Source organism: Chelonia mydas, chromosome 23 (assembly GCF_015237465.2).
Source record: "Chelonia mydas isolate rCheMyd1 chromosome 23, rCheMyd1.pri.v2, whole genome shotgun sequence".
Lineage (NCBI taxonomy): Eukaryota > Metazoa > Chordata > Testudines > Cheloniidae > Chelonia > Chelonia mydas.
Window position 1 is genome coordinate 14,196,103 of NC_051263.2, and position 62,990 is coordinate 14,259,092.

General features: G+C 52.3%; 3 protein-coding genes across 4 annotated transcripts; all 3 read right to left on the reverse strand.

The window, feature by feature from the left end:
- Positions 1 to 7,871: 7,871 nt before the first annotated feature.
- LOC102942473 (epididymal sperm-binding protein 1) lies at positions 7,872 to 19,690 on the reverse strand. Its single transcript, XM_027829575.3, has 9 exons — positions 19,571 to 19,690; positions 17,644 to 17,790; positions 16,939 to 17,103; positions 16,430 to 16,585; positions 14,147 to 14,311; positions 13,559 to 13,723; positions 11,654 to 11,818; positions 10,254 to 10,407; positions 7,872 to 8,079 (listed from the first exon to the last, which is right to left on the reverse strand). Exons 1-8 carry the CDS (start codon positions 19,677 to 19,679, stop codon positions 10,259 to 10,261), a joined length of 1,221 nt encoding a protein of 406 aa, XP_027685376.3. The 5' UTR covers positions 19,680 to 19,690; the 3' UTR covers positions 7,872 to 8,079; positions 10,254 to 10,258.
- Positions 19,691 to 20,480: 790 nt separating this feature from the next.
- On the reverse strand, positions 20,481 to 36,632 carry LOC122463619 (leukocyte immunoglobulin-like receptor subfamily B member 2). Its single transcript, XM_043534457.1, has 8 exons — positions 36,367 to 36,632; positions 35,528 to 35,818; positions 33,189 to 33,302; positions 32,098 to 32,217; positions 31,657 to 31,684; positions 31,477 to 31,502; positions 31,086 to 31,123; positions 20,481 to 30,408 (listed from the first exon to the last, which is right to left on the reverse strand). The coding sequence occupies exons 2-8, from the start codon at positions 35,706 to 35,708 to the stop codon at positions 30,232 to 30,234; spliced, it is 684 nt and encodes a 227-aa protein (XP_043390392.1). The 5' UTR covers positions 35,709 to 35,818; positions 36,367 to 36,632; the 3' UTR covers positions 20,481 to 30,231.
- Positions 36,633 to 56,939: 20,307 nt separating this feature from the next.
- Positions 56,940 to 58,817, reverse strand: LOC122463615. Of its 2 annotated transcripts, none has more exons than XM_043534451.1 (3): positions 58,762 to 58,817; positions 58,329 to 58,450; positions 56,940 to 58,016 (listed from the first exon to the last, which is right to left on the reverse strand). In XM_043534451.1, exons 1-3 carry the CDS (start codon positions 58,771 to 58,773, stop codon positions 57,269 to 57,271), a joined length of 882 nt encoding a protein of 293 aa, XP_043390386.1. In that variant the 5' UTR covers positions 58,774 to 58,817; the 3' UTR covers positions 56,940 to 57,268. The 2 variants fall into 2 exon arrangements, with proteins under 2 accessions (XP_043390386.1, XP_043390385.1); XM_043534450.1 differs by lacking the exon at positions 58,762 to 58,817 and adding an exon at positions 58,726 to 58,748.
- Between the last annotated feature and the right edge of the window lie 4,173 nt (positions 58,818 to 62,990).

The following is a 62,990-nucleotide window of genomic DNA, read 5'->3' on the forward strand; positions in this document are numbered from 1 at the left end:
CTTTTTGCTTTCACTTAATAGAATAAAGATTGCTTTCAAACAAACACAATTCTTTTACTGAAAGACAACAACCAGAGGAGAGAGCCAAATGAAAAAATTCATCAGCAGGGAGGGGGATGGGGGAATGGAAGGAATGGGGGAATGGAAGGTCTCAAAAGGAGGAGGGGTCCCGGGATGGCTACAGATTTGTGTACGTCCAGGGATCGTACCCAACCTTCTCCTTTGGAATATGATGCAGCGGGGCCAAACTGCAGAGGGATGGGTGTTGAGTGCAGGGGGCACTGGGAGTCCACATTGCTGGACTGTGAGGAGGGAGGAGTGGAATGCAGCGGGTAGAGAGTGGAGCCAGGAGGTCGATAACAGTGTGTTGGCGGTGTGTGTGGGGGGAGCTGATAGGAAAGAGTTTTACAACAGCGGCTGCAGGGGAGGGCGGGCGCAGAGCTGCTCGGTTTGAAGAGCTAGTCCACTTGGCGCTCCATAACTGCTAAAAGCCACTCCATGGCTTCTTTCTGGTGTGCCTCCTTCTCCTTTCGTTCCCTCTTCTCGCTGTTCCACCACTCCTTCAATTCCTTTTTCTCAGCAGCAAACTGCATCATAACCTCACGCATAAAGTCCTCCTTAGTTCTTGGACGCTTTCTAATTCTTCACAACCGTTCTGCAGCCGATAAGGGAGGCTGGCCTCCTGAGATCATCTCTATGAAGTTTAAATGCAACATTTTACAGAAGCAGTATTGTTTGCAACACAGACAACACTGTTTCAGTGCTTTAAAACACAGCCAGTACTCACACACCTGACACTAACTGGCTGACCCCAGGCAAGCACACATAAGCCACAAGACCCCCCCAAATGGTGAGTAGTTGCAGGGGCAGGGTAAATCACTGTTCCTGGACCCTGCTGTAAACAGGACACATGGCTCTTGGGCACTTGGGAAGAGCCAGCACTGTAGAGGGGACCGATAATCATTCCTGTTCCCACACTTTCCACAGAAGGTGATCATTATGGAAGATATCTTACTGCTGAGGGTGAGCAGGGAATCAAGGGAGGGTCTTCTCCAAACATGCGGCTTCCGCCCTGGCCCCTATGAGGCTAGCCTGTGTGCAGCTTTGGTTCCCTCCCCCCACCCGCCATGGCGGCACAATGGCATGGGAAAGTTACCATTAATGGGGCAAGAAACAAAGCAGCTCTGCTGAGGAACCTGCGTAAGTGGATTGCCCAATATCTCCACAAGAGTTTCCTGGAGATCTCTGAGGGAGATTCACATGAAGTGAGGGAGTGTATCAACAGCCAGTTCTGCTGCTCAAACTAGGCAGGAGGTGGGAGACAAGCCTGCTTTCTGCAACCCTCCCACCCCCAGCAACTTGCTTCAGCAATTCCCCAAATAAGGGGCCTCCTCTCCTGTTTGCGCTTCGCCAAGATCTGACTGCTGTGAGTGGCTAGGCTCCTCCGGGGTAGAGAAGAGCTCCTGGCTGCATGCAACTCTGACCTCTGAGTCATACTCTGCCTCTGGCCCCTATGCGGCTAGGCTGTGTGCAGCTAGGGGTCCCCCTCCCCCTCTTCATCCAAGAATGCCTCCTCCTGGCTCAGTCCACTCTCAGCTGGCAACAAAGCCAATAAAGTATCCACAGGGGACTTCACAGTGGAGGTGGGGTCACCACTGAGTATCGCGTCCAGCTCTTTGTAGAACCGGCAGCTCATGGGTGCAGCACTGGAGTGGCAGTTTGCCTCCCACACCTTGTGGTAGGCGTTCCGCAGCTCCTTCACTTTGACCCTGCACTGAAATGTGTCCCAGTCATGGCCCTTTTCTATCATATATCTAGAAATCTGTCCATAGGTATGATCATTACGTTCTGTAACCTTTTGAAAACTTTGTAACTTTTAGTCATTGTTAGCATAGCCTTTTAAATTTTGTAACTTTTGCAAGCTTTGTAACCTTTTCAGTGACCACTTGTGTAACCTCCAAGCTTTGCAATATTCCATCACATGATCAGGGAGAGTGTGAACAAGGGAGTGTATGTGGGACTGGGTGGAGAGGAACTGCAAGGAGAAAAGAGCCTGGAGCCAGGAGCCAGGTGTGTCTTATGTAATCTGCCCTGAGAAGGCAATCATAGGGTGCTGTAAAGAAAAGAAGAACCTGGTATGCATGAAAAGAACGAGGTCTGGGAATGCTTCTTGGTGACGGACACAGAAGGAAAACTCAAGTGTACATGACAGGAGCCGCCCAATTCCAAAAAAAGGAAGAGAGCATGTTCACAAGCCCCTCTTCTTGACCTGGTCGCCGGCCCAGACCTATGACCACAGGCAGACATACCAGATCTACTATGCTTCGGCTTCTCAGCTTCCTCTGCTGTTTCTGGTAACTCTCCGCCTGCGTGAGTGTGTGGGTACATGAGGATATGAATGTGTTGAATGTGTACATGCTTGAATCAGCTACATCCCTTTTCTATTTGATCCAATAGCAGCATTTAATAAAACCAATATAAGTGTAACCAAGGGTTGGTTTCTAGTGAAATCTAGGTAACATTAGTGGTGGAGAATGCGGGTAACCACCGATAGGGTACACTAGAGGAAAGGGGCAACATGGAGTAGAGAGCGCGTACAGGTAGCCTAGGAATCCCGGTGCACCTGCTCCCCCTTCCTGTTTTTGGGCACGATGCCACTGTTCAGAAAGGGAAAGAGCCCCCCCCAAATCCACAATGGAGGGGAAGGTGGCAAAAATTCCCCTCCTCCTCCTCTGGGCACACTCCAAGGCTGGTGACCCATGGGTCCCAGGGGTGGTTTCATCAGGGGACACCATGGTGGGCATAGAAAATATGTACCAGAAATATTGTGAGTTTTATCATCCGGATTCAAAGACTAAGGATTGGGCGGTGGCATGGTTGTTGTGGCAAACTTGTTGTGCTTGGCAAACTGCTAATGCGGATTATAATTCTGAAACTATGCAAGTGAAGCAGGAGTTGGAGTGAGTGAGGGCGGGAAGGGAAATGTGGAAGGCACAAGCGCAAGTGGCAGGGGCAAGTTGTCAGCACCTAGCAATCTCTGCCGTCAAGGCTCTGGAGAGAGCTGAACAGGCCGAGGAAGAGAGGGAACAATCGAAGGAGTTGGAGGTCGAGGTGAAGTGTTTGCAGGGATTGCTGTTAGAGCAGAGAACCCATCCAGGCGGGAGAGCAGCAGGACCTCCAGGATCAGGGACAAAGATGCCGCTCCAATATGACCCTGGAGACTGGGACATAGGGTATGACCCCAACCCAGGATGGCTGCCAGATGGGGCAGAAGCTCGGCCGGCCCTGGTGGTAGCTGCGCAATGGTTAACTTTCCAGCACGGTCCCCCGGCCCAGGGAGGGAGCCCCGGGTCCATAACCAGGGTAACTATGCAGGAAATAGCCTTGACCCCCCACTGAAATAACTTCTCTGGCCCAGGGATTAGAGCTGGCCAAGGTGAGCAAATTCTCGGAATGGGCATATCAGTTTTTGACGGCGATAGAGGATCAAGGGTTAAACCCAGAGGAGGTTAGGAAGCTGTTGAGGATGGCATTCACAGTACTGGGGTGTGGTACGGGAATTGCACTCCGGATGCAGGTGACCAGATGGTGGTAGTCCCCGTTCACACTGGTTCACAATTTGGCTCAAGGAGAGGCATTGCAGGAGGTCAGCCATCAGTATGCAGCAGGCTCCCCTGCTACTGAGGAGACCCCTGATGTCTTTGTGGAGAGAATGGTATTAGCGGAATTGTTAACTGGGCAGTATCCGACCTGTTTCCCAGGGGTGGGGAGGGGCAGGGAGCGATCCCCAGGACCCTCTTCGAGATTGTGGTTCCAACAGCCGAATTAAGGCTTATTGCAGCAATGTTGCCCAAAGACATTCAGATGGCTATGGGAGTGTGGAGGCATGGAGAGCGCCTAGACATATCACACCTTAAGAAAGCAGAGCCCCAGGCCACCAGAGTGGTTGGTCAGCCTGGAGCTGGGCTCCTGCTCCTGTCGCTGTGGCCGCAGCCCCAGTGCCTTGACACAGATGCTCCCAATCGGACACCAGTTGGTTCCGCTCACAGTTGTGAATGGCCTTAAAGGACCATGGGGAACCCATGGGCCAATGGGCTGGGAAACCCAGGGAGTCCCTAGCACTATGCTGTATTCAGCTTGGGCTGAAGCTCCTGGAGCTGTGGGGGTGACACTGGGGCCAAGAAAGCAACTTAAGATTAGGGGGGCCCCGACTCCCCAAGTCCACTAGGAGAGGAAAGCATCCAGGGATGGAGATTGGTGGGACCTCTGCAGGTGGATTCGAGAGTAAGGTTGCAGGTGCACCTTCGGGTGGGGTGGGGCCACATGAGAGCCCTGAGACATCTGAACTCGATTTTGTGGTGCTGGTGGACACCAGCACTGCTATCTCATTGCTTCCCTGCCCCGTGCTGGGATTGCCAGTCCAGGGAACTATTGAGATACAGGAATTTGACAGCACCTCGGTGCAGGGGCAAATATTGGGATGACTGGTCACCCAGGTGGGGAATCTTACCCAAAGATGGCCCTGGATTTATAGCCCAACAACTACAGAACCAATACTGGGCATAGATTGCTTGCGGGAGGGAGGAATAGTGGTTGATTGTGCTAACAAAGGTTTATGGAGGACCCCAAAGAAAGACTGGACCCCTGAAGTAAGGAAGGGAGATACCAGATTGCTGACACTTAGTGTGTTGGGAGTGGCAGCAGTGACCAGAGATAGCAAGGAGGAATGGAGGAAGTGTTTTCCCCAGGCATGGGCGGCCCACAAGTTGTACTGTGGTAAATGGACTGGGGAACCAGTGAAAATAGAAGGACCAGCGGTCACCCCACAGAAACAATATTCTATCCCCACTGTGGCACGCTGGGCTGTAGCAGAGATAGTTAAAGAGTTGGAAGAGCAGGAAGTAGTGAAAAGAACGACTTCCTTCTTTAACTCCCCCATATGGCCTGTGAGGAAAGCTGATGGTGTTTCATGAAGACTGACTGTTGACTATCGGAGAGTCAATGTGATGACCCCGCAATGGGTGCCAATAGTTGCAGATATGACCCAGGTGTTGCAAGACATACCAAGAGAAGCGGAAAGTAAATGATGAAGAGGACAGGTCACTGGTACAGGGTGACCTGGAGCGGTTGGCAAACTGGGCGCAAGTGAACAATACACATTTTAAAATGGCAAAATGTAAAGTCGTGTATCGAGGAACAAAGAAAATTGGCGATACTTACAGACTGGGGGACTCTCTCCTGGGAAGCAGCGGGTCTGAGAAAGATTTGAGGGTCATGGTGGATAATCCCAGTGTGATGCTGTGGGCAAAAAGGGCTAATGTGATCCTGGGATGAGCAAATCTGGGAATCTTGAGTAGGAGCAGAGAGGTTATTTTACCTCTGCATTTGGCCCTGGGGCGGCCACTGCTGGGATCCTGTGGCCAGTCCTGGTGGCCACAATTCTAAGGGAAACAACGATACTGAGAAGTTGGAAAATGTTCAGAGAAGAGCTGCAAGCATGATGAAAGGATTGGAAAACTTTGACTCCAGGAGCTGAGTTGGTTTATTTTAACACAGAGGAGGTGGAGCGGGGAGGATCAGGACCTACACGAGGAACAAATATTAAATAATGGACTTGCCAGTCTAGCCGACAAAGCTCTAACAAGATCCAATGGCTGGAAGTTGAATTAAACGAATTCAGACTGGAAATAAGGTGCACGTTTTTCACAGGGAGGGTAATTGACCCTTGGAATGATTTACCAGGGGTCACGGGGGTTCCCCATCACTGGGGATTTTTATAACAAACCTGAATGTTTTTCTAAAAGATCTGCTCTAGCTCAGACAGGAATTGTTTTGGGGAAGTTCTCTGGCCTGTGTTATACAGGAGGTCAGACTAGATGATCACAATGGCCCCTTCTGGCCTTCGAATCTATGGGATCTATGAACATTTGGACTTAAACCAGCTGCAGCTGCATTGGAGTCAATAGGGCCAGATCGCCGGCTGGCAATCGGCCACAGCTCCATCAGCGTCAATGGGGAGAGCCCCCAGCTGGTGTGAATCAGCCATCACTCCATTGGAGTCAATAGGGCAAGCCCCAGCTGGTGTTAACGGGTGCTGTTCCATTACTGCCATCAAGTCGGCATCATTCCATCATTTAAATACTGACCCACACCCACTGAGGCCAGCTGGGGATCTGGCCCCCTTGCCATTCGCAAGCATGGAAATGATCAGTTAAGACAGCTAAAGATTCATGACAGGTCCTGAGCGCTGCTGAAAACTCAGATTGTGTGTTATTGTCACCTTCGAAATAAGAGGTGAAAACTTGACCAGAGCTTTGCCATTGATGTCACTGGAGCCAGGACTTCACCCAACCTCAGGAAGAACAAGGAGCCATTTCCACTGGGCATTTTGGGTCATTTCCCTCCTACGCATCAACCATGGACATAAAACTGGTCAGGCCAGGCCAGACCCAAGATCTGTCTAGTTCAGTATCTCTGGGAATGGAAGCATGACAAGCTTCAGAGAAAGCACTGGAGAAATGTGGGGTAATCTGTCTCCCAGGATGTTCCCTTCCTGATTGTGACAGGTTGGATCACAGAAACCCCCTTGGGACCGCCACCTGATGTGCTGAAACTACCTCTGAGCCCATTTTCCCTGGCAGCTTGGGACTTCAGTACCCTGTCTTGTTGAGCCAGACACGCTAGCCTGCTGCAAACACAGACCCAGGTCTGAACCATGTCCCCCAAAAGCTGCAGACTTAACTGAAAATAGCTTAGAAAGTGCTCCTGTCTCTAGCAGCCAGAGACCCAGTTCCCCATGGGATCCAAACCCCAAATAAATCGGTTTTATTCTGTATAAAGCTTATACATATATGCACAGCTGTTTGCTCCCCCAGGTATTAATTACTTACTCTGGGATAATTAATAAGCAAAAAGTGATTTTATTAAGTATAAAAAGTAGGATTTAAGTGGTTCCAAGTAATAGCAGAGAGAACAAAGTAAGTCACCAAGCAAAATAAAACAAAAATATGCAAGTCTAAGCCTAATACAGTAAGAAAGTGATTACAGATGAAACCTCACCCTCAGAGATGCTCCAATAAGCTTCTTTCACAGACTAGACTCCTTTCTAGTCTGGGCCCAATCCTTTCCCCTGGTACAGTCCTTGTTCCAGCTCAGATGGTAGCTAGGGGATTTCTCATGACTGCAGCCTCCTTTGTTCTGTTCCACCCCCTTTTATAGCTTTGGCAAAAGGTGGGAATCTTTTGTCTCTCTGGGTCCCCACCCCACCCTTCTAAATGGAAAAGCACCAGGTTTAAGATGGATTCCAGTTCCAGGTGACATGGTCACATGTTCTGTGAGACCCCAAACCTTCATTTTTCCTGGCTTGACTCACAGGAAGGCTTGCAAGTAAACAGAGCCATTTACAACCAATTGTCCTGGTAAATGGGAGCCATCAAGATTCCAAACCACCATTAATGGCCCACACTTTGCATAATTACAATAGGACCTCAGAGATATATTTCATACTTCTAGTTTCAGATACAAGAATGATATTGATACAAATAGGATGACCACACTCAGTAGATTATAAGCTTTGTAATGATACCTTACAAGAGACCTTTTGCAAGAAGCATATTCCAGTTACATTATATTCACACTCATTAGCATATTTCCATAAAATCATATGGAGTGCAACATCACACTGACCACTAAGAGCGATCACCTTCAACCCTGAAGCAGGAGGATTTATAGCCCTTCCAATAAGCCATGTTCATTGGGAAATGCCCAATATGCATCAGAAGCAAAAGCCATCGCACTGTCATCCTCATCCCAGGGAAATGGATAGGTCATTGATTGCCTTCTGCCTGGACACAGAACTCACAGACACTGTGTTTCAAAAGGTGCTTTATTTGAATTTACTAAAATCAACTAGAGAAATGAGCACATTTGGATTTGGATTCAAGGCTGATCATGCCACCGGCATCTGTTGATCAGAAGCGATCTTTGTTGGGAGGGCAGAGGTGTCCAGAGCGGGGATCATTCCTTTCATTTAATTTCGAATTTCATCATTCTGTCTCCTCCCGGCACTGGGGCGGTCACCTGAAAAGGACAGAAGGACAGACGTTCAGCACCACTTCATTAGCTTTACAGCAGGACGGCAGAAAAGGATGTAGGGGTTAGGGTGGATCACAAATTGAATGAGTCGACAGCATGGCGAGGTTGTGAAAAAGGCAAATATAATTCTGAGGTGTATTAACGGGAGCATCATATGTCAGACATGGGAAGTCATTGTCCTGCTGTAGTAGGCATTGGTGAGGTCTCAGCTGGAGGACAGTGTCTAGTTTCGGGTACTGCATTTGAAGAAAGATGTGGGCAAATTGGAGAGAGTCCAGAGAAGAGTGACCGAAATGATCAGAGGTTTAGAAAACCTGACCTAGGAGGGGAGATTGAAAAAATTGGGCAAGTTGAATCTTGAGAAGAGAAGGCTGAGTGGGGAACCTGATAACAGTCTTCAAATATGCAAAAGGTTGCTAGAAAGAGGATGGAGAACAAATGTTCTCCATGGCTACCGAGGGAAAGACAAGGAGGAATTAGCCGAGTTTGCAGTTAGGTTATGTACTGGGAAAAACTTACTAGCTCTACGGATAGTTCGGCTCTGGAGCAGGTTATCTAGGGGAGGTTGTGGCATCCTCGTCATTGGAGGTTGGACAAATACCTGTCAGGGATGGTTTAGGTATATTTGGTCCTGCCTCAGCATGGGGGGCAGAAGCTGGGCTCTTCAGGTTCCTTCCAGCCCTATATCACTATGATTCCATAGTTGGGTGGTTGGTGGATGTGTATGTTGGATGGGTGACTGTGGATAGAGATGTATGAGTGGGTGGATGGATGCGTATGGGAATGTATGGAGGGGTGTGTATGGTGATGGATAGATGGATGCATGTGATGAAAGATGGATGGACACAGAGTCACCGAGATTGGGGGCACCTTGAACCGGGTGCTGCAGATGGTCCCTGCCTGGAAGAGTTCCCAGTGTAAATAGACAAAGGAAGGAGGATCACCCTGTGACGTTGCACTCCACATACTTGATGGAAATATGCTTATGAATATGACATAACTGGAATATGCTTTATGCTAAATACCCCTTGTATGGTGTCATTAGAAAGCTTGTAATCTACTAAGTGTGTTCGTCCTATTTGTTTGCATGTATTATTTCTATATCTGGAGTTAGGAGAATAAGATATAAACTTGTATCACTGATGTAAACATATTAAGTGGAGGCCATTAAAGGTGCTCCAGAAAAAATCAGTTGTAAATGGCCTTAGTTACTTGAAAGCCTTCCTGTGTACGTGTGGGCCAGCCCATGGGGGATGGAGACAAGGGGTCTTTCAGTGACATGTGACAATATCACCTGATAACGAAATCCATCTTAAATCTGGTACTTTTCTATTTAGAAGTAGGGGTGGGGATCCAGAGAGACAAAAGATTCCCTCCTTGTGCCAAAGCTATAAAAGGGGGTGGAGGAGGACAAAAGAGGCTGCAAGTCATGAGAAGATCCCTGCTTACCACCTGAGATGTCTGCTGGAACTAACAAAGACTGTACCAGGGTAAAGGATTGGACCCAGACTAGGAAGGAGTCTAGTCTGTGAAAGAAGCTTATTGGAACATCTCTGAGGATGAGATATTACCTGCAATCAGTTTCTTAATGTATTAGGCTTAGAGTTGCTTGTTTTTGCTTTATTTTGCTTGGTGACTTACTTTGTTCTACCTCTTATAACTTGAAACCACCTAAATCCTACTTTTTATACTTAATACAATCATTTTTGTTCATTAATAAACCCAGCGTAAGTAATTAATACCTGAGGGAGCAAACAGCTCTGCATATCTCTCTACCAGTGATACAGAGGGCGAACAATTTATGAATTTACCCCGTATAAGCTTTATACAGAGTAAAACGGATTTATTTGGGGTTTGGAGCCCATTTGGAGCTGGGTGTCTGGGTGCTGGAGACAAGTACCTGCTGAGCTGTTTTCATTTAAGTCTTCAGCTTTGGGGGTATGGCCCAGACCCTGAGTCTGTGTTGCAGCCGGCTAGCATGTCTGGCTCACCAAGGCAGGGTTCTTGTAGTCCCAAGTTGGCAAGGAAAACGGGCTCAGAGGTAATTTCAGCACATCAGGTGACAGTCCAAGGGGATCTCTCTGACCGAACCTGTCACACACACCCCTACTCCAGATGGGAATGCTATAAACAGAAACCATCCCATTGCCCTGTCCTACCTGTCTCAGGCAGGACAGTAGCTCCACTGATGGTCCCGGTCATAGTTGTCTGTTTTGGAACACCAGAACTTCCCGCTAGACCCCCCCAGGTTGGTGCAGGTGTCGAATTTAAACTTCTTGTAGATGAAGGGAAAGACACAGGGCTTGTCATAGTCTGCAGACCAAACACACCGACAGCGGGTGAGCACTGTGACCAGAATCACAGGTAACGCATAGCAAATGCAGGTGGCATCAGACCACGAGCAAACACTTTGTTAGATAGTTCCCCAGGCAGCTTAAGGCTAGGGGGGAGAGTGTGGCCCTGTGACAGGGGCGCCAGGCTGAGCAACGAGAGACTTGGGTGCTATGCCTGGCTCTGCTGGGTGACCTTTCGGAAGGCACGGCCCAGCTCCATGCCTCTGTTTCCCCACTTCTGCAACATGGGGCTAACGAGCCAAAGATGCCAAGGGGACAGGCAAAAAATGTCTGTGCTGTTGGGGGTTGCATATGCAAAATGTGTTAGGTGGTTTGTGGGTCCGTGGGGAAGTGCATTTAGCCAGTTTATACACGCACAAGTGGTTAGACACAGCCACACCCCAGATGTGTTTTAGGAGTACATCCTCGGTGGTTATTACGTGCATTAGTCAAGGCCTCTAGATACTAGTGTAAGATCTGGGGCCCCTTTTGCTGAGATTGGGGCACTGAGTGTCACCCAGACACAGAGTCACCGAGATCGGGGCCCTGTCACGCCGGGTGCTGCCCAGACACAGAGTCACCGAGATCGGGGCCCCGTCGCTCCGGGTGCTGCCCAGACACAGAGTCACCGAGATCGGGGCCCTGTCACGCCGGGCGCTGCCCAGACACAGTCACCGAGATCGGGGCCCCGTCGCTCCGGGTGCTGCCCAGACACAGAGTCACCGAGATCGGGGCCCCGTCGCTCCGGGTGCTGCCCAGACACAGTCACCGAGATCGGGGCCCTGTCACGCCAGGCGCTGCCCAGACACAGAGTCACCGAGATCGGGGCCCTGTCACGCCAGGCGCTGCCCAGACACAGAGTCACCGAGATCGGGGCCCCGTCGCTCCGGGTGCTGCCCAGACACGGAGTCACTGAGATCGGGGTTGTGCCAGGTGCTATCCAGACAGACAGAGACCGACAGTCCCTGCCTCAGAGCGCTGCCAATCTGAACAGCCAATGGAAGGAGCCCTCCGCTCGAGGGCGATTTGGGGGATGGTTTTAAGAACTGCTCCCCATGAACTTCAGCTTGCTCAGCTTTTCCTAAGGGGCGGGGGATGGGGACCAAAAAACCAACCAACCAGTTCCTAACTGACTCACCCAAGGAGTCTATGACAGAATTAAACCAGGTCTCAGTGAGCCGAACACCTTAACCGCAAGGCTCAGCTTCCTCCGCCCCCTGCCTTACCTGGCGTGGAGCAGTAAGTCCACTTCTTGTCCACGTCGTAATTCCTGGTGGTGCTGCACCACAGTTTCCCCGAGCTTGCCCCGTCACTGGTGCAGGTGTGGTGCATTTGTTTGTTGTAGAGGAAGGGGAATGCACAGCTCTTTCCTGCCGCGTTCCCACCCAGGACTAGGGAGGCAAAGGAAGGTGGTTATAGACACCACCAACACGCCCACCTGCCTATGGACTAACAGCTCCTGCATCCCACAATGATCCAGCCACCCATCACCAACAGCCAAGAAATCTCAGGTAGGCTTTCATAGATTCCAAGGCCAGAAGGAGTAATGGTCTCAAGTTGTAGTGGGGGAGATTTAGGTTGGATATTAGGAAAAACTTTTTCACTAGGAGGGTGGTGAAGCACTGGAATGGGTTACCTAGGGAGGTGGTGGAATCTCCTTCCTTAGAAGTTTTTAAGGTCAGGCTTGACAAAGCCCTGGCTGGGATGATTTAGTCGGGGATTGGTCCTGCTTTGAGCAGGGGCTTGGAGTAGATGACCTCCTGAGGTCCCTTCCAACCCTGATATTCTATGATTCTATGATTGTGATCATGTAGTCTGATCTGTGGAACACAGGCCAGTGACTGTCCCCCGGTTCTCTCTGTGTTGAACCCAATAACTTGGGTTTCACTTAAGTATCTTCTAGGACAGCATCCAGTCTGGATTTTAAGACATTGTCATGGCTAAAGCATCTTCCAGGAAAGCCAACACTGGGCTGGGACAGGAACCTGGATTTCCAAATCCCACTGGGGTCAGACCCTCCATCAGTTCTGGATCTGATTCTATGGCTGCTCCTAGAACCTGGCCTTGAACCTTTCCTGAAAGAATCCTTAGAGGCTCCTTCAGCTGCTGGGAGGGGCGTGTTGTAAGCCACTATCCCACCCACCAATCAAATAGACACCCACAGCCCAACTCCCATTGGCATCCAAGTGTTACAACTTCTCATTGGCTCGGGGCACAGCAGAGATGTGATGAGATTATACAGGAGATCTGGAGGCCCCTGAACAACTCAGTAAATAGAGGTGGATGAAACTTTTCAGATGAAATGTTTTTGGTGAAAAGTACGGATTCAGTGAAGCCAAAATGTGTTGTGAATTTGTGTCAGTTTTGTGGGATTGTTCGTGTCGGAAAAATGACCAAAAAGTCAGAAAAAGTCTATTCTTCAATTTGAAACAACTTCTGCTTTCAAAATCTCCTTCTATTTTATTAAAACCAACTTTTAGAAAGTTTTTTAAATGCTCAAAATTGAAAAGAAATGTTTCATTCCACCCAAGAGTATTTTCAGTTCAATGAAAATTTAAAACAAATAGTTTTGGGGATCCATCCAAATCAATTTTGTTTCCTGATTTTTTAATTCACAAAAAGCATCAAAGAAAATTTCAATTCCAGTATCCACCCAAAATGTTTTTTTCCCTGATCTTACAAATGATGGAAAATTTCGAACAAGTTTGTTTCCGGGATCCTCCCAAAACACATTGTCCCCCGATTTTTTTGATTAATTAAAAACTGTGAAATATTTCATTTTCTGGACAACCTGAGACAAATGTTTTTCTAATTTTTTGACTCACTGAAAATGTCAGACATTTCATCTTAGGAATGCACTTGAAACCATTTTTCTGACTTTGCAATGCAATGACAATTTTTAAAAAAATGAACTTTCATGATCCACCTGAAAGTTTTCCTCCCCCCCCCCCCCCATTTTTTGATTCAATGACAATTTCAAAAAATTCATTTTCATGGCAATCCATGAGAAGCTCCTCCCCCCACCCCGATTTTTCAGAAACACCACAAATTAATTATTTGCCCAGCTGTATGGGAAAAGCCAGAGTCAGATCTGCCCCAAAGGGAACATACGAAGAGACTGGACACATTACTGATATCGGGGCAGTAGCTCCACAGCTTATCCTGGTCGTAGTTGTGGGTTGTGGCACACCAGAAATTTCCCATCTTGTCTCCGGCGTTGGTGCAGCTGTGAAATAGCTGGTTTTTGTAGACGAAAGGAAACATGCAGCGCTGGCCATTCGAGTTCCCCCCATAGGCTGCAAAGGCAACGAGCAAAGCAGAATGAACAGCAGGAATGCCAAAGAGAGGGACCGTCGTGGCTGTTTTCTTAGCAAAAAAGAAAAGCCTGGGTGGGGGTGTCTTGTCTCACTGCTGCAGCAAAAGCCAAAGATAATTTTTTACAGTGGGTGAATGGCGTTGTGTCTAGGAGCACGGGATCATCCCAGGGGCCCATCTAGCCTGGCATCCTGTCTCTGACAGCCGCATGACAAGGAGATGCCAGGCAATCTGGCTGCACAGGGAAAGCCATTTGTGGCATGCAGCTCCTCCAGCGAGCTCATTTGGCCCGCAAGACTGGGTGACAGCCCTAACTATGCTAGAGCTCCATGTACCGGCACGTCCTCCACAAACCCGTTACTTCTGTGCCGACACGGCGCGCTCTGGTCGTGACCGGGACTCACCCTTGCTCAAGCAGAAGCGCCAGAGATGGTCTTTGTCATAGTTGGGAGTGGTAGCACACCAGGGCCTTCCCATCTTGTCATTGACGGCTGTACAGCTGTGGTAGGTCTTGTCCTTATAGATGAAAGGGAAAACGCAAGGGGAGCTGTCTGAATTTCCCCCTGCCGCTGGTGGAGAAAGAGGCAAGGGAGGAAAGGGTTAAAAACAGGGCAGAAGGCAGGACACAGGGCGGGAGATTTGCTGGGAGAACTGGGTGCGAATTTTCCCAACAAAACTATTTTTTTAAAGTTGAAAAAATGCCAATTCATGGGACTCAAAAGTGTTTGAGCATTTTGATGAAAGTTGCTGGTTTTGACGCATTTCCCAACTTGAAAAACATGTAGGAGGGAAAAAAGCATGGAAACGTTTAGACATGTTCGAAATGGGGGAAAAAAAATCTGGGTTCCCGGTTGGGAACACCTTTTTGCTTTGAAATGTAAGCAGAGTCTGAATGAGCTCTCCCCTGACATCTAGTGGTGAGCTGTGGAAGAGGATTTCAGAACCTGATCTCACTTGCATGGGCACACCCACCCTGCCTAGGTGCTCAGCATGATGGGATTGCTTGCCCAAATGGTCACTTTTGGCTGGTGTGAGATCCCCAATCTCCTTGTTATTGGGGCAGGAGTAATAAAGGTTGCTATTCTTGTTGTGTGAATCATGGGCAGCAGAACTGTACTTGGCATATCCCGATAGAGGGATCCGCCCTCAACTGAATGGCACTCGCCAGGCAGGGGACATGGGTTCCAAAGCCTAGTGAACTGAGAGAGGGTGGGGACAGATGTTTATGGGTGGCGGTGTGGGCTGTGCCCAAGGGCCCCAGACACTCTTTGACCCTTCCTCTCTCCATTGTGTAATAATTTAAACTCAACTGAGAATCTTGTTACATGCTGCAAAGCTGAAATCACTGATATCTAGGTCTAAGTATTAGACCTGCTTTGGGACAGTGCTTCTGATGCAAGAGATTGACCTGTGTGCATGAGCAGTGAGGTTCCCACACTAACAGCTGAAATCATTGAGAGCTGTATTAAGTGATGGGCCCTGAAGACATCTTAGTGAGTGGCCAGCAGGGCAGCTGGTGGAGAGGGTCAGAGCAGAGCCCTGCAGAGAGGGGTGGCAAGTGAGTACCTGAGCAGTGGAGCGAGTAAGGTGCCTCCTTACCCACCCTCCCTCCACCCACGGTGGGAGGTGAACTCTGCAGATGTGCCTCTGAACTCTAGGTCTGCACTGACCAAGGACAACAACTGTGAGTGGGGTGCAGAGAAGGGATGGGCGTGTTAAAGGAATTTTTGGTTGCTGGACTTAAGACCCTGAGGGGAAAGGGACATGCCCAACTTACTTGGGGTGGGTCTTTTGCTCATGGCTTATGTTTATGAACCCCATTTGTGGCATTTTCCCAAATTAATGCAGAGTTACTTCCCTCCTTTTATTAAAAGTTTCTATTCTACACTCAGACCCTGTGCTTGCAAGTGGGGAAGTATTGCCTCTTAGAGGCGCCCAGGAGGTGTTGTGTAATTGTCCCAGGTCACTGGGTGGGGGCTCGAGCTGGTTCTCTGTTATATTGTTGAAAAGGAACCCTAGATACTGAACCCTGCTCTTGTTGCTGCCAGCTCTGACTGGCAGAAGGGTTACAGACATTTAAGCTAATTAGAGTAAAAAAACATTTAAAAAAGAAAAAAGGTTGAAATGGAAACAGAAAGTTTCAGAACAAAACTTTTCAACTGAGCTGAACTGAAAGAGTTTGGCTTTTCAGTTCATGTATATTTTTGAGGTTTCATTTTTTCCCCCTCCAATCCCAGAGGGGAAAATTTTTGAATTCCCAAAAATATTTCTTGGCTTCTTGACACCTTGGAAGAAGATCCAAGGTGTCGATCGGCAGCACTGGGCAAAATTTTGATTTGGTTTGGTTCACTATGGGTACTGAGATGTTCCTTGCTCCTACAGGACCTATATACAAATGAATGTTTCTTGCCCACTCATTTTGTTTGACCATTCAGATACCACAGTAATGGAGACAGTAAAAACCCCTGGAGTAGAATAGAGCATTGCCCAGACACACAGTCACTGAGATTAGGCCCTGCCATGCCGGGTGCTAGACATACAGCCAAAACCAGGAATGGAACCCATGTGTCCTGATTCCCTTTCCTGTGCTCTCTCCACTGGGCCATGCTGCCTCTTGCCCCCATAGTCTGTGTTCATACCAGCTGCAAAGCAAACCCACCCCTTAAGCCTCTCCTGGCCCCACGTACCTGCCGTGCCGCAGTACCTCCATTTATGGTCCGCTTCGTAGTTGCTCGTGGTGGCACACCAGGGCCGCTTGCTGTCATCCGTGGTGCAAGCCGTGTACTCCCTGCCTTTGTAGCTGAACGGGAATGTGCAGGGGCCCTCCGAGTTCCCGCCAAGCACTGGGAGAGATGGGACGGGGGAGACAAAGAGCATGCTGGGTAACGTGGCTCACACTCAAACCAGAATTGCCCCAAGTTGAGCCTGTTTCCAGGTAAATAAAACCGCTCACCTCCCCAAGCCCCCCAGCAGCCTGGTCAATGTCCCCCATCCGCTGTGGGATAGTGCAGGGAATGGGGGACTAGGTTATGGGGCACTGGCAGAGCTGTGTTGGAGGGAAGCCCAGGGCTAGGCTAGAAGGGGCTGTGGGTCAGGAGTGAAGGGCACCAGCAGGGCTGGATGAGTGGGGGGACGTTGGGTGTGGCCGTGTTCCCTACCCATGCCCCCGGCTGGGGAGCCCCCAGAGGCACCGTACTTGTGTCAGGACAGTAGCTCCAGCGCTGGTCTGCGTCGTAGTTAGCTGTGGTGGAGCACCAGGGCAGGGCCCCTTGGCTCCGCTCCGTGGTGCAGGTGCGGAAGGTGTGGCCCTGGTCCACGAAGGGGAAGAAGCAGGGCTGGCCGCCCGCGTTCCCGCCATAGGCTGGGGGGGAGACACAGGCAGGGACCGTCAGGGGGTGGGAAGCCCTGGGGGCAGCGCAGATGGGTGCGGACCCCTCACCCCACCCTGGACAGAGCCTGGAGGGGAGGGTAAGGACCACCAGAGATGGGGACCTTGCTGCCACCGTGCAAGGGTCTGACCCATAGTCAGACAGACAGATGGGTGGAGGTGTATTGGGCTAGACAGACAGACAGAGCAGGGTATATGGGGCTAGACAGACAGACCAACTGGGTGGCTCTGCCCTGCCCAGCTCTGGAGACGTCGTTAGGGCAGGTGCCAGGAAGACGGTGGCCGAGCGCCTGGACATGGGCCAGACCCACCAGCTCCAGGCATGGGGGATCACAAATGGGGAACATGACGCTCCTCCGTGCTGCCCCCCATCCCCATCCCAACCCCAGGCTGCCCCACGTCTCCATCCCTTCCCCCCAGCTGCCCTGTCCCACTGTCATCCCCTGGCTTCCCTCCCGTCCTGTCCCCCCGCTGTCCCCCCGTCCTGTCCCTGTCCCACCCCTGGGCGCTCACCCTCCTCAGAGCAGAACCTGTAGGCCTTGTCCTGGTCGTAGTTGGCCGTGGTGGCACACCAGGGCCGGCTGCTGTCCTCGGTCGTGCAGGCCGTGTAGACCTTGCCCTTGTAGGTGAAGGGGAAGACGCAGGGGGCAGTGTCCGCACCTGGCCATGAACAACGGGCAGAGATCAGAAAAGGGGGCGATGGCCACCAGGGGGCCCCTCCAAGCCTAGCAGGGAGAGCCCTGGGCCGGGGGTCAGGAAGCCTGGGTTCTAGCCACGGCTCAGGGAGGGGGAGGGGTCTAGTGGTTGGCTGGGGCGTTGGGAGCCAGGACTCCTGCTGTCCATCTCTGACCCCTACCAGGCTGGTATGTCTCACACTGCTTCACAAAACACTGTGCTACTCTATACAACGACAGCACGTCCCTCAACAGCCACTGCACTACACATGCCCACTGCCACCCAGCATCCACTGCGCCACAACCCCCACACCACGATACTCGTCAAAAACACACAGCTCCATAACACACAGCGTATTACTCTCCACAACAAAACAGTCCCCTGAACAGCACCATACGGCTCCACAACATGGTCGGTTACACTTTACATCACACAGCTACACAACGACAGACTGCTCCTCGGCACACACTCTTCTACACTGCACACCAACACGCTGCTGAAGAACAACACAATCTACTACACTACAACCCACTGCTCCACAGCAGAGACTTTATTACACAACAACAGCACACTGCTCCACAACATGCACTCTCCTCCACTACACAACACACCATTCCACTGCATTACAACACACTGCTCCACAACACGTACTTTACTAAACACAACACACTGCTTCACAACATGTACTGTACTACATAACACAACAACCTACTCCACAACACAACACATTGCTCCACAACACAGAGTGTATTACACCCCACTGCACAACAAAACAGTCCCCTGCACAGCACCATACGGCTCTACTGCACAACAAGCTGCTTCACAATGTAGAAAAAGAATAAATGGACACAAATCAGACGTCAAGAATTATAAAACATGCACAAATAAGTCGGAGAACACTTCAACCTCCCTGGACACTCAATTACAGACCTAAAAGTGGCAATTCTTCAACAAAAAAACTTCAGAAACAGACTCCAAAGAGAAACAGCAAAACTGGAATTAATCTGCAAAACTAGACACCATTAAATTAGGCTTGAATAAAGCCTGGGAGTGGATGAGTCATTACACTAACTTAAAACTATGTCCCCATGCTAATTTTCCCCCTGCTGTTACTCACACCTTCTTGTCAACTGTTTGAAATGGGCCATCCTGATTATCACGACAAACATTTGTTTTTTTTCCTTCCTGCTGATAATAGTCCACCTTAATCAATTGGTCTCGTTATAGTGGGTATGGCAACATCCATTTTTTCATGTTCTCTGTATATATATCTTCCTACTGAATTTTCCACTATATGCATCTGATGAAGTGGGTTCTAGCCCACGAAAGCTTATGCTCGAATAAATTTGTTAGTCTCTAAGGTGCCACAAGTACTCCTCATTCTTTCTGCTGATACAGACTAACATGGCTATCACTCTGAAACCTGTCACAATATAGTCTGTTACACTTCACACCACACAGCTACACTTCACACCACACAGCTTCACAACAGACTGCTCCTCAGTGCACACTCTCCGACACTGCAGACCAATACTCTGCTGCAGAGCCACACAATCTACTACACCCACCATGCACTGCTCCACAACACAGACTCTACTACACTACACAACATACTGCTCCACAACATGCATTCTACTACACAACACAACAGCCTGCTCCACAACACAACACCACACTGCTCCACAACACCTTGCTGCATAGCCACACACTCTACCACACTACATCCCAACACACACCGACCTGAGACAGCCCCTGCCTCCCTTACCCTGGGTCTCCTCGCAGAGCAGTGCCAGGGCCCAGGCCAGGACGCACGTAGCTGCAGGTGAAGCCATTGTCCTGTCCCCACTGTCCCAGCCCCAAAGCCCCAGCCCCATATATACAGCCTCCCTTGGGGGCTCCTCCCCTTGGCCGCCCCCCAGGAGATTCCCTGATTGCAAGATGGTTTGCCACCTAACCACTCTGCTATGCCCATGGCAAATCATTAGCCCTCTGCTTCCTGAAACCTGAGCTCCCTGGATGCCAGAATCTTCCCCACCCTGCTGGCTTGGGAGCACACCCTGCACACCTCACTCCTTGGTCATGTCGAGGACTCGAACCCCAGACGACACGGTTCGTTGTCTGACTGGAGAGAGACAGGCAACACCAGCAAGGTCCGAACACAAAGCTCTTTATTGAAGAGTGCACACAACAATAGAGAGCAGCCCGTCTCCAAAGAGAACCAGCAGCCTCTAAGTAAAACTAATAGGTTTTTATAAACAGTCCCGTCACGTCACAAATTTATTCATAAAGCAGCCCACCCCTCCCCTATTTTAGTTAAAATCCTCTTTCTCTATATGCATGCACATCTACCCCCCTTATTGTAGATAACTTTTAGCAAATCGTAGTGCTTCACTAACTGTCTTATCGGTATGGGTGTCAACCAGGAGACGAGGAGTTAAAACAGACATAACGCAAGAGCAGGGAGTGGAAAACAGCGCCTCTGTATCTCAAGCACTGTTCCCAGCACATCTGGTACAAAAATGCAGGAATGCAGGCCTCCCCTTTTTTCTCACTCTCTGTAACTTAAACACATATTCCTTCATTCTACTTTCAGAGACTTTCCCAGCAGCCTCTCTTAGCCTGACTTTGGTTCGGTTGGCATAACTGCCTCTTGTTTAGCTTTTTCACACCTAACAGTCCCCCCTTTGTCCCCAGAGTGCCATAAGGGAACTCTTGGGACATACTGGCCTCTGTAGGTAGTGACTGGGTACCAATCACTGGTTGGTAGGGCACAGCTTGGTACCCAGCCAACAGCCACATCTTAACATAACATACAAAACTATTAGGCCACAAACAATTACAACGGCACTGCGAAGCAAGTTATGTAACCAGCCACCTATATCTGGAACCCAATTGAACAAATTGCCCCACCATGAGTTGACTTGCTCTCCTCCATGGTCTTTTGCAACTTGCATAAGGTGGTTTGCTCTTTCCCAGATGGCGTTTAAACATCCGGAACATATACACAACATTCTTGCCCAATTAATGCACATGTTCCTCCCTGAGAGGCCAGCAAAATATCTAATGCCAAGCGGTTTTGAAGAACCATCTGCCTTAGTTTTTTTTGTTCGGTTGCCAAGTCTACCAAGGCATCGGTAGTAGTATTTGCCATTTGTTGGAGTATCTCCAACACTCCCTGAATTCTCATGACTCCTTCCCCAATATGCCAAGTGGCACCTCCACAGGCAAAGACAAATCCTGCACAAGCACCCGTCCAGTCATTTAGGGCACGCCAAGTAAGGGGGCGAGAGTCATTTGCATCTTCCTCAGCCCCTCTTACATTTCTGATTTTCCCTTTAGGGAGACATGTGCGATATGCTACAGTGGTTCTAACCAAGCCAAGTAGCAGGATCCACTCCAGGAAGGAGGGAGGGTTAGGTATGCCTTGTTACCACACACCCAGTATACTCCAAAAAGGGTAGGAGTGACTTTGGACCAGGTATTATTAATACGTTCGTACCAACCGGTCCAAGATGGGAGGAGGAAGAATTTAGCCGCGGAGGCATTAGAGGAACATAAACACATAGTGTGAGTTGGCAGGTTATACCCAAGCGTACAATTTATAACGTAATGCTCAATCAACTTATGATCTTTACACAAAAAATGTTTTTCCCCAAGCAGACTGCACTTGTTACCCGTGAATCTATACCATGCGGAGGTGCAAGAGGTTGCCCCATTCAGGAGAGAGATATTAGGACCTCTTTTACTCCCGAAATGAGTGCCATTAAAGTAGGCTGTGCAATCACTATTACCCAAAGCTATTTTCCCTTCTCTTAAGAGGCACCATTGACCAACTCGTTTCCAAACTATTAGATACCTGCTTTGAGAGATGCCGGTATCAGCCCAGGTAATATTTCAATTGCCTGAAGAATTTTTTCAGGATGGGGTCCAGGTCATATTCATTGCACTAAGGGGAATAGGAACCATGGGAAGACTTTTTTGGCTATCTGCTGGTATTAATGAGCACACCCAGCATGAAGTGTTTTGTAGGGCTGGCATATGAGATTTCATTTCATGGGCAAGACGTATAAATGTGTTAGAACTGTGTGATTCTATAGTCTCAACTCCCCGTACCACCAAAAAAAAAATATATATATATATAACAAATAACAAACAGATTAAAAACACAAGAACCCAGTTTAGAGAACAGGGCCATCCTTCCCTGAGAGGGCACCACCAACTCAAGGCTTTTTTTTAGCTGCAGGCGGAGCTTCAGGTCACCCAAAGGGGTAGCAGTCCATTTGTCTTGAGCACAGATGTCGTCTGCTTCTGATTCACCCAGTTCACGGTGGGGTGAACGTGCGTAGCTTCCTCAAAGTCCGACACCGTCTGCTTCTGGGGAATCTTTTTACAGGTCAGGTTCCCTAGCGGTGCTCCTCTTGACTCTGGTATGATGGATCCAGGTGGGTAGCTCCTTCAGTCGGTTAGCGGTAGGGCTCACCAGAAGGGTTTCAAAGGGTCCCAGCCACTGTGGTTGAAGCGGAGTCTTCTGATATGCTTTTATCCACACAGGATCGCCTGGTAAAAAAGAATGAACAGCTTCCCACAAAGGTAAGGACTGGGAGTGTGCAGAGTATTGTTGCAATGTCAGTAGATGTCTCTGCAATTCTTTCACGTAAGTCTCTGTGGCTTTGGTCATATCAGTATCAATGGGAACTGATATCAAAGGAGCGAAGGTTGGGGGTATATGTCCAAACAGGATTTCGTAAGGTGCCCGTTTAGCTCTGACACTCGGAGTTGTTTGAATGGTGTAGAGAGCTAGAGGAAGGACTTTAGTCCATCTCATATTGAGTTCCCGGCATAATTTTGTCAAAAGATTTTTTAGAGTTCCCGTTCATCCGCTCCACCTGGCCCATTTTGTTCCTACCGGTCAGTTTGTTACAAATTTTTGCTGTAAAATGAGTACCTTGGTCTGAGTCAATTATTTCAGGGGGAGACAAATCTTGGTATAATTTCGTTAAGTAATACCTTACATACAGCAGTTGCAGTCGCTCGAGCGGTGGAATAAGCTTCCAACGGTCTATTATGACTAATAAATGCCGCTTTCCTTCAGAGGGAGGTAAATCAGTAAAATCAATCTACATGCTGCATAGGCCTGTGAGCCCACCTGCGCCCCAGGTGGTGCTTGCTTATTTACACCCCTTGGGTTACACTGCTGACACAGAGCACACTTTTCTACTGTCCTTCTGGCTAGTTCGTAAAGTCCTGAGGAAACAAACTGTCTTAACATAATCTGGGCCATTTTATTTGCTCCCAAGTGCGTATTTTTGTGGATCTGTTCCATCACTGCACTCTGTTGGTTTTTAGGTAAAACAAAACGACCATTACACTTCCACATTCCCGTGGAATCGGGCTTAGCTCCCCATTTTTCCCAGATTATTTTTTTACTATCTGGGGCTTGCTGTTGCCAGGTTAAAAGAGGTGAACATAAATCTAATTGAGTATTTTGTAAGGCAGCGGTTCTAGCAGCCTCATAGGGGGGTGAGAAAACCTGTATTTGTGCTGGAAATGTCCCACCTTGATTTTCATGCACGTTGTAAGGAGAGTGGTCACTTTGGATAGGCTATTACCAGCAGGAGAGTGAGTTTGTGTGTGTGGTTTTTGGAGGGGGGTGAGGGGGTGAGAGAACCTGGATTTGTGCAGGAAATGGCCCACCTTGATTATCATACACATTGTGAAGCGAGTGGTCACTTTGGATGGGCTATTACCAGCAGGAGAGTGAGTTTGTGTGTGGGGGGGTGGAGGGTGAGAAAACCTGGATTTGTGCTGGAAATGGCCCAAGTTGATGATCACTTTAGATAAGCTATTACCAGCAGGAGAGTGGGGTGGGAGGAGGTATTGTTTCATGGTCTCTGTGTGTATATAATGTCTTCTGCAGCTTCCACAGTATGCATCCGATGAAGTGAGCTGTAGCTCACGAAAGCTCATGCTCAAATAAATTGTTAGTCTCTAAGGTGCCACAAGTACTCCTTTTCTATAGGCCAAGCGGTTACCTACTGATACAGGATCAGTGTTTTACAGATCTCACAGATGCTTGGGCACATTCAAGCCCCCCTCTTTCTTGGCTGTTAGCCAAATCCCAGCTGTGAGTGGTGTCCTTGGGCAGGCCAGCATCTTATCTTTGGACAGAGCCTGCCAGCTACCGCGTTGAAGTAGCTCGTCCTCCATTTGTTCTTTTTCTTCTCCCCTTCTTGGCTTCTGTTAACCTGCAAAGAAAACTTTAACTTTCCACTCACACACCTTTGTTCAAAAATGAACACATGTACATTGCCCATTATACAGCACTTTAGTCTTATTGTTTAATGTATGCCACATACACCCTTCTAGTAAAATGACTTTATTAGGGAGCTTTGGAGCAACAAGCCAGGACAAGCACACCCACTTTTGAGGAGTCCACTTGGTACAACCTCTGGTGTCCAATAGCTTTCCTCCCTCCCCAGCCCTCTGGCTAGCAATTTGAGGTAGCCAGAAGGATCCCATGTATAATACAGGGAGTGGGTTAACCTTTCATGTCCTTGCTTCCAAAGACTGTTGGTGTGTAAATTTTAACAACAATTTTTTTTCAATTAAAAGATCTGGCCAATGAAATTTATTTTTCTTTCTTAAGCAAATGTATTAAACTTTAGTATATTACATTTTCATAATATTATCCAAACACTTTGTATTCCAAATTGAATAAAACAAGTATCTGCATTTTAATTTAACCCTTCTATTTAGTTTTAAACTAAACTGTCCTATGAAAAATTAAACACAGCAATTCTGGCCACAAGACAGGACATAGAACACAGAACAGAATTCCTATTGTGCCAGTAAATTGATGATATGTTGAATTGCTTTTCATCTGGCATCAGTTTTCTCTGATTTTCTGAAAGACAAAAAGAACATAGATCTACCCCTTCTGGGCAGTCAGTCATTCCTTAAAATATTTCCTTTTTATATAAATACCCTTGTTAATTGCAGGCAAAACAGAGGAATTACCCATATTTTCTTGTATTTGTTTCATAGGCAGCCCAGGTTTCAGTGGCTTTTACCTTATCAGTTAGGTAATTTACATTAAAACAAATGCTTTTCCGCTTGCTTTTGGATCCACAACTTAAAGATTTTTACTTTAAAAAGGGCACAATAAACTTTACCAGACTTTTAATTGCCTTTTACTTTTAACTCCTGTTTTCACAACACACAACTCTAAAAAGGAAAACACCAACTATTGTAGCCCCTTAGAGTCTAATAGGATCTTAATTAAGTAGCATTATATATTTACATTCCTTTATACATTTGGGCGGTTAAGTTCCAATAAAACCCCTTATGTTCTTTTAGCTAATTTGACTAAATTTTTCATAGCCAAATGATTTCAATCACATAGTCTCTTTGCCTGGATTTATTTACAGACATTTCTTTGAAAAAAAAGGCCCATTTTCCCTTCAGAATGGCTGCAAAGAAACCAAAAATTCTTTTTCTTTAGCATAATTCCCTCCAGCAACTACAGAGTTAACGTCTCACTTTCTTTCCTTAAATCACTTGCTTATTCTCCAAAACGACACCCCAATCAACTCAGATTTTAACAGTCCAAGTATTATTCCAGGATTTACATTTCCCATTCCTGTAATTATTTACTCCTCTTTTTTCACTATGCCCTCCAAGTTTCTAACCTGTTTTCCAATCTCTCTCTCTGTTGCCTGCCCGCTTGGGCCCGATCCTGGTTTTCTCTCTGAACTGTCCCTTCCATGAGCACCAGCTTTTGTTCCACTACCAATTTAACAAGAAGGGTGGGCTTCTTAACTAGCCCCCCAGCCCTCCTGGTCTCTTCTCTTAAATATTCTCACTCACAAGGGCTACCCGAGTCCTCCCCCGTGAGGCTTGTCACCTGGACAGAACGCACAGCCAATTGGTGGTTTAACTATTTAATTTTCTTTTATGGCAGACACACTGTTGTTATGGCATATGCTGAGCACAAATGGTTATATTTTGACAAGTCTCTGAAGGACTGGTACTTGCTTAGCCAGTGCTTCCTTTTCTGCCTGGAAGTCCTGTCTTAAGGCTTGCAGCTGGTCCTGGGCATAGGTCAGAAAGCCGAGGGTAAGCCGGAGGAGGGGCAGAAGCAGGCATAGCACAGAGCGGGGCTGGAGACCCCTGAGATGAATAAGAAAAGGAGGAGGAAAGAGGACGTCCTTGACTCTTCCATACAAACAGCTTTGAAAGCCATACGTCCTTCTTTTGGCTTATAATTATACCATACAACAAATAATCCATTTGTCCCGGTCTAAGATCAACCAGAATATCTTTTAAGGAATCCATCCTGTCTGCGGAAAAAGTTCCACAAGCCGGCCAGTCCTTAGTCGGGGACAAATGAGTGGTGAAAGCTGGCCATTGAACCTGACATAAATTATTCATCTTTGATTTAGTTAACCCAATAGTTCCAGAGATTTCCTTCTAATCTCTGAGTATCAGAGACAACGGGGTGTCCGCCGGGCATTTACTGCCAAATTGTCCCATCCTAGGTGGAAAGGGGACTCAAACCCACAATCCCCAACTCTTATTATCAAGCGATTATTATCACAGTTCGTTGTCTGACCGGAGAGAGACAGGCAACACCAGCAAGGTCCGAACACAAAGCTCTTTATTGAAGAGTGCACACAACAATAGAGAGCAGCCCGTCTCCAAAGAGAACCAGCCAGCCTCTAAGTAAAACTCATAGGTTTTTATAAACAGTCCCGTCACGTCACAAATTTATTCATAAAGCAGCCCACCCCTCCCCTATATTAGTTAAAATCCTCTCTCTCTATAGGCATGCACATCTACCCCCCTTATTGTAGATAACTTTTAGCAAATCGTAGTGCTTCACTAACTTTTTTATCGGTATGGGTGTCAACTACGAGACGAGGAGTTAAAACAGACATAACACAAGAGCAGGGAGTGGAAAACAGCACCTCTTACACAACAACCTTTGTACTATATTTGCTCTAAATATACAACAGTGGTTGCAAAAATGATCTATACCGTCACAGGTTATGTGAATAACCTCACCCCTCCACCCCCACCCCAACGCAAAATTGATGCAAGAAGGGATGACACAAACATCACTGACTGCATCCCAAGAGCTCCCCATCCTTGGTTCTGTTTTACTACAGCTAATATTGGGTTAGAAGCCGTACCAGCGTATAACGGAAATGATTTATCAAAGTCATGTTCAATAACATGATTGAATCTCTTTACAAACTCAAGGTAGAACAATAGTGGATTGGATCTGCTCTTGCAGCATGGTTCCTGTGTGTCTCGTGATTTTCCCAAGAGCTAAAGAACATAGCGACTTTATCCATACAAGCTCTGACAAATGTTTGGAACCCAATTAATATCAAGACAATGTAGATATTAATGTTGTCCATACAATAGGAATCTTGGCATTTAGCCATGAAAGTAATCTGGTAGTGTGCCTCAGTCTCCCTTTTCATACAGCACATCAGGTCTGGAATGTTTTTTCCCCTGTGAAAAGTTTCAATACCATTTACAGGCATTAACTGTGAAACATCAGCATAACAAGGCCTTTTAACAAAGCGTGTTTTCATGTATTTCTTTTAACATGTTCAAGGGTTTTTTCAAAAGATTAGGCACATTGGACATTTTTACAGTTCTTGGTAATAGCAATACATTAGTTACAAAAATTACCATTAGCGACAACAACAAATTCATTGCAAGTATCCATCTACAATCATGTTTGTCTTGCCACACCTTTGGCTCAATACCACTGGGGTTTGGGCCTTTTAGGGTTAACTCGTGGCTCTCCTTTGCAAAATTAAGGTCTCTCCTTTCTTCCTTGTCCTGAAGGATCAAACCCTGACATCTCTTGCTTAAGAGAATTCACTGGCTGATTGGGTGTGCTCTCTTTGCTAAAAGCTATTAGCAAGTGTCAAGGTTCCTTCCCCACTCTGAACTCTAGGGTACAGATGTGGGGACCTGCATGAAAACCCCCTAAGCTTATTTTTACCAGCTTAGGTTAAAACTTCCCCAAGGTACAAACTATTTTCCTTTTTTCCTTGGACTTTATTGCTGCCACCACCAAGTGTCTAACAGATATATAACCGGGAAAGAGCCCGCTTGGAAACGTCTTTCCCCCCAAAATCCTCCCCAAACCCTACACCCCCTTTTCTGGGGAAGGCTTGATAAAAATCCTCACCAATTTGCATAGGTGAACACAGACCCAAACCCTGGGATCTTAAGAATAATGAAAAAGCAATCAGGTTCTTAAAAGAAGAATTTTAATTGAAGAAAAAAAGTAAAAGAATCACCTCTGTAAAATCAGGATGGTAAATACCTTACAGAGTAATCAGATTCAAAACATAGAGAATCCCTCTAGGCAAAACCTTAAGTTACAAAAAGACACAAAAACAGGAATCTACATTCCATTCAGCACAGCTTATTTTCTCAGCCATTTAAACAAACAGAATCTAACGCATATCTAGCTAGTTTACTTACTAAGTTCTAAGACTCCATTCCTGTTCTGTCCCCGGCAAAAGCATCACACAGACAGAGAAAGCTTTGTTTCTCCCCGCTCCAGCTTTGAAAGTATCTTGTCTCCTCATTGGTCATTTGGGTCAGGTGCCAGCGAGGTTATCCTAGCTTCTTAACCCTTTACAGGTGAAAGGGTTTTTCCTCTGACCAGGAGGGATTTTAAAGGTGTTTACCCTTCCCTTTATATTTATGACAACATCATATGTTGACGTGGGTACTGGCTGGAGGCCTGAGGCTGGGCACTTTAAGGGAACTGTGTTGTTTGGACTTCTGAGTAACCAGGAAGGTGATACCGAAGCTGTTTTGTGCTGGCTTGGGAAATCTAAATCTTGGAATATCCACCAGCTTGTGGGGTTTGTCCACCTCAGTCTGTTTGCAGTTCACCCTGATGGAGTGACCTCAGCTAGCTCCCACTGGGACCACCGCTACAGAGGAGAAGGGGTGACTGTGTGGGGAGAACACTGAGGGGACAGAAAAGAAAATGGGGGACCCTGAGGCTGAGAGGGCTGGAATGGGGGGGAGGCTGAGCAGGGGGCAGTGACAGGGGAGACTGCTGGGGATAGAAGTGGCAGCTCAGAGGGTACTCAGGGGGTGCTGCCTTCCCCTCCTCCTCAGACCCTCCAACAATCCTGCCCCCCCCAGCTCTGACCTTCTGCAGGGGGAGCCTGTCTGCCCTTAAACTCCTGTTCCCCATCCCAGCCCCTCTGCCCTCAACCCCCCTCCCAACACCCTCAACCTACTTCCCTCAAACTCCTGGCTCTCCTGCATCTGGCTCCCCCCAAACGCCGGCCATGGGGGGGCCCAGAAGAGCCAGAGGCTAAATCACTCTCTGTCCTGTTGTGTTCATGGAGATGCAATAAAGAGCCAAGGTGCAAACATGCCCCAGCCCCCGCCCCACACTGAACAGGGTTAAACACGGGCCGGGGGCAGGGTCCAGAGCCCGCAGCCTGCTCAGCCCCACGGCAACCCCCCATTGATCCCTGGGACTGGCTGTTACAGCAGAGCAGGAACCAGGGGAGCCATGGCTGGCGCCGTGTGAAACGAGGGGTTTGTTCCAGCCCTGGCCTCGTTCGCTGGAGCGAGTCTCTAGCTGGAAAATCCCCCAGGTTTGGGCATCTCCCCGCTGGCCCCGGAGACGCTAGCGACTGTCCTGGGGGGCAGAGGAGCTGGCGGAGCTGGGCTGGAGCCGGCGTCGCTGCGGCTGCTGTTAAAGTCCGACCCGGTTTCCTCCCGGGTTGGGGGTTCAGCCGGGGGAGGGGCGATGGCATTGGGGTCCCTCTCTCCAGCCGCTCTGCTCAGGACGTCTCCGTGGAGCAGGGTCTGGACAGCCCGGGGGGCCCAGGAGACGGGGGCTGGCAGCCAGGATGTTGAAGTGAGTCTCTTTCTTTAAGGCCCCCAAAGGTGGTGGACGGCACAGCCCATCCCCGCAATATTTTATCCACCAATGAAGCCTCATTTCCGACAACCCCAATTTTAGGTCACAGGTTTCCGTTCCCCCACTTCTACCATGTCCCAGGCAGGCCCCTAACCCAGCCCTCAAGTTATATCCAGCAGCTGGGTAAGGGGCACGCCTGGAAAATGGGAGAAGCGATCCTGTCTGCCCCAGGTGTGACACACACTGCCAGCATGGAGACAGGGGGGCTGTGGGGTACCTGAGGGGGGCAGTTTGTGGTTCTGTGTTTATTACAAATCTGGAGATTAACAGGATGCAAAATAACACAAACAGCCTCCTTGCTGCGTCCTGTCCCTCCCCTGGTGCTGAACCCCCATGACCCTCCACATGTGGGGCTGGGTGGGGTGGCACCAGCTGTTGGAGGGGTTCCGGGGGGGCTATACACGTAATCTGTTCTCTGTGTGGGGTGACTTCCCCCCAGGATCACACTATGGGGGTGGGGGGAGGGTGCCCCCTGCGGCCCGGGGGTGCTGCCCGTGGGGGCCCCAGCTCACGTTGATGGCGGCGTACAGGACAGGCTCGGGGGCAGGGGCCGGCCCCCCCTGCTTGGCCTGCAGCATCTGGCAGTCCAGCTCAGCGTAGGTGAGTCCCTCGGTCCCAGGCTCCTGGGGCTGGGAGGGGAGAGAGTCACTGTGTGTAGTGTGTGTTGTGTGTGCCAACGCCAACACACACAGAGCCATACTGCACATAGCGATGTGCACGCACACAGAGATTTGCACACACACACAGGTGACCTTACGCCCACGTAGCACATAGATGTGTGTGCTCCCCCACCTCCCTGAGGGAGCAGGTGTACCCAGCAGCAGAGCAGTCCCAACCCCTCCACCAGGGGGCAGCGACGTCCACACACGCGCACAGCTGCCCTGACCCGCTCTGTCCTGTCCAGCGGTGGGCTCTGGAGAGCAGCGCTTCCTCCCACCCCTCCCCTGGGGAATCCAGAGACACCCCCTCTCCACGGACACTCCAGCCCACAGAGCCCCATGGGGCAGAGATCAGGGAAATCCTCCCTGGCCCGCGCCGCACCTGCCCCCCCTGGAATTCTGCTGACCCTCCGCAAACCTCAGACAAATGCAAACATTTGGGGGGAAGGTTTGCGGGGGGGGGGGGTGAGTTTGTGGGGTGCAAGGTCAGCCTCTTATTCTCAGTGTTCTGGGTCTCCCCCCTCCCTTCTGCCCCCCGATCCCGGGGGGAGCCCTGTTGCTGATCCCTGTTGCTCTAGTGGGGCCCACAAAGGGCCAGATTGGTGGGGCGGTGGATGTCTTGGGGAGTGGGGAGCACTTACCAGGACATCCAGCTGCTTCCCTTGGCCCACAAGGGTGTCTGTGGAACAGAGACAGTCCCCGTGAGGGGCTGGGTCCAGATCAGGGCCCGGGGCCCGGCCTCCCACCCCGCATCTCAGCCCTTTGCAGAGTGGCCCACCTTCTCCCCAGCACACTGGGCTGGGGCAGGGTCACTAGCTTCATGGTGCAGCAGGGGAAACTGAGGCACAGAGCAGGGCAGGGGCACCCCCAAGGGGATGCAGTGAGACAGGGCAGAGATGCCTCGTCCCACAGCGACACACAGGCTGCACCCCACATCAGCGTGTCCTCCCCCCCTCAGGACACAGCCCCCACCACTCTCCCCTCTTCTCCCCTTCCCTCCTCCCCATGGCTGCCCCCTCGTGTGTGACTTACTGACTGTGGCTGCAGCCTTGGACTCTCTACAGGGACAAAGAGAGAGAGATCATAACAAACCCAGGAGTCCTGCCTCCCAGCCCCCCTGCTCCAACCCACTAGACCCCACTCCCCTCCCCAAGCCAGGGAGAGAACCGTGTCCTGGAACAGGTAGATTGAGGGGAGCAGAGGGGGTCTCACCTGCTCTCTCTTGGTGCTGGTCCTTTCCTTGCAGAGACAGGAAGCAGAATCTGTCCATAAGTCGACCCGGATCCCCATGTACCAGCCCTGCCCCTCAGCCCCATAGGGCAGCCAGGACAGGGGGCTCAGGAGGGAGGGAATCCCCCTCATCGCTCTGCCTGGATACCCTAGAGACAGGCTGAGACCCGCCCTCTGCAGCACAGCACCCCCTATGGAGCCCCCCAATCCCTGCAGCACAGCACCCCCTATGGAGTCCTCCACCCCCTACAGCACAGTGCCCCCTAGGGGGGCCAGCTCTTTCTGCCAGGGGAGAGTGCCCCCTGCTGGGCCCCCTGCTCTTCCCCCTTGGTTTCCTGGCCTGTCTCCCACCCAAGCCGTGACCCCTTCCCAGCCCCGCTTAGCAGCGGGTTTAACCCTTCCCTCGCTGGGCCGGGCACTCACTTCCTCGGGTTCTTCTGTGGCAGAGGATGCCCAGGAGAAAGAGGAGGCTGGCGGCCGCCGCGCTCACCCCGGCGATGACAGAGCTGCTCAGCTCCGGTGCTGCGCTTGGTTCCGTTCCACCTGGGAAGAAGAGCTGCTGGTTCATTACCTGCTACCCCAGCCCCGCCCCCTCAAGGCCTCAGGGACCCACAGCAGAACATGCTATGGAGCTGGGAGGGGCAGGAGCAGAGGGGATGCTGGGTAATAGTGGTTGGTGGGGTGTTCATTGCCAATGGCAAAGGGTTGTCCTGGGGAGAGGGCAGAGTGTGTGTGTGGGGGGATGAACCCCAGGCCCCATGTACCAGCTGGGCCCGAATCCCACAGCCCGGCCCCCTGAGTCCCGCCCCTGTCCCAGGAATTTCCCTGCAGCTTCAGCTCACTTCTGCATAGCAATCATGTGGGTGGGGCGACGGCAGTGGGTGGTGCTTGTGGCTGGGGAGGGTGCTTTGAGATCATTGGAAGAATTATGCCCCGCCGAAGTGATCAGCAGCAGAAAACATAACGGTGCTGTCATCGCAACAGCCATCATTAGGTTCCAGAGTCAACAACGTGTCACTCTGAATGGATGGGTTCAAGTGTTAACACCATGTCTATCTGAATTGATAGGTGCCAGGGTTAACCCCCCTGCTGGGCAGAACCATGTGAAGGGAGAGCCCTGCTTCTGAGCCGTTCCCCTGGGCTATCTGCAGACACAGGCAGACAGAGGGGATGCATGGGACTGTTATCCCCGGCTCTCTGTCCCTGGTCCTGTTCTCCCAGGGGGATATGCACCGAGCTGTGCCCCACATGGGTGGCTTTGTTGTGCCAGGGGGCAGCACAGCATCCCGGTCTGTGGGGCCCCTGGGGTGGGGCTGTGCATTGTGGGGAAGCTCTCCTGGGCTCTGCCCCCACCAAGCCAATCTGGTATCTGTCCCGTGATATCCGCCCAGCATATGAAATGAGTTGGGGGGCTGTCAGCCCAGATGGGGCATTCGCTGTGGAGATCTTCCCCCATCACACCCAAACAGCCCTTTGTGGCTCCCCCTGGGAGCGGCTGCTAGGACAGCACAAACCTGTTTCTGGGGGAGTTGATGGCGATTTCCTTCCCCCAGCCTCAGTACCTGGCCACACACTGCCTGGGTGGGTCGGAGCCGGTGCCGTTACCAGCTGAGTCGGGTCAGTTCCCCCTGCGGGAGTAGAACCAGCGTCTGTCAGGGTCTGGGGCGCAGGGGTGAGAAAGCTGGAGCCCTGGTGTCTGGGGTTAGTTATACAGGGAAACCAGTGATGGGGGCTTTTCCCTGAGCTGAGGGAGAGGATGGGACCCAGGGATTCAGGCTGGCTCAGTGCCCCAGGGATCGCAGGAGGGGAGGATCGGCCCAGCGAGACCCTCAGCACAGATACAGCCCCTGCCTGGCTCCACAGAACTGGAACTGCAATCATTAATGACTAGTATTAATTACCAGGAGCCCCTGTCCTGGGCCCTGTGTGCTCAGAGCTGTACGGACACAGGACACAGAGAAGGTCACTGCTCCACTCAGGTGCCATTCACACCTGGAGTCACTGCGGAGCAGCTCTGGGCACAGCTGTTCCTATTTCGGAGGAGGGCTCCCCTGTGTCTATAGAGCTAAAGGGGAGCTCGTCTGCCAAACGGGGCTGTATCAAACCAGGGGGCACGAATTCCAACATCCCAGACTTGCTCTGAGATCACCAGCGGGGATTGGGAACCACACTGGATTCATCATTTCAGGTCCAGTTTTCATGTAGACAAGGTCTTCGTCCATCTTTCTATCCCTCATCAGACGCACTCCCATCTGTCCACCACCCTACCTTCCCACAGACCCACATTCCCACAGACTGGTGGCCATAGGTCCCCATGGATCAATCCACCATCCTCTGCGTAGAAGACTTCAACCCATCAGTTCTGTCTTCTGGGACTGTCCCCCTCCAAACAGCCTGAATGGCCCTGTGGCCCTCTGATCCGGGAACCCGGTTCCCTGGGGGGTGAATTGTTCCATTTCTCCCACCCACCTTCTCCCTCCAGCTCCATTGCGGGGGGGTGGGGAGGGATCTGGCTGCCAGGGCCCAGCTGGGTCAGTTCCCTCTGTGGGATTAAACCAGCACCCAGGCCTGGGGTGGGAAGGGGCTGAAATGGTGACTCAGTGACTGGGCCACTCACCCCATCACCCGGCGTATGTTATGGGTTCAATTGTCCGGGCAGGTGGGGGGTGAATTCAGCGTTGGGGCAGGTGCTGGCTGCGCAGCCCCTTGGCCCTGACTCCTTTGTGCATCCCCAGAGCAGGGCAGCCGGGGGAGCATCCCTCTGGAAAAGGTCCCTGCTCTGCAGTTCCCCCTGGGGGCAGAGATCCTCCCTCTCTTGGCCCCGAACCTCCAGCAGCTGTTGCTCCCCCCTGGCTGGGAACCTCCCAGTGACTCCGTCCCAGCTCCCCAGCCGGGTGTCCCCTCTGCTGGGCCCAGGGTTCAGGGCAGAGCCGGCTCTGAGCATCCCATTGGGGCAGACACCCCCTGAGGGTCTAGCTGGGTGTGGGGCTGTGATGGGAGAGTGGATTCCCTTCAGTGTGAGTCCCCTAAGGACCATCGCAGAGAGAGCATCTACACAATGGAGATTGCTCGACCCACCTCTAGCAGAAGATCTTCCCAGTAAGCTGGAAGAAGCTATAAAGAGGGGAAGTGACAACATCCCTTGGCCTCACTCCCCACACAACTCAGCCCCTGGAAACACGTCTGGAGGAGAAAGACTTTGAACTGGGGAGGGTGGTCCCGGCCGGAAGGCAGTTCCAGTCTGTGTACTGAAGATCTGTGACCTGTGGGTACCAGCTACCAGGGGGAGATACTGCTTGATTCAAATCCTGGTTAGTTTGTAGAACTCAGACTGCCAGTTTATTTTTGTTTCTTAAGTAACTGACTCTGATCTCTACACTTGCTAGTTATAATCACTTCAACTCCATCTCTCTGGAGTTAATAAATCTCTTTTCTATTTGATCTCAAACAGTGTGTTTAGGTTGAAGTGCCTGGGAAATCTCAGCTCAGGTTACAAAGGCTGGTTTGTGTCCTCTCCCCATTGAGGGACGGGCAGACTGTGTAATGAACTGACACTGGCCAGGCTTCTGACCAGTGCAGGACGGTACCAGGCTGGGGATCTGGGAGGGACTTGGCTGGCGCGACCCTATTAAGGGTTCGTGAGAGGCTGGGAGATCATTCCTGTAACTCCAGTGGGTGTGTCCCTGGCTGTGGATGGCTGGGTAAGTGCAGGACCTGCCAGAGGTTTGTAGCTTGACATCAGCATCACTGCTGCGAGGGATACCCGAGATTGGTGGGACAGGGGTCCAGCGGTTCCATAGACCCACCCTGGGAACCCTGTCACAAAGCGAAGATACTGAGCCGGGCCCCTCACCTGCTACCATCAGCTCCACGGGGTCGCTGGGATGCGACCAGACAGAGGGGTCCGATTTGGGGCTATATTGGCAGCTGTAGCTCCCTGTGTGTCTCTGGCTCACGTTGTGGATGGTAAACTCAGCCACGTCCCCAACAGTCTCTGCCCAGCGCCGTACATCCGGGTTTCCAAGTTTATACATGAGGAACGTATCTTTCTGACATCGACACTCACACCGGATGGTCACAGTTCTCCCCAGGACGACTCCCCTGCTGGGGCTCAGGGAGATGGAGGGTTCGGGGTAGCTGAGCTCTGCAGTAAGAAGGAGACAGGCCGTGAGACAGACCCCGGCACAGTCACTGCGCCCCGTCCTCGCCGCACGGTCCCAGTCCCAGGGCCCCTGGGAGAAAACCCAGCCAGAGGCACCTCTCCGAGATCCCAGAGATTCCTGGGAGCTACGACCGAAACTGCCCGAGGACCTAAATCCAGAGCACCCTCTGTACCTGTCTATCCACTCAATAGTCCCCCCGAGCCTGGGAGCCAGGACGCCTGGGTTCTGTCCCTGGCTCTGGGAAGGGAGTGGATTCTAGTGGTTAGAGCTGGGGGGGCCTGGCAGTCAGAGGTGCTGGGAGCTGCACAGGCACAGTGAGAAAAAGCCCCCACCCTAAAGCCAACCCCGACTCTGTAACCAGACACAAGGTGCAGGGAGGACGATTCATACAAGGGGAAATGGAAGCACGGGGAAGTAAGTGACACCCCAAGGGCCCCTGGGGGCAGGGATCCCCCCCTGCGTCAGCCCTGAATCTACAGCGGCTGGGAACCCCCCCTGTGACTCCGTCCCCGCTCCCTGGGACCCTCACCTGTTACAACAATCTGCAGGTAATCATGGGGCTCCGGCTCCAATCTGGAGCGAGATCTGCAGTTGTAGAACCCTGTGTCTTCCCGTCTGGCGCTGGGGATGGTCAATTCACCCCTGTTCCCAGCAGCGTCCAGCTCCTGGATTTGGATTCCATCTTTATACAGAAATAACCTCCTGGCCTTGCACCGACACTGACAGCGGATGGTGACAGCTGCCCCCGGGACGATCACCCTGCTGGGGCTGACAGCTCCTGACAGCTGACAGCGCTGTAGCTCATGAAAGCTTATGCTCAAATAAATTTGTTAGACACCTCACTGCATCTACAGGGAACCTGTGGGCTGGATTCTGATCTCAGCGCCCTCAGGATCAATCCGGAGTCACCCCTGACTGAACTGGGGGCAGGGCTGGATTCTGATCTCAGCCCCCCAGGGTCGATCCAGAGTCATCCCTGACTTCACTGAGGGCAGAGCTGGGTTCTGATCTCAGCCCCCCAGGATCAATCTGGAGTCACCCCTGACTGCACTGCGGGCAGGGCTGGGTTCTGATCTCAGTCCCCTGGGATCAATCCGGAGTCAGCTCCAACTGAGTTTTGGGGGAAGGTTCAGGCCTCAGCTGCTCTTTTCCCCTCCACCTTCCCCCCCACCCCCCACCCTTAACACTTAGCATTGAGCAGCACAGATACTCACCTCTGGACACTTTGCTCTGCCCGGCTAGGCAGCAGCATGGAGAGGAGACATCTTGTTAGGGACCAGATCCCAGAGCGATTGGATCCTACACTCTGGTCTCAGATCCCCCCATGGGCACACTCCCAGGTCCCAGATCCCCCCAAGGGCACACACCCTGATCTCAAATCCCCCCCATAGGCACACACCCTGGTCTCAGATCTCCCCATGGACACACACCCTGGTCTCAGATTCCCCCCATGGGCACACACCCTGGTCTCAGATCCCCCCCATGGGCACACGCCTGATCTCAGATCCCCCCCCCCATAGGCACACACCCTGGTCTCAGATCTCCCCATGGACACACACCCTGGTCTCAGATTCCCCCCATGGGCACACACCCTGGCTGTCTCCAATACTCACTGATGAAGAGGACGGTGAGAGCAGATACCATGATGGGGCAGTGAGGGGGCCCCTCAGCGCTGACACCAACATCGCAGTGCCTGGCTCCACCAAGACCCAAATAAGGAACTCAGCTGGTGCCTGCAGCTGGAGGAAGTTGAGGATGTCTCGTCTCTTCCTGCATCCATTGCATCTTGTCTTTAATCTGCAGGCAAAATCTAACGCAGCCAAAGTAAGCAGCAGTCACTGCAGAACAGAGGAAACCCTGAGACCTTCAGCCTGGCCAATCATCATGCAGCTCGCAGCTTGTTCGTGTCTGTGGGGAGTGGGAATAGGTCACCCTGAATTTCTCCTGCAGCCTTGGGGAAGGTTCAACGGGCTGGGAGCCAGGAGACCACAGGGTCTAGTCTTCAATCTTCGCCTGACTACGATTTCCATGCAGATTCCCCCCTCCCATCCTCTCCTTTCTTACATGTTAGAATCAAACCTCACCGATGACCAATGTAGGTAAAATTAATATGTGAACACCCAATTAAAGGCTGGCGTCGTAATGCATGTGCATGAGGGGGCAGAGTTTAAGTTGTTCAGGAAACTATCTGTGGCATCTCCCGGTGCTGGAGGGTTTGACTCTGCAGCCTTCCCGCTCAGCCTGCCAACCTGCCCACGCGCACAACACCTGCCCTGGCACCGTGTGAGGAACGGGTGCGATGGGGAACACCTGGGTTTGCTGCCCCTTGCACCATAACTGAGCAGGGAGGACGGCTTTACGCTGTAACGCCTGGTTCAAAGGATCTTTTCTCAGCATGTGAATTAAATAAACTGGGTTGAAAGGAAAACTGGAGCAAGAGAAATTCCAACCCGTGCACCCAGCTGGGAGAGACCCAGGGACCTTCCAATGCCCCTGCAGAGACCCTGCCCCCAAGCTGGAGGAGACACTGTCAGTGGTTATGTGCCCTGGCCCCGAGAGAGGGACGTGACACAGGCTTTGTTTATACTCCATTGGCTAGAGGGCAGGAGGAAGCTGGAGGTCAGGAAAGTTTGACTCAGTTCTGAGCTCTGGCAGGGGAGTGGGGACTAGTGGTTAGAGCTGGGGGGGTGGAGCTGGGGCCAGGACTCCTGGTGTAACAGTCGTGGTGTGGCCCCTCCGGGGCTCGCACGCAGCACTGGGCCAGGCCAGGGCTGCATTAAAAGTGCTTCAGCTTCCCGGCCAACGGGTCCCCATGAGCCTCCTTCAATCAGCCCCCTCGTCACAGGACCCCGACCCCCCTGCTCAACAGACCCCCGGGAGCCTTCACCCCCAGCCCTGGAGAAGAAGGGAGACAAGCAGCAGATTCATTGCAAAGCAGGGTCATTCCCCACAACCCATGGCCTGACCGCCTCCCTTCAGCATGACCCCCCCCCAGGCCTGACCCCCCCAAGTCTCCCAGTTTAGCTTGTGTCACCCCACACCCCTCCTCCTCGCATTGTGCCCCCTGGCCCATGTCCCCTCACAGACCACTGGCCCCTTCCCCCCCACAGCCCAGCATCTCCAACCTGTCCCCCCTCACAGACAGCTCCGCACTAGCTATGGCCGCCATCTCCCATTGCTCCCCAAGGGAAGGGACCCCGGCTGCCCTCAGTTAACATGGCCGCCCCATCACCCCCTGCAGCCCTCGCAGGGCGGCCAGGCTGCCCCCTGGCTAAGATGGCCAATGTCTTAGCCTGGGCGTGGGGAACAATCCTGCCCCCCTGGACTGTCTATAGGGGCAGGGAGGGGTGACTGTGGGGCTGAGGGCATTACGGGTCATGGAATGTGGGGCGGGGGGATGTGGGGGGGGAAACTGAGGGGACAGAAAAAATGGGGAACCCTGAGGCTGAGGGGGCTGGAGCTGGGGTGGGGCTGAACAGGGGGCAGTGAAAGGGGAGGCTGCTGGGGGTAGAAATGGGAGCCTGGGGGAACCTGGGGGCACCTTCTCCCCCCTCACTCCTCAACCCCCCCCAAATCCTGCCCCCCAGCTCTGACCTTCTGAGGAAGGGAGCCTGGCTGCTCTCAAACTCCATCCTGGCCCCTCTCCCCTCAGCCCCCCCCCCCCCCCCCCGACTAACTTCCCTCAAACTCCAGGCTCCCCGCATCCGGTTCCCCCCAAACACCCGCCATAGGGGGCCCAGAAGTGCCAGGGGCTAAATCCCTCTGCACCCTGTTGTGTTCATGGAGATGCTTCTATGGGCACAGTGTTCTGAAGATTCAGAGCAGGCTGCATTGCGGGGACAGGAGGACGGTGAAGAAATTTGGCAGCATGTGACCTCCAGAAGAAGAAAGGGGAGCGTTCATGTACCAGCAACGCAGATACAGGTAAGCAACCGTTTTCATGTTCTCTCCACAGGTACTAATGCGGAGAGTGGAAGGAGGAGCAGGAATCTGGGGGAAGGGAGCAGAAGGAGACTCCACCGATTGGAAGGCATGAGATGCACTGTCCTAGGGATGGGGGTTCCACGACCACCGCTCCCAAGAGAAGGAGGCGGGTGGGGTGGTCGGGGACTCTCTCCTCAGCGGGACTGAGTCATCTGTCTGCCGCTCCAACCGGGAAAAATGAGAAGTCTGCTGCTTGCCAGGAGCTAGGATTCAGGATGTGATGGAGAGACTGCGGAGACTCATCAAGCCCTCAGATCACTACCCCTTCCTGCTTCTCCACGTGGGCACCAATGATACTGCCAAGAATGACCTTGAGCGGATCACTGCAGACTACGGGGCTCTGTGAAGAAGGATGAAGGAGTTTGAGGTGCAAGTGGTGTTCTCGTCCATCCTCCCCGTTGAAGGAAAAAGCTTGGATAGAGATCATCGAATCGTGGAAGTCAACGAATGGCTATGCAAGTGGTGTCGGAGAGAAGACTTTGGATTCTTTGACCATGGGATGGTGTTCCAAGAAGGAGGAGTGCTAGGCAGAGATGGGCTCCACCTAACGAAGAGAGGGAAGAGCATCTTGGCAAGCAGGCTGGCTAACCGAGTGAGGAGGGCTTTAAACTAGGTTCACTGGGGGAAGGAGATCAAAGTCCTGAGGTAAGTGGGGACGTGGGATACCGGGAGGAAGCACGAGCAGCAGCGTGCGAGAGGGCAGGGCTCCTGCCTCATACTGAGAAAGAGGGACGATCAGCGAGTTATCTCAAGTGCCTATACACAAATGCAAGAAGCCTGGGAAACAAGCAGGGAGAACTGGAAGTCCTGGCACAGTCAAGGAATTATGATGTGATTGGAATAACAGAGACTTGGTGGGATAACTCACATGAGTGGAGTACTGTCATGGATGGATATAAACTGTTCAGGAAGGACAGGCAGGGCAGAAAAGGTGGGGGAGTTGCATTGTATGTAAGGGAGCAGTATGACTGCTCAGAGCTCAAGTATGAAACTGCAGAAAAACCTGAGTGTCTCTGGATTAAGTTTAGAAGTGTGAGCAACAAGGGTGATATCATGGTGGGAGTCTGCTATAGACCACCCGACCAGGGGGATGAGGTGGATGAAACTTTCTTCCAGCAACTCGCGGAAGTTACTAGATCGCAGGCCCTGGTTCTCATGGGAGACTTCAGTCACCCTGATATCTGCTGGGAGAGCAATACAGCAGTGCATAGACAATCCAGGAAGTTTTTGGAAACTGTAGGGGACAATTTCCTGGTGCAAGTGCTGGAGGAACCAACTAGGGGCAGCGCTCTTCTTGACCTGCTGTTCACAAACCGGGAAGAATTAGTAGGGGAAGCAAAAGTGGATGGGAATCTGGGAGGCAGTGACCATGAGACGGTCGAGTTCAGGATCCTGACACAGGGAAGAAAGGAGATCAACAGAATATGAGCCCTGGACTTCGGAAAAGCTGACTTTGACTCCCTCAGGGAACGGATGGGCAGGATCCCCTGGGAGAATAACATGAGGGGGAAAGGAGTCCAGGAGAGCTGGCTGTATTTTAAAGAATCCTTATTGAGGTTACAGGGACAAACCATCCCGATGTGTCGAAAGAATAGTAAATATGGCAGGCGACCAGCTTGGCTTAACAGTGAAACCCTTGCTGATCTTGAACACAAAAAAGAAGCTTACAAGAAGTGGAAGATTGGACAAATGACCAGGGAAGAGTATAAAAATATTGCTCAGGCATGCAGGAGTGAAATCTGGAAGGCCAAATCACACCTGGAATTGCAGCTAGCAAGAGATGTTACAAGTAATAAGAAGGGTTTCTTCAGGTATGTTAGCAACAAGAAGAAAGTCAAGGAAAGTGTGGGCCCCTTACTGAATGAGGGGGGCAACCTACTGACAGAGGATGTGGAAAAAGCTAATGTACTCAGTGCTTTTTTTGCCTCTGTCTTCACGAACAAGGTCAGCTCCCAGACTACTGCACTGGGCAGCACAGCATGGGGAGGAGGTGACCAGCCCTCTGTGGAGAAAGAAGTGGTTCGGGACTATTGAGAAAAGCTGGATGAGCACAAGTCCATGGGGCTGGATGCGCTGCATCCGAGAGTCCTAAAGGAGTTGGCGGATGTGATTGCAGAGCCATTGGCCATTATCTTTGAAAACTCATGGTGATCGGGGGAAGTCCCAGACGACTGGAAAAAGGCTAATGTAGTGCCCATCTTTAAAAAAGGGAAGAAGGAGGATCCTGGGAACTACAGGCCAGTCAGCCTCACCTCAGTCCCTGGAAAAATCATGGAACAGATCCTCAAGGAATCAATTCTGAAGCACTTAGAGGAGAGGAAAGTGATCAGGAACAGTCAGCATGGATTCACCAAGGGAAGGTCATACCTGACTAATCTAATCACCTTCTATGATGAGATTACTGGTTCTGTGGATGAAGGGAAAGCAGTGGATGTATTGTTTCTTGACTTTAGCAAAGGTTTTGACATGGTCTCCCACAGTATTCTTATCAGCAAGTTAAGGAAGTATGGGCTGGATGAATGCACTATAAGGTGGACAGAAAGTTGGCTAGATTGTCGGGCTCAACGGGTAGTGATCAATGGCTCCATGTCTAGTTGGCAGCCGGTGTCAAGTGGAGTGCCCCAAGGGTCGGTCCTGGGGCCGGTTTTGTTCAATATCTTCATAAATGATCTGGAGGATGGTGTGGATTGCACCCTCAGCAAGTTTGCAGATGACACTAAACTGAGAGGAGAGGTAGAAACACTGGAGGGTAGGGATAGGATACAGAGGGACCTAGACAAATTGGAGGATTGGGCCAAAAGAAATCTGATGAGGTTCAACAAGGACAAGTGCAGAGTCCTGCACTTAGGGTGGAAGAATCCCATGCACCGCTACAGACTAGGGACCGAAGGGCTCGGCAGCAGTTCTGCAGAAAAGGACCTAGTGGTTACAGTGGACAAGAAGCTGGATATGAGTCAACAGTGTGCCCTTGTTGCCAAGAAGGCCAATGGCATTTTGGGATGTATACGTAGGGGCATTGCCAGCAGATCGTGGGACGTGATCGTTTCCCTCTATTCGACATTGGTGAGGCTTCATCTGGAGTACTGTGTCCAGTTTTGGGCCCCACACTACAAGAAGGATGTGGAAAAATTGGAAAGAGTCCAGCGGAGGGCAACAAAAATGATTAGGGGACTGGAACACATGACTTATGAGGAGAGGCTGAGGGAACTGGGATTGTTTAGTCTACAGAAGAGAAGAATGAGGGGGGATTTGATAGCTGCTTTCGACTACCTGAAAGGGGGATCCCAAAGAGGATGGCTCTAGACTGTTCTCAGTGGTAGCAGATGACAGAACAAGGAGTAATGGTCTCAAGTTGCAGTGGGGGAGGTTTAGGTTGGATGTTAGGAAAAACTTTTTCACTATGGGGGTGGTGAAACACTGGAATGCGTTACCTAGGGAGGTGGTGGAATCTCCTTGCTTAGAAGTTTTTAAGGTCAGGCTTGACAAAGCCCTGGCTGGGATGATTTAGTTGGGGACTGGTGCTGCTTTGAGCAGGGGGTTGGACTAGATGACCTCCTGAGGTCCCTTCCAACCCTGATATTCTCTGATTCTATGAAATAAAGGGCCCAAGGTGCAAACATGCCCCAGCCCCCGCCCCACACTGAACAGGGTTAAACACGGGCCAGGGGCAGGGTCCAGAGCCCGCAGCCTGCTCAGCCCCACGGCAACCCCCTCATCGACCCCTGGGACTGGCTGTTACAGACACAGCAGAGCAGGAACCAGGGGAGCCATGGCAGGCGCCGTGTGAAATGAGGGGTTTGTTCCAGCCCATTCCCTGGAGCGAGTCTCTAGCCGGAAAATCCCCCTGTCTGGGCGTCTCCCCAATGGCCCCAGAGACGCTAGTGACTGTCCCGGGGGGGCAGAAGAGCCAGCGGAGCTGGGCTGGAGCCAGCATCGGCGCGGCTGCTGTTAAAGTCTGACCCCGTTTCCTCCCGGGTTGAGGGTACAGCTGGGGGAGGGGCGATGGCGTCGGGGTCCCTCTCTCCAGCCGCTCGGCTCAGGATGCCTCCGCGGAGCAGGGTCTGGACGGCCCAGGGTACAGGGGGTGGCAGCCACGACAGTGAAGCCAATTTCTCTCCCCCCATCTCTTTAAGGACCCAAGTCCAGAGAAAGGGCCCATGAACCTCATGGCAGGCGGCACCTGGGTGGGAGTTGGGGCCGATCAGCTCTGAATTGATGGTGATGCCAGGCTGGGCACGGGGCAGGCTGAGCTGCCTGAAAAGCAGGAGCTAGGCAGGGGTGGGTGGGTGAAGGTCTCCCGGTCTAGAGAGGGGAGGGGGGAAAATCGAGGAGAACAGATGCCCTGGATGCCGGCCCCGAGGGAAGGGGCCCCAGAGGAGGGCGGAGAGGGACCCTGATGGAGAGGAGGCAGCCCAGGTTTGGGATGGGACACAGGTTGGCTGCTGGTTGTAGGTCTCTGGGCTGGACCCTGGAGTGGCAGGCGGGCCAGGGTTCCCCTACCAGCCAGGGGGGCAGTGGCACAGAGCAGGCAGAGGAGCAGGAGCCTGCCTGGACCAGTCACCCAGTGGGAGTTTGATACCTCAGATGGGGAGGACCAGAGCGACCGGCCAGAGGCCAAGCCCTAGAGAGGGGGCACCCAGAGTGATGCGAAGGGAGCAGCCGGGGTCTAGGCAGTGAGTGCGAGACCCCAGGGTGAGAGACCGAAGGAGGGGGCGTCGGACAGGATATGAGCTAATCCCCAGATGCGGCTGCAAGGAGGCGCCCTGTTGGTGAGTATAACACACCTAAGCTCTTTCGTTCTCACTTTAAACCGATTTTTATGGAAAAAATCCCGGGTTTTATAAAAATTCAGTTTATTACAATTTTCACCCTTCATTTGTATCATTCAAATATATCAAAAATAACTTGTTTTATCAGGAAAATACAATTCACATTGCCCGAGAGATCTGTATTATGCTAAAATGTTAGTCTGTGTGGATATGCAGAGCTGCCTGTTGAAGGAAAGCTATGGATTAGCCTGGAAGATACACCCAATAACCAAAGAGGTGCACGTGCAAACACTGACACGAGTGCGCATCTGAACGTACCAGTGAATCTCACACGCCCACCACGTACACATTTCAAGCTGCCAGAAGAGGACGGGTTAAAGATCTGACACACTAAAATAGGAAGAAAATGACCATCTGTCTCAGAACACGGTTCAGGACACAAGTCATCAAAGTTATCGGCTAATAGTTCTAACTCTACAACAGGAAACTGTTTATTCAAATGAAAAGTTTTATTCGGGGCACACGCCCTGGTTTCAGATTCCCCCCTCCCACGGACACACGCCCTGGCTGTCTCCGATACTCACCGAAGAAGAGGATGAGAGCAGATGCCCCTCACCCAGCTCCACCAAGCCCCAAATAAGGAACTCAGCTGGTGGCTCCAGCTACAGGAAGCTGACGATGGCTCATCTCTTCCTTAGAGACTAACAACTTTATTAGAGCATAAGCTTTCGTGAGCTACAGCTCACTTCATCGGATGTATACAGTGGAAAATATAGTGGGGACATTTTAGATACACAGAGAACATGAAAGAATGGGTGTTACCATACAGACTGTAACAAGAGTGACCAGGAAAGGTGAGCTATTTCCAGCAGGAGAGCGGGGCCGGGGGGGGGGGGGAGGGAGGGGGACGGACCTTTTGTAGTGAAGACCTAAAAGTGGCAATTCTTCACCAAAAATACTTCAAAAACAGACTCCAACAACAGACTGCTGAATTGGAATTAATTTGCAAACTGGATACAATTAATTTAGGCTTGAATAGAGACTGGGAGTGGATGGGTCATTACACAAAGTAAAACTATTTCCCCTTGTTTATTTCCCCTCCTACTGTTCTTGTAAAGTGCTGGAAATGGCCCACCTTGATTATCACTACAAAAGGTTCCATTCCCGCCCCCCCCCACCCCCGCTCTCCTGCTGGTAATAGCTCACCTTTCCTGGTCACTCTTGTTACAGTCTGTAATGTAGCTTATGCTTATGCTCTAATAAATTTATTAGTCTCTGAGGTGTCACAAGTACTCCTTTTCTTTTTACCGATACAGACTAACACAGCTGCTACTCTGAAACCTGTCATCTCTTCCTGTGGCACCTTAGAGACTAACAAATTTATCAGAGCATAAGTTTCGTGAGCTACAGCTCACTTCATCGGATGCATTCAGTGGATAAAATCTCCCCACTATATTTTCCACTGAATGCATCCAATGAAGTGAGCTGTAGCTCACGAAAGCTTATGCTCAAATAAATTTGTTAGTCTCTAAGGTGCCACAAGTACTCCTTTTCTTTTTACGGATACGGACTAACACGGCTGCTATTCTGAAACATCTCTTCCTGCGGCCAACACACCTTGTCTCTAATCTGCAGGTGAAATCTAGTGCAGTCAAAGTAAGCAGAGGTCTTTGCAAACCTCAGGAAACCTTGGGACCACCAGCCTGGCCAATCATCATGCAGCTTGCAGCTTGTCCATGTCTCTGTGGGGAGGAGGGACAGGCCACCCTCAGTGTACCCTGCAGCCTTGGGGAAGGTGCACTGGGATGGGATCCTGGAGACCAAAGGGTCTAGTCTTCAATCTTCGACTAACCAGGATTTCCATAAAACTTCCATCCTCTCTTCAATCTGGGTTCAAGTGGCTGGTGATCCATGTGGGTAAAATTAATATATGATCATGCAATTAAAGGATGGCATCGTAATGGATGTGCACAAGGGGACAGAGTTAATGTTGTTCAGGAAACCATAACTGTCACATTTCCTGGCACTGGAGGGTTTGATTCTGCAGCCTTTTCTCTCAGCCTGGGAGGGAGGGCCCTGGCCTGGGGAAGAGGGTTGGGTGCAGGCTCTGGGAGGGAGTTTGGGTGCAGGAGGGAGCTCCAGGCTGGAGCAGAGGGTTGGGGTGCGAGAGGGGGTGAGGGATGTGGGCTCTGGCTTGGCAGCACTTACTTCGAGTGGCTCCTGATTGGCAGCAAGGCAGGGCTAAGGCAGGCTCACTGCCTGCTCTGGTCCCTGTGGCCCCTGGGGGGTGAGCAGGGGGCTCCGCATGCTGCCCCTGCCCTGAGCACCGGCTCCGCAGCTCCCATTGGCCACAGTTCCTGGCCACCACGTTTCGTCCCCAGCATGGAGCATCAGCAATGGGGCAGAGACAGGGTCAGGGTCTCCCTGGGATCCAGGGGACCAAGGCATCAACAAGATCATTCACCTCCCTGCTCCCACATCCAGGGGGCTGAGATCTCTCCCCCCCCCCGCACAAACTTCACTGGCTGGACTTCCTGTCTGTTGGGTGCCAGGGCTCACGGAGCCCCCCTGGAGTCTTGCTGCGTGTGGGGCTGGGAGCCGAGGTGCCGGGCTGGGCCCCTCACCTGCTACAATGATCTGCACAGGGTCGCTGGGCTCCGAGTAGGCATCTTCTCCTGATCTGTCACCGTAACGGCAGGCTGTAGCTGCCTCCCTGTTCCTGTCTGGCGCTGGTGATGGGAAATTCAGCCTCAGAGCCAGCAGGGCCTGTGTAAATCAGCTAGTTCCCATCTCCATCCTTGTAGAGGAGGAACCTCATTTCCTGGTAATGATGCCGACACCGGATGGTGACATTTCCCCCCATGGGGATCACCCCACCGGGGCAGATGGAGATGGAGGGCTTGGGGAGGGACCCCTCTGGATTCACAACCAAGCAGGCAGTAAGTGGAGGTGACACAAACTGCGCCCGTCTGATTCAGTGCTCTGACGGTCTGTCCCTCCAACATTTTACCCCTCACCCATCCCTAGGGTGCAGGCGCGGCCCCATGGCTCACAGCCGGGGAGAGACACAGGAAGGGGAAAGATTTCCAATCTTGGATTCCTTCAGTTCTCCAGGGTCAATTCAGCCTTGCCCGAGCAACAATCAAGGGTGACTCCAGATTGACGGCAGAGGGCTGAGATCACAATCCGGCTCTGTCCCCATTACAGCTGAGGGTGAATTGAGGTCTGCCCTGGAAGGATTCGTGGGACAAATCTGGGTCTTTTGAGCAAGCGGCTCCCGGGACAGGCCCCCCAAAACAACATGTTTGCAAAATCCCCCGGTTGTTCTAACAATTTCCTGTCCACACCTGGGGCTCCAAGTGCGGCTCTGCTCCTTTTCCCCAAACCGCTCTCAGCCCCTGGGGATTTAGTTCCACTCTGCACGGTGCCAGCAGCCCCTTTGGGGACAGGATATTGCCAGAACTATTCAGGGGGACCTTGAGAAGGCTGGGTCAGGGTGAACCTGACCCACAAGTAAAGCAGTGAAACGCGCGTGGACAGCAAGCTGAGGGCTGAGAAACAACGGTGCATTGCTCCAGTCCCTCTGCGTGTCCACTTCTTACAGCCCTGACCTGTTCCCTGGATCCACTGCCAGCTCCCTGGGCAGAGTTCAGGTCACTGTGGGGAGGCTGGTGCCTATTTGCTGGGAGGCAGAGCTTTGAGTGCAGGTGAATTCATCCTGTGTGGGGCCCATCCCTGTAATGAGTGGGGTGAGGTCTCAGTCCCCCCATCCAGGTGTGGAAGGGAGCAGAGGTCCTACAGGATCATCCCTTTGGGGGACCTGTGCCCCTCACATCCCTCATCCTTAATTTGGAAATTCCCCCAGCTGCCCCATTCCTCACAGATACTCATGTCCTGACACTCTGCTCCGCCCAGCCAGTCAGCAGCCTGGGGAGGAGACTGGTCATTAGGGACCAGATCCCAGAGCAACTGGATCCTATACCCTGGTCTCAGATCCAGCCCCCCAACACACACCCTGGCCTCAGATCCCCGCCATGGGCAGGGGTGAAAGTAAGTTAGAGGACTTACCGGTACACCAGCGTCCTGAACAGGGGGCGTGGCCTTAACCAGAAGAGGCAGGACCTTAAATCCCCGGGCCCTTTAAATCTTGATTTAAAGGGCCAGGGCTCCAGCTGCTGCTACCCTTTAAATCACTGAGGAGCCCTGGGGGCTCCTGGCTGCCACCGCTACCCCGGGACTCTGGGCTCTGGCAGAGCTTTAAAGGGACCAGGGCTCTGCTGTGGTAGCGGCTGCCGGAGCCCCGAGCCCTTTAAATTCCCGCCTGAGCCCTGCTGCCCGAGCCTGGGGTAGCGGCGTTGGGGATCCATCGGGGATTTAAAGGGCCCCGGGGCTCCAGCCGCTGCTACCACCCCAGCCCTTTAAATCCCCGCCAGAGACCCCCAACCCCTACCCCAGGGCTTCGGCAGCAGGGCTGCGGTGGGGATTTAAAGGGTCCGGGGGGGTAGTGGGGGCTGGAGCTCTGGGGCCCTTTAAATCCCCACCAGAGCCCTGCTGCCCGAGCCCTGGGGTAGGGGTGGGGGGGCTCTGGCGGGGATTTAAAGGGCCACGGAGCTCCAGCCGCCGCTACCGCCTGGCCCTTTAAATCCCCTCCGCAACCCCGCCACCGCTACCCCAGGGCTTTAAATTGCTCTCTGGGAAAGCTGGCCCCGGTAAGGCGCACCGGCTCTTACCGGTATGCCGTACCAGGGCGTATCAGCTTACTTTCACGTCTGCCCATGGGCCCACGTCCTGGTCTCAGATCTCCCCCCATGGGCCCACGCCCTGATCTCAGATCTCCCCCCATTGGGCACCCACCCTGGTCTCAGATCCTGCCCTCCAGACACTCGCCCTGGTCTCAGACCCCCCCCATGGGCACACACCCTGGTCTCAGATCCCCCCCATGGGTACAAGCCCTGGTCTCAGACCCCCCCCATGGGCACACACCCTGGTCTCAGATCCCCCCCATGGGTACAAGCCCTGGTCTCATATCCTCCAGGGCACACACCCTGGCTGTCTCCGATACTCACTGAGGAGGAGGTCCATCAGAGCAGATGCCATGATGGGGCAGCAGGGGGCTCCTCAGCGCTGCCACCAATGACCTGGCGCCCAGCTCCACCTGCGAATCCACTTCTTGCGTATCCACCGAGCCTGAGGCCCGAGTGCGAGCAGAATGAGGAACTGCGCCGGGGGCTGCAGCCCCAGGAAGCCCATGATGCCCTCGGCCCCTTTCTTCCCCATCAGATGGTTTCTCTGCCAAATCTACTGCAGCCAGAGCAAAGCCAGCTCCCTGAAGCTCCCAGCAAACCACACCCCAGCAGTCGGTCTCCAGCAAGCAAGATGCAGCTGAAGACCTTTTTGAGTCGATGCTGCTCTGTTATAGGATGTACAGGTGTCCTTTGCTCTGTATACTGTAGAAGAGGGTGAAGGGATAGAAATGTGCAAGGCTAGCTGGGTTTGAGTTGCTCCACATTCCCCTGAGCAGATAAGCAGTGTGTTAATGCACACCAAGATTTCACGGGAATCCTCCAGAGAGCTCTCTGGGAAATGTTCCTGGAGGTACTGGCCATTCCTCTGCTGGAGATTCCTGGGCAGAGCTGCTTTGTTCCTTCCCCCATTGTAGGAAACTTTCCCGTGCCACTTGGCAATCGCTTGCGCAATGCAGCACACCGGTGAGCAGCATAGGGACCGTGACTGAAACCACACGCAAGTAGTAGATGCATCCTTGCTTCCCCTCAGCAGTGAGAGATCTGCTTTAATGATCCCCGCCTGTGGAAAATGGTGGCAGAATTTACAATCTTGTCCCTACTCACCTGCACTGTTCCCCTGGAAACATCGCCTACACTCTTTGTCCCAGTTTGAACGCCCGCCAGTGAAGACACACAAAAAGCTTGAAAAGTTTCTGGAGGGGATGGGATGATGAGACATCCCACAACAGGGTAGAACAGGACATGGTTAGCATAGAAATCAGTGACTTTCAGCCAAGTCCATCCTGGGGGAAGGGAAGCCCAGAGCCATGGCTCTGGCCCTCTCCTTATGCTCCCAGCCAGCCCAGACTGACCCGCTTCGAGCTGCCTGGCCCCAGACCCCCCATTGCCCCTCCTCCAGCCTTTGTCTCAGTCAGGGCCCAGCGTCACCTGGTCACATACCCCTCCTGGGCTCAGGTTATGAAGGGGTCGGCCATAGCATACGTGCAGGTAGCTGGAGCAACCCCCACAGAAGTCACACACCCTTATTGCCACCACTTAGACATTGGTGCAATACACAGGGAAACTGAGGCACACACAGTATTCATGCAAAACAGTAGGACTCACATAGGCTCACATACAACATAACAAGGGAAAATCCCCACTTCGTCACAGGGACATTAACCATTAAGACAGCTATCTAGTGATATGGTGGATTCTCCGTCACTTGAAGTCCTCAGCTCAAGACAGGACCTTTTCGAAGTGGAAAGTTGTGGGCTTGATGCAGAAACCACTGGGGGGAGGTTCTCTGGCCTGTGTTAGCCATCACTGTGGTCCTTCTGGCCTTGAGATCTATGAAACTATCAACACATCTACAGAGTAAGTCCGTGTGGATCCATACGGCTGGGGACACGGGAAGGAAAACCTCTGTCCTATTCCACATGGGTGGAAAATTCCCTTCCACCCGATGGAAACACCAGATGAAGCTCCGCCTCTGACTTCACACTCACAGTGCCTCTTGCCATGTCTCCCTCTTTGCATTATCCCCCCCTGGCCCCGATGCTGCCCAACATTTAAGCATGTGCTTTGCTGATGCCTCTCTTTTAGCTCTGTACCTATTGGTTGGGCACGTGGGAAGGTGGTGAGCGTGAGGCGTTACTGTACCTTTAAGGTCTAACATGATACTTGGCAGAACGCCATCGATTTGTCAGTCCTGGGGACCTAGGAACAGAACAGACAAGACACAATTTATTGCATGGACCCACTTGTATGATGCGTTTACCATATTTTCTTCCTGCTGTCATTCTGACCCAATTAGAGCCACTGTAGACCCAACTGGTTGAATTTGGGAGGCAGAGAATGGTATTAACCTTAATAATAGCACCGAGCTTTTATTTGTTTCTCCAAGGGACAGTTAAGAGATGACTTTGCCCCAGTGTACAAATACAGGCACTGTGCGAAGGCATCATTAGCTCCGTGTTACAGATTGGGAAACTGAGGCAGGGAGAAAGGAAAGCCTACCTCCTGCTGGCAATAATGGCCTCCAACCCACTGCAATACACCCTCATCATGAGCGACAGGGTCTGTGCCCAACTGACAGCCACGCCATGGAGCAGAGCTTTCCTGCTGTGCGCTTCCCATCCAGGTTCACTTTCGTCGGCCAAGCGTCATCATCCGTTCAGCCTGCAGGTTCCAGGCCATGTTGAGACTGGCCTGTTTGGACACCCAGATTGTGATGTTCTCCACCAGCATCTTCACCCTTCTTTGCCCTTGTGACGTACGCCTGCATCATTGTGGCTGTGCTGAGGATCCACTCCACCCAGGGCAGGGCCAAGGCTTTCTCCACCTGCGCCTCCCACCTCACCATGGTCCCGCATCTTCTACAGGATGGCCACGGTCACGTACCTTCTCCGGATGGGCATTGCCGCGTTTTATACGGTCGTGGCTCCCAGGCCGAACCCGTTGAGCTACAGCCTGAAGAAGAAAATAGATGAAGGGGGCTCCGAGGAAGTTAGCGGGTGGGAAAGTTCATTCCTGAGGGCCACCGATAGCTTCCATTGGATTGTTATGGTCACTATCCTCCAGGACGGGCACCTCCACGCTTGCTGCATTTTGCTCGTGGAAACTTCCCTTTGGACAGTCACACTTTGCTGTATTGGAGGGCGGGCGGTGCCCTCAGTATAATTGTGCCTGTTTCTAAGGCGGCTTTACAAAGAAATAAAATGAAAACGAAAGCAAAAGGTGTCCCCATTTCATTCTGTTAAGCCACAAGGACCATAGGTGCTGACTTTATGATTTCCCCGGGGGTGCACGAACCCTGCTCCTCCCCACTCCTTCCCCCACGCCACCCATTCCCTCAAGGCCCCACTCCTGTTCTGCCTCTTCCTGCCCCATTCCGCCCCCTCCCTCGAGCGTGCCCCACCCTTGCTCTGCGTCTTCCTGCCCCCACTCCTCCCTTATCCCCCCAGTGCCTCCTGCCTGCCGCTGAACATCTATTTGTTCCCCAAGAGTGCTCCAGCCCCAAAGCCAGCGCCTATGGTCGGTAGGTGACCAACTTTTCAAAAAGCAAAAGTGGGACACGTGCAGGAGTCCCGCCCACCCATCTGTCACCCCACCCTAGCTCCGCCTCTTCCCTGAGGTCACAGCCCCTGCTCCTCCTCTACCCCCAAGGCCACACCCCCTGGCCAGGCCAGGCTGGAAGCTGGAACTTGGCCATGGTAAGAGCTGCCCAGGGAGCCCAGGCCACTATGGAGGAGCCCTGGACCTTCCAGCTGCCCTGGGGTGCCCAAGAGCAGCCCCCGGCCTGTGTCCCCACCCCCTGGGGCCCTGAGATACCTCAAAATTCTCAACTTTTTTCTCAGCTTTAAAATGTGGAATTTTCTTGTTGTTTGGTTTTAAATATTCTCCTGTGGGAACTGACACTCAGTCACTGTAGTGTTCTGTTTAAAAGCCTTCCGGAAAATAACTAGCCTTGAAACAGAAGTGAAAGCAGGGTTCCCAACTCTCATGATTTTGTCGTGAGTCACACGATACTGATTGTTTTCCTTAAAGCTCCAGCTCCTGGAGTCAAGTGGATCTGTGCTGATTTCAGCCTTGATTCTTAAAGAAAAACTAAGTTTCTAGCCCTCATGGCTGTGGAGAAAGCTTCAAAATGTGACTCCAGAGCACCCTAATGGCTCAAAAAACAGAAGGCAAATAAGAAGAACCCCACGTCTATTATTGTACGTAATTTCAGGCTTTTAGAGACAATCTCATGATTTTTGGTGAGCCTGATTCATGATTTTTGACCATTTGGGGTTGGCAGTACTGTGAAAGTGTTATTTTCATGCCTGGTTAAAGTCACTTTCTTGTCAATTATTTGTAGTGGGGTAACACCCCCTAAAGCCCCAGGCAGGTGCAGTATAAACTCACAGAGCCTTGCCCAAGTAGGATGTTTCCAAAATTAAATGATCTAGTCCAAGCTTGGGGAACTGCAAAAAGTGATAGAAAGTACTCTAATGACAGGTTTCAGAGTAGCAGCCGTGTTAGTCTGTATTCGCAAAAAGAAAAGGAGTACTTGTGGCACCTTAGAGACTAACAAATTTATTTGAGCATAAGCTTTCGTGAACTACAGCTCACTTCATTGGATGCATGCAGTGGAGAATACAGCGGGGAGATTTTATATACAGAGAGAACGCAGTTTCCCTGGGTGTTGCTGGTTTAACAAGGTGTTGGGAGAGGGAGTTTGTTGTTACAGAGGACAGGTGAGGGAACTTGGGACCCCGGCCAATGCCCTGGAGAATGGAGACCCCAGTGACTGGTGACCTGGTGACCAGGAGACTCAGCTCAGGAGTCACAGCTGGTTCTGGCCAGTGGGAGGACAATGGGCTGTGAAGAGAGGACCCCGGTGACCTGACCAGCCGGTTCCAGCCAGAGGGAGCCAGAGGACAAAAGAGGGGAAAGGAGGCCCAGGTGACCCTGTTTACCTGGGTAGAAGACAATGGACAGAGGGAGGCTTGGGGCCGGTGAGATCAGATGCCCAGCTGGGAAGCAGGGGGGCTCTGGGCTGGAGAGAGGGAGCAGGCAGAGCCCACCTGGATGCAGGGGAGACTTGGATGTGCTGAGGGAGGCCAGGCCTGAGGTCCTGAGAGTTTCCTAAGCTGTTTTCAGATGCTCAGTAAACCCTCTTGTTTTTCGCTGGCTGAGAGTCGCTCCGGTCTAAAGAACAGGGTTGCATTATTTCCTCTGGAAGTGGAGGCCCTGGGGGTCCAGAGCGAGTGGACTCCCTGAGGGGGCCCACGGCGAGAGACAGGTATGCTAAGGCTCACAAAGGTGCGGCTCCAGAAGGCGGAGGGGCTTAACCCCCAAGAAAGGGTGGACCCCCGAGAAGGGCTGTCTTACTGAAGGAGGTTCCCCCCAGGGACTGTTCGGGGCAAGAGTGGGCACAACCTGTGAGTCCGTGACACCAGGACATTTTGGGCCCGTTCACTTGCCGAACATGTGGCCCCCGAACAGCAGATCTCTCGTGGCGGGGGGGTCCACTGTCTCACCCCTGCCTTGGACCCTCAGGTACCTCACAATGCCTTGCTGAAATAATTCCCACGCAGGCCACTCACGAACAGCCTGAGTTCCAAGCTCCAACCTGAGTGTCCGTGTGTAACTACAGCCTGCCAGCAACACCCTGGCTCTCACCATCCCTGGTTATACTGCAGGGTGACCCCGACGCACCCCCAGTGCCATATTTGCCCCAGAAAGGTATGTCCTGTGCTGGCGAGCCCTCTCCTGGACAGCACAAGTTCTATTCAGTCCATTGTTCCTGTCAGAGAATAATATGCACACAACTGGATCCACTAAAACAATACAACAAGTTTATTAACTACAAAGAGAGAGATGTTAAGTGAATACTAGTCAGAAATGGATAAAAGAAAACTAAAAATAAGACATTTACTAATCCCTAACTTAACAAACTACAGCTGGTTCAAGCAAAGTTTCTCCCCGCATGTGTTCGGCAGTCTTACTGACCAAACGCCGGTCAGGACAGCTCTCCCAGAGTCCAACAAATGCTTCCTTTGTTGCTTCCGGTGCAGTGAATGTGATGGGCAGGGAGAGAGAGCGGGGTCCTTGGGATATTTGTCCCTCCTTTTTGTAGTTTCTGTCCCCCTCTTGAAAAACATTCCAAGATGGGCACTAGGAGACAAAAAGTCTGTAAGGAAGGACTTTCCTTCTGGATTTTTCACCTGTTTGGGCTGTCTTTGTCGTCCCTTCCTGCTTGATGATTCTGTTTACCCATCCACACAGACATGGTGCCTCCTAAACCTCAGCTGGGGATTCATCTTGAAGAAGGGAAAGAGCTGTAAGAAGGAAGGGCCGAAGCCACAAATCATTCCTCCCTTTCGCTCTGCCCACGTCACCCATGACACCTGAAGAACAAAGGGAGCAGCACTGGACTGGGGGAGGGATCCTGACTGAACGAAGTTCAGCCTGTAGGACCTGCTGGAACATGTGGTGAGAGAGACCTGGCTTTGGATTCACTCTAGTTTGTTAAGTTGGGCCCTTGCTTTTTTTTATTATTCTTGTAACCAATTCTGACTTTTATGCCTCAGAAATTTATGTTCACTTAAAATCGATCTCGTTGTAGTTAATAAACTTATATCATTGTTTTCTCTAAACCAGAGTGTGCTTGGATTGAAGCGTTTGGGATACTCCATTTGAGAGAACAGGATTGGTGCATTTCATTTTCTATTGATAAAATGACAGACTATATACAAGCTTGTGTTGTCCAGAAGCGAGCTGGGCAGTACAAGACACACAGTTCTGGGGAAAGTCTGGGACTGGGAATGTGCTGGTGTCGCCCTCCAGTGTAATCCAGGAGTGGCTGGCAGCACTCACACAATATAACTGGGCGTGACTTACCTGCTGGAGGCTGGGTGTGAGCAGACCAGGACTGGTCGCTACCACAGCGCAGCCGTGTCAAAGGCACCTGGGATGCTGTAGGATTGAATATGACCATTTATCCATTGATATTATCACCGTTATACAATTGCAGCAAATTTTGTACAAAGTACACCATGTGAGGTGTCACTGTAAAAGTGACACTCTATCAAGGGAGCATGAGGGGCAGCAGTCTGGGGTGGGGCAGTTACACTGCCTGCAGAGAGGTGATACCAGGGAAGCCGGCACCTCTGTGGAGGAAGGAGACAAACACACGGACAGAGACATGAAGCCAAGTGCTGCTCTGAAGCTTTATTGGTGTCCATCAGAGAATGACCAAAACTGGGTTTGCCATGCACAGAGTTAGCCAAACCTGACCCCCAGCATGGGCCCTGGCATCTGCCCTGGTACAACCACCCCACCCCCACACGCCACGCCTGTGTCCTGCATGCCATGCTCCAGACCGGAATCCCAACCCCTACTCCATTACTGGAGGAGGGAGTGTGTCTGCTAAACTGGAAAGGGGGGCAAACCTGCAGGGGAAACCCAGGGCCCAGATCCCAGGGGTGTGGGCACCCTGAAAATGAGATACAGAGAGAGAGGGAGGGGAGATCACAGGGCAATCCCAGTGCCCAGATACCTGGGGGATGGGCACTTTGAAATGAGAGAGAGAAATAGAAGGAGAGGTATGTGAGAGGCATGGACAGATGGGCTGAGAGATGGATGGGCTGATGGATGAGTGGGTTGCAAGATGGATGGATGGATGGGTTGATGGACAGATTGGTGGAGGGATGGGTTGACAGACAGATGGGTTCATGGATAGACGGTTGGATGGATAGATGTATGTATGGATGGATGGGTTCATGATTGGATGGGTTCATGGACAGACAGATGGCTGGATGGTTGAAGGACGATGGATTGACGGATGGATGGGTTGACAGACGGATGAGTTCATGGATGGACAGATGGACCGATGGGTTGAAGGACAGGTGGATGGATGGGTTGAAGGATGGATGGGTTCGTTGTTGATTGATTGCATCGCAGCTTACAATCTCCTCCCACCTTGGCGTCTACCCCCATGGACTGCCTTCGGGGCTGGCATGGCTGGGTTTCTCACTGCTGTTAGGCAGGAGTTCTTGTTGACGTCCTTCTCCTCACAGCTGTGGCAGCCCTGGTCATCACACTGGTACAGGGGCACTTTACAGAGCGTTTGCCATGAGTTCCATACAAGCTGCTTTCCCCGCCCTCTGTCTTTTTGCAAAACCTCCTTGAAGGCCAAGGCACGGAGGTCTTCATTTATGGCACCGAAGATCCCATCCATGAGTTCTTGGATGCGGTGGTCATCCTTCAAGTTGAGGCAGGTGCCCAGACAGGGGGCATAATAGGTGAAGAAGATGAAGCAGCCATTCCAGCCGCATGGGTTGTTCAGAAACCACCTGATGTAGCGGTTGCTACCAAAACATTCTTCCAAGGCACGGGTCAACTGGCACTTGGGCTTGTCCCGAGTCTTATCCAGGAGGCGGGAGACGGGGCTCTCCTTCTTAGAGTCCAGGCTGAGCATCAGCCACTCAGAGTGCAGGGAGCGGTTGTCGTTTCTGTTGGGTTTGGCAGCGACGATGTGATCCCCCTCGTACAGAAAGTCCTCCTCCAGCTTGGATTTCATCGCCTGGAGCTCGGTCACGGGCAGGTGCTTCTGCAGATCTTGCAGTCTGGTGCCTTTGCACACAGACTTAGGCAAGGAGATGGCCACCGCGTACTGAATGGTGGGGATGGGAGCGGTGAGAGGGCGATACCTAGGGGAGAGGGGGCAGGGGGAACGTGAGCCCAGGGGAAATCACACACTGAGTATGGGGTTAATGAGCATGAACTGTGCAAACACCTGCACAGCCCACAAACATTCATCCTCCCCCTGCACCTCCAGAATCACCCCTCCCATCTTAAGGCCCCATGTCCCTCCTGCACCCCCAGAATCACCAGTTCTGAGGCAGTGGCTCTAGGTAATCCTGTGATACCAGTAGACACAAGGGGTCCCCGCTGCTCCCTTTGTGGCTAGGGGAGTGGGGCAGGCCCAAAACACACACACACACCCCAGGCTGGTCACTCACTGGTGGACGTGATCCACGATGGCTTTGAGCACATTTGGGTTGATGCTCCCGGCGGTCTCTGGCCTGAAGCAGAGGAGAAGGGACAGCAACAGGAGTCCAGTCCTGGGTATGCGTCCTGGCACCTACACAGGACCCTGCAGCGTCAGCGCCCCTGAGCCATGGGCACAAACCCAGAGCCACCCAATGGACATCTCCTAGCCCCTGCAGTGCTACTGACAGGAGAGGGGAGGGGGGGCCCCTGGAGCTTGATGGGGTGGGTGGGTTGGGGTAGGTGAGTGGCAGAGGGGACCCACATGGAATTACGTGAGGCAGGGGGCAGGTGGGCAGCATGGGCCAGGAGGTGGGGGTAAGGGGGACTCACCAGGGTTTCCATGGAGCAGGGGCAGGGGGGATTCACCAGGGTTTCCATGGGGCAGGGGCAGGGGGGACTCACCAGGGTTTCCATGGAGCAGGAGCTCAGGGTACCGTCCCACACTGACAGAGGCTCACACCAGACCTCTAGTGATGGGCTCAGCTCCCAGTCCCTCCTCTTATAGCCCCATTTTCCCTCCCTCCCCACCCTCTCGCTGCAGAGGGGCGGTGCCCACTCCTGCAGTCCAGTGACCAGCCCAGGGGAGGTGGCACCAGGCACCATTCGACTGCTTCATTCAAGATAGCTTTTAAAGGAACCTCCATGGGGCTGAGCCAGGAGGGATGGAGGAGATGGCAGCAGGGACCCCCCCACCTAGGATGACAGGGGATGCCCCAGCATAATCCCCAGCTGCCAGGGTCTAACCGCTGGGGCAGGGCTGGCAGACAGTGCCCCACTTAAACACAGCTCCCCCCTTTCCCAGTGACTGGCTTAGGCTCTCTGCAGCATCACTGCATCCGTCACACAGGGGGGATTTGCCTAGTCTGGGAGGGAATGTCTCGGACAATGGATGGGGATGGTAGGTGATGAGGCCCGGGGCAGATGAGGGTGTACTGAGGGCTGGGGAAGACAGGGTTGGGGAATGGAAGGTGGTGAGGGCTGGGCAGACTGCAGACTGGAGTGCTGGGGTGCTGGCCCCACCCGGGTGGGCCTGGTTTGTCTCATGCTGGGGGTGACAGGGTGAAGTTGCTGATTTTCCACCATGTGAGCAAGGGCCACAAAGCTTCACTGCAACCGAGGGGCCTCACATCTCTGTCCTTGTGTCCAGTGCCCACATCTCTGTCCATGTGTCCAGCTCTCTCCCACCTTGTCCAGCCAGCCAATGGGGCAGGAGGCCTTTCATAAATATAAAGGGAAGGGTAACCACCTTTCTGTATACAGTCCTATAAAATCCCTCTTGGCCAGAGGCAAAACCCTTTCACCTGTAAAGGGTTAAAAAGCTAAGATAACCTCGCTGACACCTGACCAAAATGATCAATGATGAGACAAGATACTTTCAAAGATGGAGGGGTGGGGAAAAAATGTCTGTCTGTCTGTGTGATGCTTTTGCCGGGAACAGATCAGGAATGCAGCGTCAGGACTTCTGTTAGTTAGTAAGTAATCTAGCTAGAAATGCATTAGATTTCCTTTTGTTTAAAGGCTGGTAAAATAGCTGTGCTGAATGGAATGTATATTCCTGCTTTTGTGTCTTTTTGTAACTTAAGGTTCTGCCTAGAAGGATTCTCTATGTTTTGAATCGGATTACCCTGTAAGGTATTTACCATCCTGATTTTACAGAGGTGATTCTTTTACCTTTTCTTTAATTAAAATTCTTCTTTTAAGAACCTGATTGATTTTTCATTGTTCTGAAGATCCAAAGGTTTGGGGCTGTACCAATTGGAGAGGATTCTTAGGGAGAGGGGGGAGAGGTTCTAGGTGGAACCTTAGAGCACACACAGCGATGGGGGTTCTATACTAGAGTTCAACTCTCGCCCAGGGATGGGACATAGGTTCTAGGCTGACGCCAGGTGCACATGCCGGAGTGGGTGGGGTTCTAGATTGGAGGCCTTCACACACTCAGGGGCAGGGTTCTAAATCCAAGCCTGACACACACCCAGGAGGGGTGGGGTTCTAGATCAGAGGCTGTCACACACTCAGGAGGAACGGGGTTCTAGATAAGCTGCTGACACACACTCAGGAGGGGCGGGGTTCTAGATCGGAGGCTGTCACACACTCAGGAGGGGACACCATAGGGTGGGTGAGCTGCGGGGGTGGAGGTGGTGGCCCTTTCCTTTTGCACCACGTGTGATTTTGCTGAGTCCCCCTCACCCCGTACAATTAACACCAATAAAGTGTCAGATCATCCTGGGTCCTCGCATCCGTGCATCTGGCGCCCTCGTCTCTGTCCATGTGTCTCGGCTTTCCAGGGCACATAAAGCATCCCAGCCTCCCTGCCAGTGCCCTCTTCATCAGGCCAAGCCAGGCCAAGCTCCATGCCCACAGTTCTCTCTGAGGCCCCCCACAAGCCCAGGCACAGACGTCACCCCTTAGGAGCCAGGCACCCCACCCCAACCCACACCAAGCTGCCAACGGCCCTGGCCCAACTTCCCCCTCTGCCGCAACCGCAGCTTGAGAAATAAACGGCCCTTGCAGCCGTAGTGGTGGCACAAGAGCTGGGGGGCCGGCAGCCTCCAGCCCCCGGTGGTCTTGTCCCTGGCAGGGTGTTTTGGTAGCGGGTGAAGGCCTCCCTCCCAAACCCCTCACCCTTCCTCTGGGGGCAAAGGCACCTCCCTGCCTCCGGCCCCAGCCCTGTGACCCGTGGGGAATCCGGCTGGGATCTGGGTTAGAACGAGGAGCAGGGCGGAGGTTGGGGGGGTCCCCAGCGGAGCGGAAGAGAAGGACGAGGGTGGAGCGGGTGTCTCTGGCAGGTGCAGGGAAGCAGGGGCGGCGTGAGAGTGTCCGATGCGCGGGAGCGAGAAGCTCAGGATTGGCGGAAAGATCCTCATCGGGGAACAATTCTTGTCCCACCGGTCACAGATGACTCCCAGTGAGCGGCAATGTCGGGTTTCCCTGTGAGCCAAAATCCCAGCCCACACCGAGTGGCCGAGCCTCACCCACCTGTCATACCAGGCTTTGGCCTGCTGGTTCTGGCAACCGAGGCTCACTTCATCCCATCTGCCTCCTTTGGTCGATCCCTCAGGCCAGTCCCATGCCCCACATCTGGGTTCTGGGAGCTGACGACACCCGCAACAGAGATCAACCGGGAACTGGGGTCTTACCCAAACTTCCGCCTCTCTGGAGTGTGCCCCGCTGCATCATGCCAAATGCTGTTACAGACAAGGACCCACATTTCCTCCATGGAGGCTCCGGGGTTTCCAGCATGTTGAGCAGAGTGTGGGCGACTGGTTTTGACGGTGAGGGCAGGCGGGCGGTTTTTTGAGCCCCAGGGTCCTGGAGCCCAGTGAGTGGCGCTGTCAAATGATTTTCCAGACAGTTTCTTCACTCTTGGCAGTCCACGGCTTCCTGAGACTTGCGCCCTCATGGAAGATCTAATCCTGGGGTGGGTTCCCCTGCTTCTTATTCTCGGAGGGGGCAGGGGTATCCCTTAGGGACCTCCGTGACCACATGCAAGACGTGGAGAAAATTCCTTGTGAACCTGCGGTGACAGCTGCAGAATCCCAGGAACAACGGTGATTCCTGGAGGGTTGTGGGCCTCAGCCAAATGGTGATACCTTCCTGTTCCCTGGCCCGCAGCTACACCGTCCCGCACTGTGTCCCGCATACCCTACCTTCAGCCTGCCTCACCCACGCCTGGCTGCAAGGGGGAGCTCTGAGATGGCCTGCGCTATGACCGAGCTGCTTCTCTCCAGTGCCCGACTGGCTCGGCATGCAGCGATTGGGCCCCAAACGGCTCACCGTGGTTCTAACGCAGGGTTAATGGGGGCGGATTGTAGGTGCCGAGAGGGATAAAAGCACAGGAAAGGCCAGCCTGGATCACAGCTGGGGCCTGGCTCCCAGACCCCTCCCATCCTTTGTGGGCTTCCGGTGCTGCCCAGCGAGCAACAGCCTCATAGTGAGGGGGCTGAAAGCATGGCTGGGGGTGTTTTGGGTCACACAGCTATCAGGGGAGACCGCCAGTCTGCATGCCCCTTCTGCGCTCAAGTGGTTCCCCTGGGGACTATGGGGCAGGGCCGGTCATGCCCCTTGGCAGCTATGCTGGTGCCTGGGCGCTGCAGCCCCTCGCCCTGGGAAGGGTATTTATAGCCCAACCTGGCTGAGCGTGATACTCCCCGCACCCCACCACCCCCACATTGAGCTGGCACAATTGTGGCTTGAGAAATAAATGGCTCCTTGAGGCCGTGATAGTGGCACAAGAGTCATGAGGTCGGCAGCCTCCAGCCCCTACGGGAGCAGCCTCTGGTGGCTTCATCTCCTGCAGGGAGCTGGGAGCAGGCGGAGGCCTCCGTCCCTCCTGAGCCCCTCACCCTTCCTCTGGTCCCAGCCCTGTGACCCCGCAGGAGAATCCGGCTGGCACCCAGGTTAGAACGAGGCACCTAGCAGGGCGGAGTAGGGGTCTCCAGGGGGCATGAGGGAGGTACAGCAACACAGCTAGGGTGTCTCCGGGAGAGGTGTGGAGAGGGTGTCTCTGGTGGGTGGGGGAGAATAGGGAGTGCAGGGGAAAGAAGGGGGCAAAGGGGAGAGCAGGGGGCATTTGGCATGGCAGGGGGCACAGGTGTTGCTCAGTCAGCCCTACAGCCCCACAGCTCAGCCCA

Bases quoted from the DNA above. Each gene is read 5' to 3' on its own strand.
- LOC102942473 (XM_027829575.3), bottom strand. From the start codon at position 19,679: ATGGGGCTGGGGCTTTGGGGCTGGGACAGTGGGGACAGGACAATGGCT. The intron at 17,791-19,570 runs GTAAGGGAGGCA...GTTCATGGCCAG, and splicing joins GCTCTGCGAGGAGACCCAGG to GTGCGGACACTGCCCCCTGC. The intron at 10,408-11,653 runs GTAAGGCAGGGG...TTTGGTCTGCAG, and splicing joins GACTTACTGCTCCACGCCAG to ACTATGACAAGCCCTGTGTC.
- LOC122463619 (XM_043534457.1), bottom strand. From the start codon at position 35,708: ATGTATAAACTTGGAAACCCGGATGTACGGCGCTGGGCAGAGACTGTT. The intron at 33,303-35,527 runs GTGAGGGGCCCG...CTACTCCCGCAG, and splicing joins CGTGGAGCTGATGGTAGCAG to GGGGAACTGACCCGACTCAG. The intron at 31,685-32,097 runs GTGAGTGCCCGG...CTGTCTCTGCAA, and splicing joins CCACAGAAGAACCCGAGGAA to GGAAAGGACCAGCACCAAGA.
- LOC122463615 (XM_043534451.1), bottom strand. The intron at 58,017-58,328 runs GTGAGTGACCAG...CCTCTCCCCTAG, and splicing joins ATCGTGGATCACGTCCACCA to GTATCGCCCTCTCACCGCTC.